The sequence below is a fragment of the Pseudophryne corroboree genome, unplaced genomic scaffold (assembly GCF_028390025.1).
Source record: "Pseudophryne corroboree isolate aPseCor3 unplaced genomic scaffold, aPseCor3.hap2 scaffold_1753, whole genome shotgun sequence".
Lineage (NCBI taxonomy): Eukaryota > Metazoa > Chordata > Amphibia > Anura > Myobatrachidae > Pseudophryne > Pseudophryne corroboree.
This window is the reverse complement of record NW_026968391.1, coordinates 37,249-98,696: the sequence shown is the minus strand read 5'-3', so window position 1 is coordinate 98,696 and position 61,448 is coordinate 37,249. Positions and strand designations below refer to the sequence as shown.

At 36.7% G+C, this 61,448-nt stretch overlaps 5 non-coding genes across 5 annotated transcripts; 2 read left to right on the top strand and 3 right to left on the bottom strand.

Moving 5' to 3' along the window:
- Positions 1-5,351: 5,351 nt before the first annotated feature.
- Positions 5,352-5,425, bottom strand: TRNAN-AUU (transfer RNA asparagine (anticodon AUU)). Its single transcript has one exon. It is a non-coding gene; the product is annotated as a tRNA-Asn (tRNA).
- A 5,769-nt stretch (positions 5,426-11,194) lies between these two features.
- On the bottom strand, positions 11,195-11,268 carry TRNAN-AUU (transfer RNA asparagine (anticodon AUU)). The gene has a single exon. It is a non-coding gene; the product is annotated as a tRNA-Asn (tRNA).
- Positions 11,269-15,874: 4,606 nt separating this feature from the next.
- Positions 15,875-15,948, bottom strand: TRNAN-AUU (transfer RNA asparagine (anticodon AUU)). The gene has a single exon. It is a non-coding gene; the product is annotated as a tRNA-Asn (tRNA).
- Positions 15,949-43,261: 27,313 nt separating this feature from the next.
- On the top strand, positions 43,262-43,335 carry TRNAN-AUU (transfer RNA asparagine (anticodon AUU)). Its single transcript has one exon. It is a non-coding gene; the product is annotated as a tRNA-Asn (tRNA).
- Positions 43,336-47,934: 4,599 nt separating this feature from the next.
- Positions 47,935-48,008, top strand: TRNAN-AUU (transfer RNA asparagine (anticodon AUU)). Its single transcript has one exon. It is a non-coding gene; the product is annotated as a tRNA-Asn (tRNA).
- Positions 48,009-61,448: the final 13,440 nt, after the last annotated feature.

Below are 61,448 nucleotides of genomic sequence, written 5' to 3'. Positions count from 1 at the left end.
GGTGCTCCTTTTTCAGCCCTCCGCTCTCTGAGACGACGATCAATCTTAATAGAAAGCTCCATGAGTTTATCGAGAGTCTCAGGAGCGGGGTACTGAAGGAGACTGTCTTTTATAGACTCTGATAAGCCGAGGCGAAACTGACTGCGCAGGGCTGGGTCATTCCAGCCACAGTCGTTCGACCAACGGCGAAACTCCGTACAATAAACCTCTGCAGGATTTCTACCCTGTCTGAGAGCGCGCAACTGACTTTCAGCGGACGCCTCTCTATCAGGGTCATCATACAAGAGCCCTAAAGACTCAAAAAAAGCGTCAATTGACAACAATGCCGGATCCTCTGCTCTTAAACCAAATGCCCAGGTCTGAGGATCCCCCTGGAGCAAAGAAATAATAAACCCGACCCGCTGAGATTCAGTACCCGAGGAAGTCGGTCTTAAACGAAAATAAAGTTTACAGGATTCTTTAAAATTAAAAAAACTCTTTTCTATCACCAGAAAAACGGTCAGGCAAATGCATCTTTGGTTCAGGGACTACCCTTGGGGAAGCTCGCAAAAGATCTTCCTGCGACTTCACCCGAAGAGAAAGATCCTGAACCATCTGAGTAAGTTCTTGAATCTGGCTGACTAAGAGCTGACCAGGATTTGGCCCTAAACCTGTTGGATTCATGAGGCCGATAAACTCTCACAAAACTGAATGAGCAAAAATTAAACCCTGTTTAATTTTAAGTTTTGGTATGGCCGGTAATAATGTTATGATTCCAGCACTCTGGTCAGAGAAGATCTTATGGCAAGGACTGGAGCACTGGAACGGAATGCTGGGGAAGGGAGCAGGACAGGAAAATAGCCCCTGGCGCCCTAACTCTGTTGTCTCACCCGTGTTGTCAGAAATCCCCTGCGAGACTATGGTTTCTTGAGCCCTTGGCAGCCGCGTTTGAAGGGCGGATTATGTCTGCCCAACTTCGATGCCCCCCGGTCTTAATGAGAGACAAAGGGAAACCTGAGACAGGGTGATAACAAGAGGCCCTCTAACTAAACAACCAGGCCAGGGGCTAAGCAAACTCAAAACTATAATATGTGCGGAGAAACCGCCAGGAAAAAGGACAACCAAAATATCCACTTGTCCAATTCTCCTACCCGGCACCGCCAAGTACCAGAGAGGACTTGTGGAAGCGGAACCCTCCGCAAATGCTCCAAACACAAAATATAAAAGGTAAAGCGGCTGAGCCGCAACACACGGCAGAGCCGCAACTCACGAACACCACTGGATATAAAACGGTGATCAGTCAGGACTCCAGGGAACCAAACGACCTCTTGGGATGAGATGACAACTCCCGAATACCGGACTTCTGCGGACTGGAATGACCGGATACAGCAGGACTGGAAACAGACTCTCAGCAAACAAAGGCAGCATGCAGGAAGCTATTACCGGCGTCTGTGAGAAGCCCTGGGAGTGTATTTAACAAGGAGTCCTCCAATCAGCTGCTAAAGGCTGATTAGAATAAATGCCGTGCAGCTGCCTTGCTGCACGGCCAGAGAGCAGGTGAATATCTTAATTTCCTAAAGCCTAGCAATGGGGAACGCGATCCGCCAGTGGCGTCCCCGTTGCTAGGGTCCGTGCGGCTCAGCGCGCCCGGCGTCTAGCGTTGCTAGGGAGCCGGCGGCTGTACGTGCACGGCGTCTCTAGTTGCTAGGCGCCGGGCCGCGCAGACCATCATGCGGACCCTGGCGCCTAACAGTATGACTCCCAAAAACAACAACCGCGTCATTGGGACCAACTGCGATTTTGGCAAGTTTAGGAGCCAACCATGTTGTTGAAGAACTGTCAGGGAGAGTGCAATGTTTTGCACCAACTGGTCCCTGGATCTCGCCTTTATCAGGAGATCATCCAAGTACGGGATAATTGTGACTCCTTGCTTGCGAAGGAGAACCATAATTTCCGCCATCACCCTGGTGAAAATCCTCGGAGCCGTGGACAGACCAAACGGCAATGTCTGAAATTGGTAATGACAATCCTGAATTGCAAACCTTAGGTAGCTTGAGGCAGTGGCTAAATGGGAACATGTAAGTAGGCATCCTTTATGTCTACCAAAACCATGAAATCTCCGTCCTCCGGACTGGAGATCACTGCCCTGAGAAATTCCATCTTGAAATTGAATTTCTTTAGGAAGAAATTGAGGGATTTCAGATTTAAGATTGGTCTGACTGAGCCGTCCGGCTTCGGGACCACGAAGAGGCTTGAATAAAAACCTTCTCCCTGCTGACAAAGGCCAATTTGAACAATCGGTGAGGGGGAACGTCTTGAAACCCCAGTTTGTACCCTTGGGACACTATTTGTAAAACCCACGAGTCCAGGTCCGAATGAATCCAGAACTGACTGAAGAGTTTTAGACGTGCCCCCACTGGTGTGGGCTCCTGCAAGAAAGCCCCAGTGTCATGCAGTGGATTTGGCAGAAGCAGAGGACAATCTCTGGTCCTGCGATCTTGAAGAGGCTACAGACCTCTTCCTTTTCCTTCCTCTACCTGCAAAGAAAGGGGAATCTAAACTTCTTGCATATCTATTGGGCCAAAATGACTGCGGTAGATAATGATGCGTCTTCATCCGTTGACAGGGAACATAGGGCAAGAAGGTTGACTTACCATTGAAATGAGGATGCATCTTGCTGCCTTTCCAATGAAGCAAGTTTAATTTAGTAATAGGTGAAAAACCATCCTTACAAAGGTGTTAATCAGAGACTTGGCTTTGTGGACACTTTTCAGAGAACAAATTTGTTAGCATAAAAATAAAGCCAGAAAATGAAGAGCTGTTTAATCACGCAATTTGATTTTTTTGCCAGCATATTTCTTTTTCTCTGCAACCCACTGCTAAATTGTGATTCCTAGATGTTTTTATAAAATCACTGAATCAAATCTAACTCTGATTACATCAGAGAAGGCCAGGTACCCTACACCATAACAGGGGGTATGAAATTTGACTTGTCTACTTAAAGATCACCAAAATCTGATAACAAGGTCAAGTACGTCCCTGGGTGGGATTGAACCACCAACCTTTTGGTTAATAGCCGTACACACTAACTGATTGCGCCACAGAGACACTTTGCAAAAGTACATACTGACAAAGGCTAATAAGCATTCATCTAAAACGTTTCCTAGAAAAACTTTAAAAAGTCAATAATCTGGAGAGTTTTTGTAAGATGTTTCTTCCATCAACCAACGAAGAAACACATTGGTACTTTCCCATGATGAGTGAGTGCTTCAGGATCTCTTGCACTTACATGTGCAGCAGAGTACAGCAATGGAAGCATGCTAGGCCCATAACCCAGAGGTAGGCAGATTGAAACTATCTTCTGCTATATGCATTTTTTTTTGTTAATTAAAGTAATCCAAAACTGGGATTGATATTTTGGCTCTTTTATTTTTACTTAAAGTACAACAACTTTTACCATTTTAATTTGTTTTAATAGTATATTGACAGTATTGTTTTCTTTCAAAAATCCACTTAATTTTCTTTACCCTATTATTAAAATGGTAATTGACAAAAACAAACTACATTGTCACCAGAAGAGCAATACAAAATGTACAAGTGATATATTAAAATCATATTTCCAGCTTGCATTTCAATGATGCATTGGGGCAACGATTTTGTGAGAAACATCTTCACCCTTAAATAAAGATTTTCTTAATTCCTTACCTGTGTGCTAATTAGATATCACCTTGTTTTCATATTAAACAGACTTCCACATGAGAAAGCAGCAAGGATGCAGTGGCGTTAATGTTTCCTGGTGTCAACTTGTATTATTTCAGTAGACATTGAAATGAGGATGCATCTTGCTGCCTTTCCAATGAAGCAAGTTTAATTTAGTAATAGGTGAAAAACCATCCTTACAAAGGTGTTAATCAGAGACTTGGCTTTGTGGACACTTTTCAGAGAACAAATTTGTTAGCATAAAAATAAAGCCAGAAAATGAAGAGCTGTTTAATCACTCAATTGGATTTTTCTGCCAGCATATTTTTTTTCTCTGCAACCCACTGCTAAATTGTGCTTCCTAGCTGTTTTTATAAAATCACTGAATCAAATCTAACTCTGATTACATCAGAGAAGGCCAGGTACCCTACACCGTAACAGGGGGTTTGAAATTTTGACTTGTCTACTTAAAGATCACCAAAATCTGATAACAAGGGAAATTAGGTCCCTGGGTGGGATTGAACCACCAACCTTATGGTTAATAGCCGTACATACTAATTGATTGCGCCACAGAGACACTTTGCAAAAGTCCATACTGACAAAGGCTAATAAGCATTCATCTAAAACGTTTCCTAGAAAAACTTTAAAAAGTCAATAATCTGGAGAGTTTTTGTAAGATGTTTCTTCCATCAACCAACGAAGAAACACATTGGTACTTTCCCATGATGAGTGAGTGCTTCAGGATCTCTTGCACTTACATGTGCAGCAGAGTACTGCAATGGAAGCATGCTGGGCCCATAACCCAGAGGTAGGCAGATTGAAACTATCCTCTGCTATATGCATTTTTTTTTGTTAATTAAAGTAATCCAAAACTGGGATTGATATTTTGTCTCTTTTATTTTTACTTAAAGTACAATAACTTTTACCATTTTAATTTGTTTTAATAGTATATTGACAGTATTGTTTTCTTTCAAAAATCCACTTCATTTTCTTTACCCTATTATTAAAATGGTAATTGACAAAAACAAACTACATTGTCACCAGAAGAGCAATACAAAATGTACAAGTGATATATTAAAATCATCTTTCCAGCTTGAATTTCAATGATGCATTGGGTCAACAAATTTGTGAGAAACATCTTCACCCTTAAATAAAGATTTTCTTAATTCCTTACCTGTGTGCTAATTAGATATCACCTTGTTTTCATATTAAACAGACTTCCACATGAGAAAGCAGCAAGGATGCAGTGGCGTTAATGTTTCCTGGTGTCAACTTGTATTATTTCAGTAGACATTGAAATGAGGATGCATCTTGCTGCCTTTCCAATGAAGCAAGTTTAATTTAGTAATAGGTGAAAAACCATCCTTACAAAGGTGTTAATCAGAGACTTGGCTTTGTGGACACTTTTCAGAGAACAAATTTGTTAGCATAAAAATAAAGCCAGAAAATGAAGAGCTGTTTAATCACTCGATTGGATTTTTCTGCCAGCATATTTTTTTTCTCTGCAACCCACTGCTAAATTGTGCTTCCTAGCTGTTTTTTTATAAAATCACTGAATCAAATCTAACTCTGATTACATCAGAGAAGGCCATGTACCCTACACCATAAGAGGGGGTTTGAAATTTTGACTTGTCTACTTAAATATCACCAAAATCTGATCACAAGTTTAATTAGGTCCCTGGGTGGGATTGAACCACCAACCTTTCGGTTAATAGCCGAACACACTAACCGATTGCGCCACAGAGACACTTTGCAAAAAGTGCCTACTGACAAAGGCTAATAAGCATACATCTAGAACGTTTCCTAGAAAAACATTAAAAAATCAATAATCTGGAGAGTTTTTGTAAGATGTTTCTTCCATCAACTAACGAATAAACACATTGGTACTTTCCCATGATGAGTGAGTGCTTCAGGATCTCTTGCACTTACATGTGCAGCAGAGTACTGCAATGGAAGCATGCTGGACCCATAACCCAGAGGTAGGCAGATTGAAACTATCCTTTGCTATATGCATTTTTTTTGTTAATTTAAGTAATCAAAACTGGGATTGATATTTTTGCTCTTTTATTTTTACTTAAAGTACAATAACTTTTACCATTTTAATTTGTTTTAATAGTATATTGACAGTATAGTTTTCTTTCAAAAATCCACTTAATTTTCTTTACCCTGTTATTAAAATGGTAATTGACAAAAAAAACTACATTGTCACCAGAAGAGCAATACAAAATGTACAAGTGATATATTAAAATCATCTTTCCAGCTTGAATTTCAATGATGCATTGGGGCAACAATTTTGTGAGAAACATCTTCACCCTTAAATAAAGATTTTCGTAATTCCTTACCTGTGTGCTAATTAGATATCACCTTGTTTTCACATTAAACAGACTTCCACATGAGAAAGCAGCAAGGATGCAGTGGCGTTAATGTTTCCTGGTGTCAACCTGTATTATTTCAGTAGACATTGAAATGAGGATGCATCTTGCTGCCTTTCCAATGAAGCAAGTTTAATTTAGTAATAGGTGAAAAACCATCCCTACAAAGGTGTTAATCAGAGACTTGGCTTTGTGGACACTTTTCAGAGAACAAATTTGTTAGCATAAAAATAAAGCAAGAAAATTAAGAGCTGTTAAATCAAGCAATTTGATTTTTTTGCAAGCATATTTCTTTTTCTCTGCAACCCACTGCTAAATTGTGCTTCCTAGATGTTTTTATAAAATCACTGAATCAAATCTAACTCTGATTACATCAGAGAAGGCCAGGTACCCTACACAATAAGAGGGGGTTTGAAATTTTGACTTGTCTACTTAAATATCACCAAAATCTGATAACAAGGTCAATTACGTCCCTGGGTGGGATTGAACCACCAACCTTTTGGTTAATAGCCATACACACTAACTGATTGCGCCACAGAGACACTTTGCAAAAGTACATACTGACAAAGGCTAATAAGCATTCATCTAAAACGTTTCCTAGAAAAACTTAATAAAGTCAATAATCTGGAGAGTTTTTGTAAGATGTTTCTTCTATCAACCAACGAAGAAACACATTGGTACTTTCCCATGATGAGTGAGTGCTTCAGGATCTCTTGCACTTACATGTGCAGCAGAGTACAGCAATGGAAGCATGCTGGGCCCATAACCCAGAGGTAGGCAGATTGAAACTATCCTCTGCTATATGCATTTTTTTGTTTGTTAATTAAAGTATTCCAAAACTGGGATTGATATTTTGGCTCTTTTATTTTTACTTAAAGTACAATAACTTTTACCATTTTAATTTGTTTTAATAGTATATTGACAGTTTTGTTTTCTTTCAAAAATCCACTTCATTTTCTTTACCCTATTATTAAAATGGTAATTGACAAAAACAAACTACATTGTCACCAGAAGAGCAATACAAAATGTACAAGTGATATATTAAAATCATCTTTCCAGCTTGAATTTCAATGATGCATTGGGGCAACGATTTTGTGAGAAACATCTTCACCCTTAAATAAAGATTTTCTTAATTCCTTACCTGTGTGCTAATTAGATATCACCTTGTTTTCACATTAAACAGACTTCCACATGAGAAAGCAGCAAGGATGCAGTGGCGTTAATGTTTCCTGGTGTCAACCTGTATTATTTCAGTAGACATTGAAATGAGGATGCATCTTGCTGCCTTTCCAATGAAGCAAGTTTAATTTAGTAATAGGTGAAAAACCATCCTTACAAAGGTGTTAATCAGAGACTTGGCTTTGTGGACACTTTTCAGAGAACAAATTTGTTAGCATAAAAATAAAGCCAGAAAATAAAGAGCTGTTTAATCACTCAATTGGATTTTTCTGCCAGCATATTTTTTTTCTCTGCAACCCACTGCTAAATTGTGCTTCCTAGCTTTTTTTTATAAAATCACTGAATCAAATCTAACTCTGATTACATCAGAGAAGGCCAGGTACCCTACACAATAACAGGGAGTATGAAATTTGACTTGTCTACTTAAAGATCACCAAAATCTGATCACAAGGTCAATTACGTCCCTGGGTGGGATTGAACCACTAACCTTTTGGTTAATAGCCGTACACACTAACTGATTGCGCCACAGAGACACTTTGCAAAAGTACATACTGACAAATGCTAATAAGCATTCATCTAAAACGTTTCCTAGAAAAACTTAAAAAAGTCAATAATCTGGAGAGTTTTTGTAAGATGTTTCTTCCATCAACCAACGAAGAAACACATTGGTACTTTCCCATGATGAGTGAGTGCTTCAGGATCTCTTGCACTTACATGTGCAGCAGAGTACAGCAATGGAAGCATGCTGGGCCCATAACCCAGAGGTAGGCAGATTGAAACTATCCTCTGCTATATGCTTTTTTTTTGTTAATTAAAGTAATCCAAAACTGGGATTGATATTTTGGCTCTTTTATTTTTACTTAAAGTACAATAACTTTTACCATTTTAATTTGTTTTAATAGTATATTGACAGTATTGTTTTCTTTCAAAAATCCACTTCATTTTCTTTACCCTATTATTAAAATGGTAATTGACAAAAACAAACTACATTGTCACCAGAAGAGCAATACAAAATGTACAAGTGATATATTAAAATCATCTTTCCAGCTTGAATTTCAATGATGCATTGGGGCAACGATTTTGTGAGAAACATCTTCACCCTTAAATAAAGATTTTCTTAATTCCTTACCTGTGTGATAATTAGATATCACCTTGTTTTCGCATTAAACAGACTTCCACATGAGAAAGCAGCAAGGATGCAGTGGCGTTAATGTTTCCTGGTGTCAACTTGTATTATTTCAGTAGACATTGAAATGAGGATGCATCTTGCTGCCTTTCCAATGAAGCAAGTTTAATTTAGTAATAGGTGAAAAACTATCCTTACAAAGGTGTTAATCAGAGACTTGGCTTTGTGGACACTTTTCAGAGAACAAATTTGTTAGCATAAAAATAAAGCCAGAAAATGAAGAGCTGTTTAATCACTCAATTGGATTTTTCTGCCAGCATATTTTTTATCTCTGCAAACCACTGCTAAATTGTGCTTCCTCGCTGTTTTTATAAAATCAATGAATCAAATCTAACTCTGATTACATCAGAGAAGGCCAGGTACCCTACACCATAAGAGGGGGTTTGAAATTTTGACTTGTCTACTTAAAGATCACCAAAAGCTGATAACAAGATCAATTACATCCCAGGGTGGGATTGAACCACCAACCTTTTAGTTAATAGCCGTACACACTAACTGATTGCGCCACAGAGACACTTTGCGAAAGTGCATACTGACAAAGGCTAATAAGCATTCATCTAAAACGTTTCCTAGAAAAACTTTAAAAAGTCAATAATCTGGAGAGTTTTTGTAAGATGTTTCTTCCATCAACCAACGAAGAAACACATTGGTACTTTCCCATGATGAGTGAGTGCTTCAGGATCTCTTGCACTTACATGTGCAGCAAAGTACAGCAATGGAAGCATGCTGGGTTCATAACCCAGAGGTAGGCAGATTGAAACTATCCTCTGCTGTATGCTTTTTTTTTTTAATTAAAGTAATCCAAAACTGGGATTGATATTTTGGCTCTTTTATTTTTACTTAAAGTACAATAACTTTTACCATTTTAATTTGTTTTAATAGTATATTGACAGTATTGTTTTCTTTCAAAAATCCACTTAATTTTCTTTACCCTATTATTAAAATGGTAATTGACAAAAACAAACTACATTGTCACCAGAAGAGCAATACAAAATGTACAAGTGATATATTAAAATCATCTTTCCAGCTTGAATTTCAATGATGCATTGGGGCAACGATTTTGTGAGAAACATCTTCACCCTTAAATAAAGATTTTCTTAATTCCTTACCTGTGTGCTAATTAGATATCACCTTGTTTTCGCATTAAACAGACTTCCACATGAGAAAGCAGCAAGGATGCAGTGGCGTTAATGTTTCCTGGTGTCAACTTGTATTATTTCAGTAGACATTGAAATGAGGATGCATCTTGCTGCCTTTCCAATGAAGCAAGTTAAATTTAGTAATAGGTGAAAAACCATCCCTACAAAGGTGTTAATCAGAGACTTGGCTTTGTGGACACTTTTCAGAGAACAAATTTGTTAGCATAAAAATAAAGCCAGAAAATGAAGAGCTGTTTAATCACTCAATTGGATTTTTTTTGCCAGCATATTTTTTTTCTCTGCAACCCACTGCTAAATTGTGCTTCCTAGCTGTTTTTTATAAAATCACTGAATCAAATCTAACTCTGATTACATCAGAGAAGGCCAGGTACCCTACACAATAAGAGGGGGTTTGAAATTTTGACTTGTCTACTTAAATATCACCAAAATCTGATCACAAGGTCAATTACATTCCTGGGTGGGATTGAACCACCAACCTTTTGGTTAATAGCCTTACACACTAACCAATTGCACCACAGAGACACTTTGCAAAAAGTACATACTGACAAAGGCTAATAAGCATTCATCAAGAACGTTTCCTAGAAAAACTTTAAAAAGTCAATAATCTGGAGAGTTTTTGTAAGATGTTTCTTCCATCAACCAATGAAGAAACACATTGGTACTTTCCCATGATGAGTGAGTGCTTCAGGATCTCTTGCACTTACATGTGCAGCAGAGTACTGCAATGGAAGCATGCTGGACCCATAACCCAGAGATAGGTAGATTGAAACTATCCTCTGCTATATGCATTTTTTTTTGTTAATTAAAGTAATCCAAAACTGGGATTGATATTTTGTCTCTTTTATTTTTACTAAAAGTACAATAACTTTTACCATTTTAATTTGTTTTAATAGTATATTGACAGTATTGTTTTCTTTCAAAAATCCACTTCATTTTCTTTACCCTATTATTAAAATGGTAATTGACAAAAACAAACTACATTGTCACCAGAAGAGCAATACAAAATGTACAAGTGATATATTAAAATCATCTTTCCAGCTTGAATTTCAATGATGCATTGGGGCAACGATTTTGGGAGAAACATCTTCACCCTTAAATAAAGATTTTCTTAATTCCTTACCTGTGTGATAATTAGATATCACCTTGTTTTCACATTAAACAGACTTCCACATGAGAAAGCAGCAAGGATGCAGTGGCGTTAATGTTTCCTGGTGTCAACCTGTATTATTTCAGTAGACATTGAAATGAGGATGCATCTTGCTGCCTTTCCAATGAAGCAAGTTTAATTTAGTAATAGGTGAAAAACCATCCCTACAACGGTGTTAATCAGAGACTTGGCTTTGTGGACACTTTTCAGAGAACAAATTTGTTAGCATAAAAATAAAGCCAGAAAATGAAGAGCTGTTTAATCACTCAGTTGGATTTTTTTTGCCAGCATATTTTTTTTCTCTGCAACCCACTGCTAAATTGTGCTTCCTAGCTGTTTTTTATAAAATCACTGAATCAAATCTAACTCTGATTACATCAGAGAAGGCCATGTACCCTACACCATAAGAGGGGGTTTGAAATTTTGACTTGTCTACTTAAATATCACCAAAATCTGATCAGAAGTTTAATTAGGTCCCTGGGTGGGATTGAACCACCAACCTTTCGGTTAATAGCCGAACACACTAACCGATTGCGCCACAGAGACACTTTGCAAAAAGTGCCTACTGACAAAGGCTAATAAGCATACATCTAGAACGTTTCCTAGAAAAACATTAAAAAAGTCAATAATCTGGAGAGTTTTTGTAAGATGTTTCTTCCATCAACTAACGAATAAACACATTGGTACTTTCCCATGATGAGTGAGTGCTTCAGGATCTCTTGCACTTACATGTGCAGCAGAGTACTGCAATGGAAGCATGCTGGACCCATAACCCAGAGGTAGGCAGATTGAAACTATCCTTTGCTATATGCATTTTTTTTGTTAATTTAAGTAATCAAAACTGGGATTGATATTTTTGCTCTTTTATTTTTACTTAAAGTACAATAACTTTTACCATTTTAATTTGTTTTAATAGTATATTGACAGTATAGTTTTCTTTCAAAAATCCACTTAATTTTCTTTACCCTGTTATTAAAATGGTAATTGACAAAAAAAACTACATTGTCACCAGAAGAGCAATACAAAATGTACAAGTGATATATTAAAATCATCTTTCCAGCTTGAATTTCAATGATGCATTGGGGCAACAATTTTGTGAGAAACATCTTCACCCTTAAATAAAGATTTTCGTAATTCCTTACCTGTGTGCTAATTAGATATCACCTTGTTTTCACATTAAACAGACTTCCACATGAGAAAGCAGCAAGGATGCAGTGGCGTTAATGTTTCCTGGTGTCAACCTGTATTATTTCAGTAGACATTGAAATGAGGATGCATCTTGCTGCCTTTCCAATGAAGCAAGTTTAATTTAGTAATAGGTGAAAAACCATCCCTACAAAGGTGTTAATCAGAGACTTGGCTTTGTGGACACTTTTCAGAGAACAAATTTGTTAGCATAAAAATAAAGCAAGAAAATTAAGAGCTGTTAAATCAAGCAATTTGATTTTTTTGCAAGCATATTTCTTTTTCTCTGCAACCCACTGCTAAATTGTGCTTCCTAGATGTTTTTATAAAATCACTGAATCAAATCTAACTCTGATTACATCAGAGAAGGCCAGGTACCCTACACAATAAGAGGGGGTTTGAAATTTTGACTTGTCTACTTAAATATCACCAAAATCTGATAACAAGGTCAATTACGTCCCTGGGTGGGATTGAACCACCAACCTTTTGGTTAATAGCCATACACACTAACTGATTGCGCCACAGAGACACTTTGCAAAAGTACATACTGACAAAGGCTAATAAGCATTCATCTAAAACGTTTCCTAGAAAAACTTAATAAAGTCAATAATCTGGAGAGTTTTTGTAAGATGTTTCTTCTATCAACCAACGAAGAAACACATTGGTACTTTCCCATGATGAGTGAGTGCTTCAGGATCTCTTGCACTTACATGTGCAGCAGAGTACAGCAATGGAAGCATGCTGGGCCCATAACCCAGAGGTAGGCAGATTGAAACTATCCTCTGCTATATGCATTTTTTTGTTTGTTAATTAAAGTATTCCAAAACTGGGATTGATATTTTGGCTCTTTTATTTTTACTTAAAGTACAATAACTTTTACCATTTTAATTTGTTTTAATAGTATATTGACAGTTTTGTTTTCTTTCAAAAATCCACTTCATTTTCTTTACCCTATTATTAAAATGGTAATTGACAAAAACAAACTACATTGTCACCAGAAGAGCAATACAAAATGTACAAGTGATATATTAAAATCATCTTTCCAGCTTGAATTTCAATGATGCATTGGGGCAACGATTTTGTGAGAAACATCTTCACCCTTAAATAAAGATTTTCTTAATTCCTTACCTGTGTGCTAATTAGATATCACCTTGTTTTCACATTAAACAGACTTCCACATGAGAAAGCAGCAAGGATGCAGTGGCGTTAATGTTTCCTGGTGTCAACTTGTATTATTTCAGTAGACATTGAAATGAGGATGCATCTTGCTGCCTTTCCAATGAAGCAAGTTTAATTTAGTAATAGGTGAAAAACCATCCCTACAAAGGTGTTAATCAGAGACTTTGCTTTGTGGACACTTTTCAGAGAACAAATTTGTTAGCATAAAAATAAAGCCAGAAAATGAAGAGCTGTTTAATCACTCAATTGGATTTTTCTGCCAGCATATTTCTTTTTCTCTACAACCCACTGCTAAATTGTGCTTCCTAGATGTTTTTATAAAATCACTGAATCAAATCTAACTCTGATTACATCAGAGAAGGCCAGGTACCCTACACCATAACAGGGGGTTTGAAATTTTGACTTGTCTACTTAAAGATCACCAAAATCTGATAACAAGGTCAATTACGTACCTGGGTGGGATTGAACCACCAACCTTTTGGTTAATAGCCGTACACACTAACTGATTGCGCCACAGAGACACATTGCAGAAGTATATACTGACAAGGGCTAATAAGCATTCATCTAAAACGTTTCCTAGAAAAACTTTAAAAAGTTAATAATCTGGAGAGTTTTTGTAAGATGTTTCTTCCATCAACCAACGAAGAAACACATTGGTACTTTCCCATGATGAGTGAGTGCTTCAGGATCTCTTGCACTTACATGTGCAGCAGAGTACAGCAATGGAAGCATGCTGGGCCCATAACCCAGAGGTAGGCAGATTGAAACTATCCTCTGCTATATGCTTTTTTTTTGTTAATTAAAGTAATCCAAAACTGGGATTGATATTTTGGCTCTTTTATTTTTACTTAAAGTACAATAACTTTTACCATTTTAATTTGTTTTAATAGTATATTGACAGTATTGTTTTCTTTCAAAAATCCACTTCATTTTCTTTACCCTATTATTAAAATGGTAATTGACAAAAACAAACTACATTGTCACCAGAAGAGCAATACAAAATGTACAAGTGATATATTAAAATCATCTTTCCAGCTTGAATTTCAATGATGCATTGGGGCAACGATTTTGTGAGAAACATCTTCACCCTTAAATAAAGATTTTCTTAATTCCTTACCTGTGTGCTAATTAGATATCACCTTGTTTTCGCATTAAACAGACTTCCACATGAGAAAGCAGCAAGGATGCAGTGGCGTTAATGTTTCCTGGTGTCAACTTGTATTATTTCAGTAGACATTGAAATGAGGATGCATCTTGCTGCCTTTCCAATGAAGCAAGTTTAATTTAGTAATAGGTGAAAAACCATCCCTACAAAGGTGTTAATCAGAGACTTGGCTTTGTGGACACTTTTCAGAGAACAAATTTGTTAGCATAAAAATAAAGCCAGAAAATGAAGAGCTGTTTAATCACTCAATTGGATTTTTTTTGCCAGCATATTTTTTTTCTCTGCAACCCACTGCTAAATTGTGCTTCCTAGCTGTTTTTTATAAAATCACTGAATCAAATCTAACTCTGATTACATCAGAGAAGGCCAGGTACCCTACACAATAAGAGGGGGTTTGAAATTTTGACTTGTCTACTTAAATATCACCAAAATCTGATCACAAGGTCAATTACGTTCCTGGGTGGGATTGAACCACAAACCTTTTGGTTAATAGCCTTACACACTAACCAATTGCACCACAGAGACACTTTGCAAAAAGTACATACTGACAAAGGCTAATAAGCATTCATCAAGAACGTTTCCTAGAAAAACTTTAAAAAGTCAATAATCTGGAGAGTTTTTGTAAGATGTTTCTTCCATCAACCAATGAAGAAACACATTGGTACTTTCCCATGATGAGTGAGTGCTTCAGGATCTCTTGCACTTACATGTGCAGCAGAGTACTGCAATGGAAGCATGCTGGGCCCATAACCCAGAGATAGGTAGATTGAAACTATCCTCTGCTATATGCATTTTTTTTTTGTTAATTAAAGTAATCCAAAACTGGGATTGATATTTTGTCTCTTTTATTTTTACTTAAAGTACAATAACTTTTACCATTTTAATTTGTTTTAATAGTATATTGACAGTATTGTTTTCTTTCAAAAATCCACTTCATTTTCTTTACCCTATTATTAAAATGGTAATTGACAAAAACAAACTACATTGTCACCAGAAGAGCAATACAAAATGTACAAGTGATATATTAAAATCATCTTTCCAGCTTGAATTTCAATGATGCATTGGGGCAACGATTTTGTGAGAAACATCTTCACCCTTAAATAAAGATTTTCTTAATTCCTTACCTGTGTGATAATTAGATATCACCTTGTTTTCACATTAAACAGACTTCCACATGAGAAAGCAGCAAGGATGCAGTGGCGTTAATGTTTCCTGGTGTCAACCTGTATTATTTCAGTAGACATTGAAATGAGGATGCATCTTGCTGCCTTTCCAATGAAGCAAGTTTAATTTAGTAATAGGTGAAAAACCATCCCTACAACGGTGTTAATCAGAGACTTGGCTTTGTGGACACTTTTCAGAGAACAAATTTGTTAGCATAAAAATAAAGCCAGAAAATGAAGAGCTGTTTAATCACTCAATTGGATTTTTTTTGCTAGCATATTTTTTTTCTCTGCAACCCACTGCTAAATTGTGCTTCCTAGCTGTTTTTTATAAAATCACTGAATCAAATCTAGCTCTGATTACATCAGAGAAGGCCATGTACCCTACACCATAAGAGGGGGTTTGAAATTTTGACTTGTCTACTTAAATATCACCAAAATCTGATCACAAGTTTAATAAGGTCCCTGGGTGGGATTGAACCACCAACCTTTCGGTTAATAGCCGAACACACTAACCGATTGCGCCACAGAGACACTTTGCAAAAAGTGCCTACTGACAAAGGCTAATAAGCATACATCTAGAACGTTTCCTAGAAAAACATTAAAAAATCAATAATCTGGAGAGTTTTTGTAAGATGTTTCTTCCATCAACTAACGAATAAACACATTGGTACTTTCCCATGATGAGTGAGTGCTTCAGGATCTCTTGCACTTACATGTGCAGCAGAGTACTGCAATGGAAGCATGCTGGACCCATAACCCAGAGGTAGGCAGATTGAAACTATCCTTTGCTATATGCATTTTTTTTGTTAATTTAAGTAATCAAAACTGGGATTGATATTTTTGCTCTTTTATTTTTACTTAAAGTACAATAACTTTTACCATTTTAATTTGTTTTAATAGTATATTGACAGTATAGTTTTCTTTCAAAAATCCACTTAATTTTCTTTACCCTGTTATTAAAATGGTAATTGACAAAAAAAACTACATTGTCACCAGAAGAGCAATACAAAATGTACAAGTGATATATTAAAATCATCTTTCCAGCTTGAATTTCAATGATGCATTGGGGCAACAATTTTGTGAGAAACATCTTCACCCTTAAATAAAGATTTTCGTAATTCCTTACCTGTGTGCTAATTAGATATCACCTTGTTTTCACATTAAACAGACTTCCACATGAGAAAGCAGCAAGGATGCAGTGGCGTTAATGTTTCCTGGTGTCAACCTGTATTATTTCAGTAGACATTGAAATGAGGATGCATCTTGCTGCCTTTCCAATGAAGCAAGTTTAATTTAGTAATAGGTGAAAAACCATCCCTACAAAGGTGTTAATCAGAGACTTGGCTTTGTGGACACTTTTCAGAGAACAAATTTGTTAGCATAAAAATAAAGCAAGAAAATTAAGAGCTGTTAAATCAAGCAATTTGATTTTTTTGCAAGCATATTTCTTTTTCTCTGCAACCCACTGCTAAATTGTGCTTCCTAGATGTTTTTATAAAATCACTGAATCAAATCTAACTCTGATTACATCAGAGAAGGCCAGGTACCCTACACAATAAGAGGGGGTGTGAAATTTTGACTTGTCTACTTAAATATCACCAAAATCTGATAACAAGGTCAATTACGTCCCTGGGTGGGATTGAACCACCAACCTTTTGGTTAATAGCCATACACACTAACTGATTGCGCCACAGAGACACTTTGCAAAACTACATACTGACAAAGGCTAATAAGCATTCATCTAAAACGTTTCCTAGAAAAACTTAATAAAGTCAATAATCTGGAGAGTTTTTGTAAGATGTTTCTTCTATCAACCAACGAAGAAACACATTGGTACTTTCCCATGATGAGTGAGTGCTTCAGGATCTCTTGCACTTACATGTGCAGCAGAGTACAGCAATGGAAGCATGCTGGGCCCATAACCCAGAGGTAGGCAGATTGAAACTATCCTCTGCTATATGCATTTTTTTGTTTGTTAATTAAAGTATTCCAAAACTGGGATTGATATTTTGGCTCTTTTATTTTTACTTAAAGTACAATAACTTTTACCATTTTAATTTGTTTTAATAGTATATTGACAGTTTTGTTTTCTTTCAAAAATCCACTTCATTTTCTTTACCCTATTATTAAAATGGTAATTGACAAAAACAAACTACATTGTCACCAGAAGAGCAATACAAAATGTACAAGTGATATATTAAAATCATCTTTCCAGCTTGAATTTCAATGATGCATTGGGGCAACGATTTTGTGAGAAACATCTTCACCCTTAAATAAAGATTTTCTTAATTCCTTACCTGTGTGCTAATTAGATATCACCTTGTTTTCACATTAAACAGACTTCCACATGAGAAAGCAGCAAGTATGCAGTGGCGTTAATGTTTCCTGGTGTCAACCTGTATTATTTCAGTAGACATTGAAATGAGGATGCATCTTGCTGCCTTTCCAATGAAGCAAGTTTAATTTAGTAATAGGTGAAAAACCATCCTTACAAAGGTGTTAATCAGAGACTTGGCTTTGTGGACACTTTTCAGAGAACAAATTTGTTAGCATAAAAATAAAGCCAGAAAATAAAGAGCTGTTTAATCACTCAATTGGATTTTTCTGCCAGCATATTTTTTTTCTCTGCAACCCACTGCTAAATTGTGCTTCCTAGCTTTTTTTTATAAAATCACTGAATCAAATCTAACTCTGATTACATCAGAGAAGGCCAGGTACCCTACACAATAACAGGGAGTATGAAATTTGACTTGTCTACTTAAAGATCACCAAAATCTGATCACAAGGTCAATTACGTCCCTGGGTGGGATTGAACCACTAACCTTTTGGTTAATAACCGTACACACTAACTGATTGCGCCACAGAGACACTTTGCAAAAGTACATACTGACAAATGCTAATAAGCATTCATCTAAAACGTTTCCTAGAAAAACTTAAAAAAGTCAATAATCTGGAGAGTTTTTGTAAGATGTTTCTTCTATCAACCAACGAAGAAACACATTGGTACTTTCCCATGATGAGTGAGTGCTTCAGGATCTCTTGCACTTACATGTGCAGCAGAGTACAGCAATGGAAGCATGCTGGGCCCATAAACCAGAGGTAGGCAGATTGAAACTATCCTCTGCTATATGCATTTTTTTTTGTTAATTAAAGTAATCCAAAACTGGGATTGATATTTTGGCTCTTTTATTTTTACTTAAAGTACAATAACTCTTACCATTTTAATTTGTTTTAATAGTATATTGACAGTATTGTTTTCTTTCAAAAATCCACTTCATTTTCTTTACCCTATTATTAAAATGGTAATTGACAAAAACAAACTACATTGTCACCAGAAGAGCAATACAAAATGTACAAGTGATATATTAAAATCATCTTTCCAGCTTGAATTTCAATGATGCATTGGGGCAACGATTTTGTGAGAAACATCTTCACCCTTAAATAAAGATTTTCTTAATTCCTTACCTGTGTGCTAATTAGATATCACCTTGTTTTCACATTAAACAGACTTCCACATGAGAAAGCAGCAAGGATGCAGTGGCGTTAATGTTTCCTGGTGTCAACTTGTATTATTTCAGTAGACATTGAAATGAGGATGCATCTTGCTGCCTTTCCAATGAAGCAAGTTTAATTTAGTAATAGGTGAAAAACCATCCCTACAAAGGTGTTAATCAGAGACTTTGCTTTGTGGACACTTTTCAGAGAACAAATTTGTTAGCATAAAAATAAAGCCAGAAAATGAAGAGCTGTTTAATCACTCAATTGGATTTTTCTGCCAGCATATTTCTTTTTCTCTACAACCCACTGCTAAATTGTGCTTCCTAGCTGTTTTTATAAATCACTGAATCAAATCTAACTCTGATTACATCAGAGAAGGCCAGGTACCCTACACCATAACAGGGGGTTTGAAATTTTGACTTGTCTACTTAAAGATCACCAAAATCTGATAACAAGGTCAATTACGTACCTGGGTGGGATTGAACCACCAACCTTTTGGTTAATAGCTGTACACACTAACTGATTGCGCCACAGAGACACATTGCAAAATTATATACTGACAAGGGCTAATAAGCATTCATCTAAAACGTTTCCTAGAAAAACTTTAAAAAGTTAATAATCTGGAGAGTTTTTGTAAGATGTTTCTTCCATCAACCAACGAAGAAACACATTGGTACTTTCCCATGATGAGTGAGTGCTTCAGGATCTCTTGCACTTACATGTGCAGCAGAGTACAGCAATGGAAGCATGCTGGGCCCATAACCCAGAGGTAGGCAGATTGAAACTATCCTCTGCTATATGCTTTTTTTTTGTTAATTAAAGTAATCCAAAACTGGGATTGATATTTTGGCTCTTTTATTTTTACTTAAAGTACAATAACTTTTACCATTTTAATTTGTTTTAATAGTATATTGACAGTATTGTTTTCTTTCAAAAATCCACTTAATTTTCTTTACCCTATTATTAAAATGGTAATTGACAAAAACAAACTACATTGTCACCAGAAGAGCAATACAAAATGTACAAGTGATATATTAAAATCATCTTTCCAGCTTGAATTTCAATGATGCATTGGGGCAACGATTTTGTGAGAAACATCTTCACCCTTAAATAAAGATTTTCTTAATTCCTTACCTGTGTGATAATTAGATATCACCTTGTTTTCGCATTAAACAGACTTCCACATGAGAAAGCAGCAAGGATGCAGTGGCGTTAATGTTTCCTGGTGTCAACTTGTATTATTTCAGTAGACATTGAAATGAGGATGCATCTTGCTGCCTTTCCAATGAAGCAAGTTTAATTTAGTAATAGGTGAAAAACCATCCTTACAAAGGTGTTAATCAGAGACTTGGCTTTGTGGACACTTTTCAGAGAACAAATTTGTTAGCATAAAAATAAAGCCAGAAAATGAAGAGCTGTTTAATCACTCAATTGGATTTTTCTGCCAGCATATTTTTTTTCTCTGCAAACCACTGCTAAATTGTGCTTCCTCGCTGTTTTTATAAAATCAATGAATCAAATCTAACTCTGATTACATCAGAGAAGGCCATGTACCCTACACCATAAGAGGGGGTTTGAAATTTTGACTTGTCTACTTAAAGATCACCAAAATCTGATAACAAGATCAATTACATCCCTGGGTGGGATTGAACCACCAACCTTTTAGTTAATAGCCGTACACACTAACTGATTGCGCCACAGAGACACTTTGCGAAAGTGCATACTGACAAAGGCTAATAAGCATTCATCTAAAACGTTTCCTAGAAAAACTTTAAAAAGTCAATAATCTGGAGAGTTTTTGTAAGATGTTTCTTCCATCAACCAACGAAGAAACACATTGGTACTTTCCCATGATGAGTGAGTGCTTCAGGATCTCTTGCACTTACATGTGCAGCAAAGTACAGCAATGGAAGCATGCTGGGCTCATAACCCAGAGGTAGGCAGATTGAAACTATCCTCTGCTGTATGCTTTTTTTTTTAATTAAAGTAATCCAAAACTGGGATTGATATTTTGGCTCTTTTATTTTTACTTAAAGTACAATAACTTTTACCATTTTAATTTGTTTTAATAGTATATTGACAGTATTGTTTTCTTTCAAAAATCCACTTAATTTTCTTTACCCTATTATTAAAATGGTAATTGACAAAAACAAACTACATTGTCACCAGAAGAGCAATACAAAATGTACAAGTGATATATTAAAATCATCTTTCCAGCTTGAATTTCAATGATGCATTGGGGCAACGATTTTGTGAGAAACATCTTCACCCTTAAATAAAGATTTTCTTAATTCCTTACCTGTGTGCTAATTAGATATCACCTTGTTTTCGCATTAAACAGACTTCCACATGAGAAAGCAGCAAGGATGCAGTGGCGTTAATGTTTCCTGGTGTCAACTTGTATTATTTCAGTAGACATTGAAATGAGGATGCATCTTGCTGCCTTTCCAATGAAGCAAGTTTAATTTAGTAATAGGTGAAAAACCATCCCTACAAAGGTGTTAATCAGAGACTTGGCTTTGTGGACACTTTTCAGAGAACAAATTTGTTAGCATAAAAATAAACCAGAAAATGAAGAGCTGTTTAATCACTCAATTGGATTTTTTTGCCAGCATATTTTTTTTCTCTGCAACCAACTGCTAAATTGTGCTTCCTAGCAGTTTTTTATAAAATCACAGAATCAAATCTAACTCTGATTACATCAGAGAAGGCCAGGTACCCTACACAATAAGAGGGGGTTTGAAATTTTGACTTGTCTACTTAAATATCACCAAAATCTGATCACAAGGTCAATTACGTCCCTGGGTGGGATTGAACCACCAACCTTTTGGTTAATAGCCGAACACACTAACCGATTGCGCCACAGAGACACTTTGCAAAAAGTACATACTGACAAAGGCTAATAAGCATACATCTAGAACGTTTCCTAGAAAAACATTAAAAAATCAATAATCTGGAGAGTTTTTGTAAGATGTTTCTTCTATCAACCAACGAATAAACACATTGGTACTTTCCCATGATGAGTGAGTGCTTCAGGATCTCTTGCACTTACATGTGCAGCAGAGTACTGCAATGGAAGCATGCTGGACCCATAACCCAGAGGTAGGCAGATTGAAACTATCCTTTGCTATATGCATTTTTTTTTGTTAATTTAAGTAATCAAAACTGGGATTGATATTTTTGCTCTTTTATTTTTACTTAAAGTACAATAACTTTTACCATTTTAATTTGTTTTAATAGTATATTGACAGTATAGTTTTCTTTCAAAAATCCACTTAATTTTCTTTACCCTATTATTAAAATGGTAATTGACAAAAACAAACTACATTGTCACCAGAAGAGCAATACAAAATGTACAAGTGATATATTAAAATCATCTTTCCAGCTTGAATTTCAATGATGCATTGGGGCAACGATTTTGTGAGAAACATCTTCACCCTTAAATAAAGATTTTCTTAATTCCTTACCTGTGTGCTAATTAGATATCACCTTGTTTTCGCATTAAACAGACTTCCACATGAGAAAGCAGCAAGGATGCAGTGGCGTTAATGTTTCCTGGTGTCAACTTGTATTATTTCAGTAGACATTGAAATGAGGATGCATCTTGCTGCCTTTCCAATGAAGCAAGTTTAATTTAGTAATAGGTGAAAAACCATCCCTACAAAGGTGTTAATCAGAGACTTGGCTTTGTGGACACTTTTCAGAGAACAAATTTGTTAGCATAAAAATAAAGCCAGAAAATGAAGAGCTGTTTAATCACGCAATTTGATTTTTTTGCCAGCATATTTCTTTTTCTCTGCAACCCACTGCTAAATTGTGCTTCCTAGATGTTTTTATAAAATCACTGAATCAAATCTTACTCTGATTACATCTGAGAAGGCCAGGTACCCTACACAATAACAGGGGGTATGAAATTTGACTTGTCTACTTAAAGATCACCAAAATCTGATAACAAGGTCAATTACGTCCCTGGGTGGGATTGAACCACCAACCTTTTGGTTAATAGCCTTACACACTAACCAATTGCACCACAGAGACACTTTGCAAAAGTCCATACTGACAAAGGCTAATAAGCATTCATCTAGAACGTTTCCTAGAAAAACTTTAAAAAGTCAATAATCTGGAGAGTTTTTGTAAGATGTTTCTTCCATCAACCAATGAAGAAACACATTGGTACTTTCCCATGATGAGTGAGTGCTTCAGGATCTCTTGCACTTACATGTGCAGCAGAGTACTGCAATGGAAGCATGCTGGGCCCATAACCCAGAGGTAGGCAGATTGAAACTATCCTTTGCTATATGCATTTTTTTTGTTAATTAAAGTAATCCAAAACTGGGATTGATATTTTGGCTCTTTTATTTTTACTTAAAGTACAATAACTTTTACCATTTTAATTTGTTTTAATAGTATATTGACAGTATTGTTTTCTTTCAAAAATCCACTTAATTTTCTTTACCCTATTATTAAAATGGTAATTGACAAAAACAAACTACATTGTCACCAGAAGAGCAATACAAAATGTACAAGTGATATATTAAAATCATCTTTCCAGCTTGAATTTCAATGATGCATTGGGGCAACGATTTTGTGAGAAACATCTTCACCCTTAAATAAAGATTTTCTTAATTCCTTACCTGTGTGATAATTAGATATCACCTTGTTTTCGCATTAAACAGACTTCCACATGAGAAAGCAGCAAGGATGCAGTGGCGTTAATGTTTCCTGGTGTCAACTTGTATTATTTCAGTAGACATTGAAATGAGGATGCATCTTGCTGCCTTTCCAATGAAGCAAGTTTAATTTAGTAATAGGTGAAAAACCATCCTTACAAAGGTGTTAATCAGAGACTTGGCTTTGTGGACACTTTTCAGAGAACAAATTTGTTAGCATAAAAATAAAGCCAGAAAATGAAGAGCTGTTTAATCACTCAATTGGATTTTTCTGCCAGCATATTTTTTTCTCTGCAAACCACTGCTAAATTGTGCTTCCTCGCTGTTTTTATAAAATCAATGAATCAAATCTAACTCTGATTACATCAGAGAAGGCCAGGTACCCTACACCATAAGAGGGGGTTTGAAATTTTGACTTGTCTACTTAAAGATCACCAAAATCTGATAACAAGATCAATTACATCCCTGGGTGGGATTGAACCACCAACCTTTTAGTTAATAGCCGTACACACTAACTGATTGCGCCACAGAGACACTTTGCGAAAGTGCATAATGACAAAGGCTAATAAGCATTCATCTAAAACGTTTCCTAGAAAAACTTTAAAAAGTCAATAATCTGGAGAGTTTTTGTAAGATGTTTCTTCCATCAACCAACGAAGAAACACATTGGTACTTTCCCATGATGAGTGAGTGCTTCAGGATCTCTTGCACTTACATGTGCAGCAAAGTACAGCAATGGAAGCATGCTGGGCTCATAACCCAGAGGTAGGCAGATTGAAACTATCCTCTGCTGTATGCTTTTTTTTTTTTAATTAAAGTAATCCAAAACTGGGATTGATATTTTGGCTCTTTTATTTTTACTTAAAGTACAATAACTTTTACCATTTTAATTTGTTTTAATAGTATATTGACAGTATTGTTTTCTGTCAAAAATCCACTTAATTTTCTTTACCCTATTATTAAAATGGTAATTGACAAAAACAAACTACATTGTCACCAGAAGAGCAATACAAAATGTACAAGTGATATATTAAAATCATCTTTCCAGCTTGAATTTCAATGATGCATTGGGGCAACGATTTTGTGAGAAACATCTTCACCCTTAAATAAAGATTTTCTTAATTCCTTACCTGTGTGCTAATTAGATATCACCTTGTTTTCACATTAAACAGACTTCCACATGAGAAAGCAGCAAGGATGCAGTGGCGTTAATGTTTCCTGGTTTCAACCTGTATTATTTCAGTAGACATTGAAATGAGGATGCATCTTGCTGCCTTTCCAATGAAGCAAGTTTTATTTAGTAATAGGTGAAAAACCATCCCTACAAAGGTGTTAATCAGAGACTTGGCTTTGTGGACACTTTTCAGAGAACAAATTTGTTAGCATAAAAATAAAGCCAGAAAATGAAGAGCTGTTTAATCACGCAATTTGATTTTTTTGCCAGCATATTTCTTTTTCTCTGCAACCCACTGCTAAATTGTGCTTCCTAGATGTTTTTATAAAATCACTGAATCAAATCTAACTCTGATTACATCTGAGAAGGCCAGGTACCCTACACAATAACAGGGGGTATGAAATTTGACTTGTCTACTTAAAGATCACCAAAATCTGATAACAAGGTCAATTACGTCCCTGGGTGGGATTGAACCACCAACCTTTTGGTTAATAGCCTTACACACTAACCAATTGCACCACAGAGACACTTTGCAAAAGTCCATACTGACAAAGGCTAATTAGCATTCATCTAGAACGTTTCCTAGAAAAACTTTAAAAAGTCAATAATCTGGAGAGTTTTTGTAAGATGTTTCTTCCATCAACCAATGAAGAAACACATTGGTACTTTCCCATGATGAGTGAGTGCTTCAGGATCTCTTGCACTTACATGTGCAGCAGAGTACTGCAATGGAAGCATGCTGGGCCCATAACCCAGAGGTAGGCAGATTGAAACTATCCTTTGCTATATGCATTTTTTTTGTTAATTAAAGTAATCCAAAACTGGGATTGATATTTTGGCTCTTTTATTTTTACTTAAAGTACAATAACTTTTACCATTTTAATTTGTTTTGATAGTATATTGACAGTATTGTTTTCTTTTAAAAATCCACTTAATTTTCTTTACCCTATTATTAAAATTGTAATTGACAAAAACAAACTACATTGTCACCAGAAGAGCAATACAAAATGTACAAGTGATATATTAAAATCATCTTTCCAGCTTGAATTTCAATGATGCATTGGGGCAACGATTTTGTGAGAAACATCTTCACCCTTAAATAAAGATTTTCTTAATTCCTTACCTGTGTGCTAATTAGATATCACCTTGTTTTCACATTAAACAGACTTCCACATGAGAAAGCAGCAAGGATGCAGTGGCGTTAATGTTTCCTGGTGTCAACCTGTATTATTTCAGTAAACATTGAAATGAGGATGCATCTTGCTGCCTTTCCAATGAAGCAAGTTTAATTTAGTAATAGGTGAAAAACCATCCCTACAAAGGTGTTAATCAGAGACTTGGCTTTGTGGACACTTTTCAGAGAACAAATTTGTTAGCATAAAAATAAAGCCAGAAAATGAAGAGCTGTTTAATCACTCAATTGGATTTTTCTGCCAGCATATTTTTTTTCTCTGCAACCCACTGCTAAATTGTGCTTCCTAGCAGTTTTTTATAAAATCACTGAATCAAATCTAACTCTGATTACATCAGAGAAGGCCAGGTACCCTACACAATAAGAGGGGGTTTGAAATTTTGACTTGTCTACTTAAATATCACCAAAATCTGATCACAAGGTCAATTACGTCCCTGGGTGGGATTGAACCACCAACCTTTTGGTTAATAGCCGTACACACTAACCAATTGCGCCACAGAGACACTTTGCAAAAAGTACATACTGACAAAGGCTAATAAGCATACATCTAGAACGTTTCCTAGAAAAACATTAAAAAATCAATAATCTGGAGAGTTTTTGTAAGATGTTTCTTCTATCAACCAACGAATAAACACATTGGTACTTTCCCATGATGAGTGAGTGCTTCAGGATCTCTTGCACTTACATGTGCAGCAGAGTACTGCAATGGAAGCATGCTGGACCCATAACCCAGAGGTAGGCAGATTGAAACTATCCTTTGCTATATGCATTTTTTTTTGTTAATTTAAGTAATCAAAACTGGGATTGATATTTTTGCTCTTTTATTTTTACTTAAAGTACAATAACTTTTACCATTTTAATTTGTTTTAATAGTATATTGACAGTATAGTTTTCTTTCAAAAATCCACTTAATTTTCTTTACCCTATTATTAAAATGGTAATTGACAAAAAAAACTACATTGTCACCAGAAGAGCAATACAAAATGTACAAGTGATATATTAAAATCATCTTTCCAGCTTGAATTTCAATGATGCATTGGGGCAACAATTTTGTGAGAAACATCTTCACCCTTAAATAAAGATTTTCGTAATTCCTTACCTGTGTGCTAATTAGATATCACCTTGTTTTCACATTAAACAGACTTCCACATGAGAAAGCAGCAAGGATGCAGTGGCGTTAATGTTTCCTGGTGTCAACCTGTATTATTTCAGTAGACATTGAAATGAGGATGCATCTTGCTGCCTTTCCAATGAAGCAAGTTTAATTTAGTAATAGGTGAAAAACCATCCCTACAAAGGTGTTAATCAGAGACTTGGCTTTGTGGACACTTTTCAGAGAACAAATTTGTTAGCATAAAAATAAAGCAAGAAAATTAAGAGCTGTTTAATCACTCAATTGGATTTTCTGCCAGCATATTTCTTTTTCTCTGCAAACCACTGCTAAATTGTGCTTCCTAGCTGTTTTTATAAAATCACTGAATCAAATCTAACTCTGATTACATCAGAGAAGGCCAGGTACCCTACACAATAAGAGGGGGTTTGAAATTTTGACTTGTCTTCTTAAATATCACCAAAATCTGATAACAAGGTCAATTACGTCCCTGGGTGGGATTGAACCACCAACCTTTTGGTTAATAGCCGTACACACTAACTGATTGCGCCACAGAGACACTTTGCAAACAGTACATACTGACAAAGGCTAATAAGCATTCATCTAAAACGTTTCCTAGAAAAACTTAATAAAGTCAATAATCTGGAGAGTTTTTGTAAGATGTTTCTTCTATCAACCAACGAAGAAACACATTGGTACTTTCCCATGATGAGTGAGTGCTTCAGGATCTCTTGCACTTACATGTGCAGCAGAGTACAGCAATGGAAGCATGCTGGGCCCATAACCCAGAGGTAGGCAGATTGAAACTATCCTCTGCTATATGCATTTTTTTGTTTGTTAATTAAAGTATTCCAAAACTGGGATTGATATTTTGGCTCTTTTATTTTTACTTTAAGTACAATAACTTTTACCATTTTAATTTGTTTTAATAGTATATTGACAGTATTGTTTTCTTTCAAAAATCCACTTCATTTTCTTTACCCTATTATTAAAATGGTAATTGACAAAAACAAACTACATTGTCACCAGAAGAGCAATACAAAATGTACAAGTGATATATTAAAATCATCTTTCCAGCTTGAATTTCAATGATGCATTGGGGCAACGATTTTGTGAGAAACATCTTCACCCTTAAATAAAGATTTTCTTAATTCCTTACCTGTGTGCTAATTAGATATCACCTTGTTTTCACATTAAACAGACTTCCACATGAGAAAGCAGCAAGGATGCAGTGGCGTTAATGTTTCCTGGTGTCAACCTGTATTATTTCAGTAGACATTGAAATGAGGATGCATCTTGCTGCCTTTCCAATGAAGCAAGTTTAATTTAGTAATAGGTGAAAAACCATCCTTACAAAGGTGTTAATCAGAGACTTGGCTTTGTGGACACTTTTCAGAGAACAAATTTGTTAGCATAAAAATAAAGCCAGAAAATAAAGAGCTGTTTAATCACTCAATTGGATTTTTCTGCCAGCATATTTTTTTTCTCTGCAACCCACTGCTAAATTGTGCTTCCTAGCTTTTTTTATAAAATCACTGAATCAAATCTAACTCTGATAACATCAGAGAAGGCCAGGTACCCTACACAATAACAGGGGGTATGAAATTTGACTTGTCTACTTAAAGATCACCAAAATCTGACCACAAGGTCAATTACGTCCCTGGGTGGGATTGAACCACTAACCTTTTGGTTAATAGCCGTACACACTAACTGATTGCGCCACAGAGACACTTTGCAAAAGTATATACTGACAAATGCTAATAAGCATTCATCTAAAACGTTTCCTAGAAAAACTTAAAAAAGTCAATAATCTGGAGAGTTTTTTTAAGATGTTTCTTCTATCAACCAACGAAGAAACACATTGGTACTTTCCCATGATGAGTGAGTGCTTCAGGATCTCTTGCACGTACGTGTGCAGCAGAGTACAGCAATGGAAGCATGCTGGGCCCATAACCCAGAGGTAGGCAGATTGAAACTATCCTCTGCTATATGCATTTTTTTTTGTTAATTAAAGTAATCCAAAACTGGGATTGATATTTTGGCTCTTTTATTTTTACTTAAAGTACAATAACTCTTACCATTTTAATTTGTTTTAATAGTATATTGACAGTATTGTTTTCTTTCAAAAATCCACTTCATTTTCTTTACCCTATTATTAAAATGGTAATTGACAAAAACAAACTACATTGTCACCAGAAGAGCAATACAAAATGTACAAGTGATATATTAAAATCATCTTTCCAGCTTGAATTTCAATGATGCATTGGGGCAACGATTTTGTGAGAAACATCTTCACCCTTAAATAAAGATTTTCTTAATTCCTTACCTGTGTGCTAATTAGATATCACCTTGTTTTCACATTAAACAGACTTCCACATGAGAAAGCAGCAAGGATGCAGTGGCGTTAATGTTTCCTGGTGTCAACCTGTATTATTTCAGTAGACATTGAAATGAGGATGCATCTTGCTGCCTTTCCAATGAAGCAAGTTTAATTTAGTAATAGGTGAAAAACCATCCCTACAAAGGTGTTAATCAGAGACTTTACTTTGTGGACACTTTTCAGAGAACAAATTTGTTAGCATAAAAATAAAGCCAGAAAATGAAGAGCTGTTTAATCACTCAATTGGATTTTTCTGCCAGCATATTTCTTTTTCTCTACAACCCACTGCTAAATTGTGCTTCCTAGCTGTTTTTATAAATCACTGAATCAAATCTAACTCTGATTACATCAGAGAAGGCCAGGTACCCTACACCATAACAGGGGGTTTGAAATTTTGACTTGTCTACTTAAAGATCACCAAAATCTGATAACAAGGTCAATTACGTACCTGGGTGGGATTGAACCACCAACCTTTTGGTTAATAGCCGTACACACTAACTGATTGCGCCACAGAAACACATTGCAAAAGTATATACTGACAAGGGCTAATAAGCATTCATCTAAAACGTTTCCTAGAAAAACTTTAAAAAGTCAATAATCTGGAGAGTTTTTGTAAGATGTTTCTTCCATCAACCAACGAAGAAACACATTGGTACTTTCCCATGATGAGTGAGTGCTTCAGGATCTCTTGCAATTACATGTGCAGCAGAGTACAGCAATGGAAGCATGCTGGGCTCATAACCCAGAGGTAGGCAGATTGAAACTATCCTCTGCTGTATGCTTTTTTTTTTTAATTAAAGTAATCCAAAACTGGGATTGATATTTTGGCTCTTTTATTTTTACTTAAAGTACAATAACTTTTACCATTTTAATTTGTTTTAATAGTATATTGACAGTATTGTTTTCTTTCAAAAATCCACTTCATTTTCTTTACCCTATTATTAAAATGGTAATTGACAAAAACAAACTACATTGTCACCAGAAGAGCAATACAAAATGTACAAGTGATATATTAAAATCATCTTTCCAGCTTGAATTTCAATGATGCATTGGGGCAACGATTTTGTGAGAAACATCTTCACCCTTAAATAAAGATTTTCTTAATTCCTTACCTGTGTGCTAATTAGATATCACCTTGTTTTCATATTAAACAGACTTCCACATGAGAAAACAGCAAGGATGCAGTGGCGTTAATGTTTCCTGGTGTCAACTTGTATTATTTCAGTAGACATTGAAATGAGGATGCATCTTGCTGCCTTTCCAATGAAGCAAGTTTAATTTAGTAATAGGTGAAAAACCATCCTTACAAAGGTGTTAATCAGAGACTTGGCTTTGTGGACACTTTTCAGAGAACAAATTTGTTAGCATAAAAATAAAGCCAGAAAATGAAGAGCTGTTTAATCACTCAATTGGATTTTTCTGCCAGCATATTTTTTTTCTCTGCAACCCACTGCTAAATTGTGCTTCCTAGCTGTTTTTATAAAATCACTGAATCAAATCTAACTCTGATTACATCAGAGAAGGCCAGGTACCCTACACCGTAACAGGGGGTTTGAAATTTTGACTTGTCTACTTAAAGATCACCAAAATCTGATAACAAGGGAAATTAGGTCCCTGGGTGGGATTGAACCACCAACCTTATGGTTAATAGCCGTACATACTAACTGATTGCGCCACAGAGACATTTTGCAAAAGTCCATACTGACAAAGGCTAATAAGCATTCATCTAAAACGTTTCCTAGAAAAACTTTAAAAAGTCAATAATCTGGAGAGTTTTTGTAAGATGTTTCTTCCATCAACTAACGAATAAACACATTGGTACTTTCCCATGATGAGTGAGTGCTTCAGGATCTCTTGCACTTACATGTGCAGCAGAGTACTGCAATGGAAGCATGCTGGACCCATAACCCAGAGGTAGGCAGATTGAAACTATCCCTTGCTATATGCATTTTTTTGTTAATTTAAGTAATCAAAACTGGGATTGATATTTTTGCTCTTTTATTTTTACTTAAAGTACAATAACTTTTACCATTTTAATTTGTTTTAATAGTATATTGACAGTATAGTTTTCTTTCAAAAATCCACTTAATTTTCTTTACCCTGTTATTAAAATGGTAATTGACAAAAAAAACTACATTGTCACCAGAAGAGCAATACAAAATGTACAAGTGATATATTAAAATCATCTTTCCAGCTTGAATTTCAATGATGCATTGGGGCAACAATTTTGTGAGAAACATCTTCAAGTAGTGGTGATCTTTAAGTAGACAAGTCAAATTTCATACCCCCTGTTATTGTGTAGGGTACCTGGCCTTCTCTGATGTTATCAGAGTTAGATTTGATTCAGTGATTTTATAAAAAAAGCTAGGAAGCACAATTTAGCAGTGGGTTGCAGAGAAAAAAAATATGCTGGCAGAAAAATCCAATTGAGTGATTAAACAGCTCTTTATTTTCTGGCTTTATTTTTATGCTAACAAATTTGTTCTCTGAAAAGTGTCCACAAAGCCAAGTCTCTGATTAACACCTTTGTAAGGATGGTTTTTCACCTATTACTAAATTAAACTTGCTTCATTGGAAAGGCAGCAAGATGCATCCTCATTTCAATGTCTACTGAAATAATACAAGTTGACACCAGGAAACATTAACGCCACTGCATCCTTGCTGTTTTCTCATGTGGAAGTCTGTTTAATATGAAAACAAGGTGATATCTAATTAGCACACAGGTAAGGAATTAAGAAAATCTTTATTTAAGGGTGAAGATGTTTCTCACAAAATCGTTGCCCCAATGCATCATTGAAATTCAAGCTGGAAAGATGATTTTAATATATCACTTGTACATTTTGTATTGCTCTTCTGGTGACAATGTAGTTTGTTTTTGTCAATTACCATTTTAATAATAGGGTAAAGAAAATGAAGTGGATTTTTGAAAGAAAACAATACTGTCAATATACTATTAAAACAAATTAAAATGGTAAAAGTTATTGTACTTTAAGTAAAAATAAAAGAGCCAAAATATCAATCCCAGTTTTGGATTACTTTAATTAAAAAAAAAAAGCATACAGCAGAGGATAGTTTCAATCTGCCTACCTCTGGGTTATGAGCCCAGCATGCTTCCATTGCTGTACTCTGCTGCACATGTAAGTGCAAGAGATCCTGAAGCACTCACTCATCATGGGAAAGTACCAATGTGTTTCTTCGTTGGTTGATGGAAGAAACATCTTACAAAAACTCTCCAGATTATTGACTTTTTAAAGTTTTTCTAGGAAACGTTTTAGATGAATGCTTATTAGCCCTTGTCAGTATATACTTTTGCAATGTGTTTCTGTGGCGCAATCAGTTAGTGTGTACGGCTATTAACCAAAAGGTTGGTGGTTCAATCCCACCCAGGTACGTAATTGACCTTGTTATCAGATTTTGGTGATCTTTAAGTAGACAAGTCAAAATTTCAAACCCCCTGTTATGGTGTAGGGTACCTGGCCTTCTCTGATGTAATCAGAGTTAGATTTGATTCAGTGATTTATAAAAACAGCTAGGAAGCACAATTTAGCAGTGGGTTGTAGAGAAAAAGAAATATGCTGGCAGAAAAATCCAATTGAGTGATTAAACAGCTCTTCATTTTCTGGCTTTATTTTTATGCTAACAAATTTGTTCTCTGAAAAGTGTCCACAAAGTAAAGTCTCTGATTAACACCTTTGTAGGGATGGTTTTTCACCTATTACTAAATTAAACTTGCTTCATTGGAAAGGCAGCAAGATGCATCCTCATTTCAATGTCTACTGAAATAATACAGGTTGACACCAGGAAACATTAACGCCACTGCATCCTTGCTGCTTTCTCATGTGGAAGTCTGTTTAATGTGAAAACAAGGTGATATCTAATTAGCACACAGGTAAGGAATTAAGAAAATCTTTATTTAAGGGTGAAGATGTTTCTCACAAAATCGTTGCCCCAATGCATCATTGAAATTCAAGCTGGAAAGATGATTTTAATATATCACTTGTACATTTTGTATTGCTCTTCTGGTGACAATGTAGTTTGTTTTTGTCAATTACCATTTTAATAATAGGGTAAAGAAAATGAAGTGGATTTTTGAAAGAAAACAATACTGTCAATATACTATTAAAACAAATTAAAATGGTAAAAGTTATTGTACTTAAAGTAAAAATAAAAGAGCCAAAATATCAATCCCAGTTTTGGAATACTTTAATTAACAAACAAAAAAATGCATATAGCAGAGGATAGTTTCAATCTGCCTACCTCTGGGTTATGGGCCCAGCATGCTTCCATTGCTGTACTCTGCTGCACATGTAAGTGCAAGAGATCCTGAAGCACTCACTCATCATGGGAAAGTACCAATGTGTTTCTTCGTTGGTTGATAGAAGAAACATCTTACAAAAACTCTCCAGATTATTGACTTTATTAAGTTTTTCTAGGAAACGTTTTAGATGAATGCTTATTAGCCTTTGTCAGTATGTACTGTTTGCAAAGTGTCTCTGTGGCGCAATCAGTTAGTGTGTACGGCTATTAACCAAAAGGTTGGTGGTTCAATCCCACCCAGGGACGTAATTGACCTTGTTATCAGATTTTGGTGATATTTAAGAAGACAAGTCAAAATTTCAAACCCCCTCTTATTGTGTAGGGTACCTGGCCTTCTCTGATGTAATCAGAGTTAGATTTGATTCAGTGATTTTATAAAAACAGCTAGGAAGCACAATTTAGCAGTGGTTTGCAGAGAAAAAAAATATGCTGGCAGAAAATCCAATTGAGTGATTAAACAGCTCTTAATTTTCTTGCTTTATTTTTATGCTAACAAATTTGTTCTCTGAAAAGTGTCCACAAAGCCAAGTCTCTGATTAACACCTTTGTAGGGATGGTTTTTCACCTATTACTAAATTAAACTTGCTTCATTGGAAAGGCAGCAAGATGCATCCTCATTTCAATGTCTACTGAAATAATACAGGTTGACACCAGGAAACATTAACGCCACTGCATCCTTGCTGCTTTCTCATGTGGAAGTCTGTTTAATGTGAAAACAAGGTGATATCTAATTAGCACACAGGTAAGGAATTACGAAAATCTTTATTTAAGGGTGAAGATGTTTCTCACAAAATTGTTGCCCCAATGCATCATTGAAATTCAAGCTGGAAAGATGATTTTAATATATCACTTGTACATTTTGTATTGCTCTTCTGGTGACAATGTAGTTTTTTTTGTCAATTACCATTTTAATAACAGGGTAAAGAAAATTAAGTGGATTTTTGAAAGAAAACTATACTGTCAATATACTATTAAAACAAATTAAAATGGTAAAAGTTATTGTACTTAAAGTAAAAATAAAAGAGCAAAAATATCAATCCCAGTTTTGATTACTTAAATTAACAAAAAAAATGCATATAGCAAAGGATAGTTTCAATCTGCCTACCTCTGGGTTATGGGTCCAGCATGCTTCCATTGCAGTACTCTGCTGCACATGTAAGTGCAAGAGATCCTGAAGCACTCACTCATCATGGGAAAGTACCAATGTGTTTATTCGTTAGTTGATGGAAGAAACATCTTACAAAAACTCTCCAGATTATTGATTTTTTAATGTTTTTCTAGGAAACGTTCCAGATGTATGCTTATTAGCCTTTGTCAGTAGGCACTTTTTGCAAAGTGTCTCTGTGGCGCAATCGGTTAGTGTGTTTGGCTATTAACCGAAAGGTTGGTGGTTCAATCCCACCCAGGGACCTAATTTCCCTTGTTATCAGATTTTGGTGATCTTTAAGTAGACAAGTCAAAATTTCAAACCCCCTGTTACGGTGTAGGGTACCTGGCCTTCTCTGATGTAATCAGAGTTAGATTTGATTCAGTGATTTTATAAAAACAGCTAGGAAGCACAATTTAGCAGTGGGTTGCAGAGAAAAAAAATATGCTGGCAGAAAAATCCAATTGAGTGATTAAACAGCTCTTCATTTTCTGGCTTTATTTTTATGCTAACAAATTTGTTCTCTGAAAAGTGTCCACAAAGCCAAGTCTCTGATTAACACCTTTGTAAGGATGGTTTTTCACCTATTACTAAATTAAACTTGCTTCATTGGAAAGGCAGCAAGATGCATCCTCATTTCAATGTCTACTGAAATAATACAAGTTGACACCAGGAAACATTAACGCCACTGCATCCTTGCTGCTTTCTCATGTGGAAGTCTGTTTAATATGAAATCAAGGTGATATCTAATTAGCACACAGGTAAGGAATTAAGAAAATCTTTATTTAAGGGTGAAGATGTTTCTCACAAAATCGTTGCCCCAATGCATCATTGAAATTCAAGCTGGAAAGATGATTTTAATATATCACTTGTACATTTTGTATTGCTCTTCTGGTGACAATGTAGTTTGTTTTTGTCAATTACCATTTTAATAATAGGGTAAAGAAAATGAAGTGGATTTTTGAAAGAAAACAATACTGTCAATATACTATTAAAACAAATTAAAATGGTAAAAGTTATTGTACTTAAAGTAAAAATAAAAGAGCCAAAATATCAATCCCAGTTTTGGAATACTTTAATTAACAAACAAAAAAATGCATATAGCAGAGGATAGTTTCAATCTGCCTACCTCTGGGTTATGGGCCCAGCATGCTTCCATTGCTGTACTCTGCTGCACATGTAAGTGCAAGAGATCCTGAAGCACTCACTCATCATGGGAAAGTACCAATGTGTTTCTTCGTTGGTTGATAGAAGAAACATCTTACAAAAACTCTCCAGATTATTGACTTTATTAAGTTTTTCTAGGAAACGTTTTAGATGAATGCTTATTAGCCTTTGTCAGTATGTACTGTTTGCAAAGTGTCTCTGTGGCGCAATCAGTTAGTGTGTACGGCTATTAACCAAAAGGTTGGTGGTTCAATCCCACCCAGGGACGTAATTGACCTTGTTATCAGATTTTGGTGATATTTAAGAAGACAAGTCAAAATTTCAAACCCCCTCTTATTGTGTAGGGTACCTGGCCTTCTCTGATGTAATCAGAGTTAGATTTGATTCAGTGATTTTATAAAAACAGCTAGGAAGCACAATTTAGCAGTGGTTTGCAGAGAAAAAAAATATGCTGGCAGAAAATCCAATTGAGTGATTAAACAGCTCTTAATTTTCTTGCTTTATTTTTATGCTAACAAATTTGTTCTCTGAAAAGTGTCCACAAAGCCAAGTCTCTGATTAACACCTTTGTAGGGATGGTTTTTCACCTATTACTAAATTAAACTTGCTTCATTGGAAAGGCAGCAAGATGCATCCTCATTTCAATGTCTACTGAAATAATACAGGTTGACACCAGGAAACATTAACGCCACTGCATCCTTGCTGCTTTCTCATGTGGAAGTCTGTTTAATGTGAAAACAAGGTGATATCTAATTAGGAATTACGAAAATCTTTATTTAAGGGTGAAGATGTTTCTCACAAAATTGTTGCCCCAATGCATCATTGAAATTCAAGCTGGAAAGATGATTTTAATATATCACTTGTACATTTTGTATTGCTCTTCTGGTGACAATGTAGTTTTTTTTGTCAATTACCATTTTAATAACAGGGTAAAGAAAATTAAGTGGATTTTTGAAAGAAAACTATACTGTCAATATACTATTAAAACAAATTAAAATGGTAAAAGTTATTGTACTTAAAGTAAAAATAAAAGAGCAAAAATATCAATCCCAGTTTTGATTACTTAAATTAACAAAAAAAATGCATATAGCAAAGGATAGTTTCAATCTGCCTACCTCTGGGTTATGGGTCCAGCATGCTTCCATTGCAGTACTCTGCTGCACATGTAAGTGCAAGAGATCCTGAAGCACTCACTCATCATGGGAAAGTACCAATGTGTTTATTCGTTAGTTGATGGAAGAAACATCTTACAAAAACTCTCCAGATTATTGATTTTTTAATGTTTTTCTAGGAAACGTTCCAGATGTATGCTTATTAGCCTTTGTCAGTAGGCACTTTTTGCAAAGTGTCTCTGTGGCGCAATCGGTTAGTGTGTTTGGCTATTAACCGAAAGGTTGGTGGTTCAATCCCACCCAGGGACCTAATTTCCCTTGTTATCAGATTTTGGTGATCTTTAAGTAGACAAGTCAAAATTTCAAACCCCCTGTTACGGTGTAGGGTACCTGGCCTTCTCTGATGTAATCAGAGTTAGATTTGATTCAGTGATTTTATAAAAACAGCTAGGAAGCACAATTTAGCAGTGGGTTGCAGAGAAAAAAAATATGCTGGCAGAAAAATCCAATTGAGTGATTAAACAGCTCTTCATTTTCTGGCTTTATTTTTATGCTAACAAATTTGTTCTCTGAAAAGTGTCCACAAAGCCAAGTCTCTGATTAACACCTTTGTAAGGATGGTTTTTCACCTATTACTAAATTAAACTTGCTTCATTGGAAAGGCAGCAAGATGCATCCTCATTTCAATGTCTACTGAAATAATACAAGTTGACACCAGGAAACATTAACGCCACTGCATCCTTGCTGCTTTCTCATGTGGAAGTCTGTTTAATATGAAAACAAGGTGATATCTAATTAGCACACAGGTAAGGAATTAAGAAAATCTTTATTTAAGGGTGAAGATGTTTCTCACAAAATCGTTGCCCCAATGCATCATTGAAATTCAAGCTGGAAAGATGATTTTAATATATCACTTGTACATTTTGTATTGCTCTTCTGGTGACAATGTAGTTTGTTTTTGTCAATTACCATTTTAATAATAGGGTAAAGAAAATGAAGTGGATTTTTGAAAGAAAACAATACTGTCAATATACTATTAAAACAAATTAAAATGGTAAAAGTTATTGTACTTTAAGTAAAAATAAAAGAGCCAAAATATCAATCCCAGTTTTGGATTACTTTAATTAACAAAAAAAAATGCATATAGCAGAAGATAGTTTCAATCTGCCTACCTCTGGGTTATGGGCCCAGCATGCTTCCATTGCTGTACTCTGCTGCACATGTAAGTGCAAGAGATCCTGAAGCACTCACTCATCATGGGAAAGTACCAATGTGTTTCTTCGTTGGTTGATGGAAGAAACATCTTACAAAAACTCTCCAGATTATTGACTTTTTAAAGTTTTTCTAGGAAACGTTTTAGATGAATGCTTATTAGCCTTTGTCAGTATGTACTTTTGCAAAGTGTCTCTGTGGCGCAATCAGTTAGTATGTACGGCTATTAACCAAAAGGTTGGTGGTTCAATCCCACCCAGGGACCTAATTGACCTTGTTATCAGATTTTGGTGATTTTTAAGTAGACAAGTCAAAATTTCAAACCCCCTGTTATGGTGTAGGGTACCTGGCCTTCTCTGATGTAATCAGAGTTAGATTTGATTCAGTGATTTTATAAAAACAGCTAGGAAGCACAATTTAGCAGTGGTTTGCAGAGAAAAAAAATATGCTGGCAGAAAAATCCAATTGAGTGATTAAACAGCTCTTTATTTTCTGGCTTTATTTTTATGCTAACAAATTTGTTCTCTGAAAAGTGTCCACAAAGCCAAGTCTCTGATTATCACCTTTGTAAGGATGGTTTTTCACCTATTACTAAATTAAACTTGCTTCATTGGAAAGGCAGCAAGATGCATCCTCATTTCAATGTCTACTGAAATAATACAGGTTGACACCAGGAAACATTAACGCCACTGCATCCTTGCTGCTTTCTCATGTGGAAGTCTGTTTAATGTGAAAACAAGGTGATATCTAATTAGCACACAGGTAAGGAATTAAGAAAATCTTTATTTAAGGGTGAAGATGTTTCTCACAAAATCGTTGCCCCAATGCATCATTGAAATTCAAGCTGGAAAGATGATTTTAATATATCACTTGTACATTTTGTATTGCTCTTCTGGTGACAATGTAGTTTGTTTTTGTCAATTACCATTTTAATAATAGGGTAAAGAAAATTAAGTGGATTTTTGAAAGAAAACAATACTGTCAATATACTATTAAAACAAATTAAAATGGTAAAAGTTATTGTACTTTAAGTAAAAATAAAAGAGCCAAAATATCAATCCCAGTTTTGGATTACTTTAATTAACAAACAAAAAAATGCATATAGCAGAGGATAGTTTCAATCTGCCTACCTCTGGGTTATGGGCCCAGCATGCTTCCATTGCTGTACTCTGCTGCACATGTAAGTGCAAGAGATCCTGAAGCACTCACTCATCATGGGAAAGTACCAATGTGTTTCTTCGTTGGTTGATAGAAGAAACATCTTACAAAAACTCTCCAGATTATTGACTTTTTTAAGTTTTTCTAGGAAACGTTTTAGATGAATGCTTATTAGCATTTGTCAGTATGTACTTTTGCAAAGTGTCTCTGTGGCGCAATCAGTTAGTGTGTACGGCTATTAACCAAAAGGTTGGTGGTTCAATCCCACCCAGGGACGTACTTGACCTTGTTATCAGATTTTGGTGATCTTTAAGTAGACAAGTCAAATTTCATACCCCCTGTTATGGTGTAGGGTACCTGGCCTTCTCTGATGTAATCAGAGTTAGATTTGATTAAGTGATTTTATAAAAACATCTAGGAAGCACAATTTAGCAGTGGGTTGCAGAGAAAAAGAAATATGCTGGCAAAAAAATCAAATTGCGTGATTAAACAGCTCTTCATTTTCTGGCTTTATTTTTATGCTAACAAATTTGTTCTCTGAAAAGTGTCCACAAAGCCAAGTCTCTGATTAACACCTTTGTAGGGATGGTTTTTCACCTATTACTAAATTAAACTTGCTTCATTGGAAAGGCAGCAAGATGTATCCTCATTTCAATGTCTACTGAAATAATACAGGTTGACACCAGGAAACATTAACGCCACTGCATCCTTGCTGCTTTCTCATGTGGAAGTCTGTTTAATGTGAAAACAAGGTGATATCTAATTAGCACACAGGTAAGGAATTAAGAAAATCTTTATTTAAGGGTGAAGATGTTTCTCACAAAATTGTTGACCCAATGCATCATTGAAATTCAAGCTGGAAAGATGATTTTAATATATCACTTGTACATTTTGTATTGCTCTTCTGGTGACAATGTAGTTTGTTTTTGTCAATTACCATTTTAATAATAGGGTAAAGAAAATGAAGTGGATTTTTGAAAGAAAGCAATACTGTCAATATACTATTAAAACAAATTAAAATGGTAAAAGTTATTGTACTTTAAGTAAAAATAAAAGAGACAAAATATCAATCCCAGTTTTGGATTACTTTAATTAACAAAAAAAAATGCATATAGCAGAGGATAGTTTCAATCTGCCTACCTCTGGGTTATGGGCCCAGCATGCTTCCATTGCAGTACTCTGCTGCACATGTAAGTGCAAGAGATCCTGAAGCACTCACTCATCATGGGAAAGTACCAATGTGTTTCTTCGTTGGTTGATGGAAGAAACATCTTACAAAAACTCTCCAGATTATTGACTTTTTAAAGTTTTTCTAGGAAACGTTTTAGATGAATGCTTATTAGCCTTTGTCAGTATGGACTTTTGCAAAGTGTCTCTGTGGCGCAATCAGTTAGTATGTACGGCTATTAACCATAAGGTTGGTGGTTCAATCCCACCCAGGGACCTAATTGACCTTGTTATCAGATTTTGGTGAACTTTAAGTAGACAAGTCAAATTTCATACCCCCTGTTATTGTGTAGGGTACCTGGCCTTCTCTGATGTTATCAGAGTTAGATTTGATTCAGTGATTTTATAAAAAAAGCTAGGAAGCACAATTTAGCAGTGGGTTGCAGAGAAAAAAAATATGCTGGCAGAAAAATCCAATTGAGTGATTAAACAGCTCTTTATTTTCTGGCTTTATTTTTATGCTAACAAATTTGTTCTCTGAAAAGTGTCCACAAAGCCAAGTCTCTGATTAACACCTTTGTAAGGATGGTTTTTCACCTATTACTAAATTAAACTTGCTTCATTGGAAAGGCAGCAAGATGCATCCTCATTTCAATGTCTACTGAAATAATACAGGTTGACACCAGGAAACATTAACGCCACTGCATCCTTGCTGCTTTCTCACGTGGAAGTCTGTTTAATGTGAAAACAAGGTGATATCTAATTAGCACACAGGTAAGGAATTAAGAAAATCTTTATTTAAGGGTGAAGATGTTTCTCACAAAATCGTTGCCCCAATGCATCATTGAAATTCAAGCTGGAAAGATGATTTTAATATATCACTTGTACAGTTTGTATTGCTCTTCTGGTGACAATGTAGTTTGTTTTTGTCAATTACCATTTTAATAATAGGGTAAAGAAAATGAAGTGGATTTTTGAAAGAAAACAATACTGTCAATATACTATTAAAACAAATTAAAATGGTAAAAGTTATTGTACTTTAAGTAAAAATAAAAGAGCCAAAATATCAATCCCAGTTTTGGAATACTTTAATTAACAAACAAAAAAATGCATATAGCAGAGGATAGTTTCAATCTGCCTACCTCTGGGTTATGGGCCCAGCATGCTTCCATTGCTGTACTCTGCTGCACATGTAAGTGCAAGAGATCCTGAAGCACTCACTCATCATGGGAAAGTACCAATGTGTTTCTTCGTTGGTTGATAGAAGAAACATCTTACAAAAACTCTCCAGATTATTGACTTTATTAAGTTTTTCTAGGAAACGTTTTAGATGAATGCTTATTAGCCTTTGTCAGTATGTACTTTTGCAAAGTGTCTCTGTGGCGCAATCAGTTAGTGTGTACGGCTATTAACCAAAAGGTTGGTGGTTCAATCCCACCCAGGGACGTAATTGACCTTGTTATCAGATTTTGGTGATATTTAAGTAGACAAGTCAAAATTTCAAACCCCCTCTTATTGTGTAGGGTACCTGGCCTTCTCTGATGTAATCAGAGTTAGATTTGATTCAGTGATTTTATAAAAACAGCTAGGAAGCACAATTTAGCAGTGGTTTGCAGAGAAAAAAAATATGCTGGCATAAAAATCCAATTGAGTGATTAAACAGCTCTTAATTTTCTTGCTTTATTTTTATGCTAACAAATTTGTTCTCTGAAAAGTGTCCACAAAGCCAAGTCTCTGATTAACACCTTTGTAGGGATGGTTTTTCACCTATTACTAAATTAAACTTGCTTCATTGGAAAGGCAGCAAGATGCATCCTCATTTCAATGTCTACTGAAATAATACAGGTTGACACCAGGAAACATTAACGCCACTGCATCCTTGCTGCTTTCTCATGTGGAAGTCTGTTTAATGTGAAAACAAGGTGATATCTAATTAGCACACAGGTAAGGAATTACGAAAATCTTTATTTAAGGGTGAAGATGTTTCTCACAAAATTGTTGCCCCAATGCATCATTGAAATTCAAGCTGGAAAGATGATTTTAATATATCACTTGTACATTTTGTATTGCTCTTCTGGTGACAATGTAGTTTTTTTTGTCAATTACCATTTTAATAACAGGGTAAAGAAAATTAAGTGGATTTTTGAAAGAAAACTATACTGTCAATATACTATTAAAACAAATTAAAATGGTAAAAGTTATTGTACTTTAAGTAAAAATAAAAGAGCAAAAATATCAATCCCAGTTTTGATTACTTAAATTAACAAAAAAAATGCATATAGCAAAGGATAGTTTCAATCTGCCTACCTCTGGGTTATGGGTCCAGCATGCTTCCATTGCAGTACTCTGCTGCACATGTAAGTGCAAGAGATCCTGAAGCACTCACTCATCATGGGAAAGTACCAATGTGTTTATTCGTTAGTTGATGGAAGAAACATCTTACAAAAACTCTCCAGATTATTGATTTTTTAATGTTTTTCTAGGAAACGTTCTAGATGTATGCTTATTAGCCTTTGTCAGTAGGCACTTTTTGCAAAGTGTCTCTGTGGCGCAATCGGTTAGTGTGTTCGGCTATTAACCGAAAGGTTGGTGGTTCAATCCCACCCAGGGACCTAATTAAACTTGTGATCAGATTTTGGTGATATTTAAGTAGACAAGTCAAAATTTCAAACCCCCTCTTATGGTGTAGGGTACATGGCCTTCTCTGATGTAATCAGAGTTAGATTTGATTCAGTGATTTTATAAAAAAAACAGCTAGGAAGCACAATTTAGCAGTGGGTTGCAGAGAAAAAAAATATGCTGGCAGAAAAATCCAATCGAGTGATTAAACAGCTCTTCATTTTCTGGCTTTATTTTTATGCTAACAAATTTGTTCTCTGAAAAGTGTCCACAAAGCCAAGTCTCTGATTAACACCTTTGTAAGGATGGTTTTTCACCTATTACTAAATTAAACTTGCTTCATTGGAAAGGCAGCAAGATGCATCCTCATTTCAATGTCTACTGAAATAATACAAGTTGACACCAGGAAACATTAACGCCACTGCTTCCTTGCTGCTTTCTCATGTGGAAGTCTGTTTAATGTGAAAACAAGGTGATATCTAATTAGCACACAGGTAAGGAATTAAGAAAATCTTTATTTAAGGGTGAAGATGTTTCTCACAAATTTGTTGACCCAATGCATCATTGAAATTCAAGCTGGAAAGATGATTTTAATATATCACTTGTACATTTTGTATTGCTCTTCTGGTGACAATGTAGTTTGTTTTTGTCAATTACCATTTTAATAATAGGGTAAAGAAAATGAAGTGGATTTTTGAAAGAAAACAATACTGTCAATATACTATTAAAACAAATTAAAATGGTAAAAGTTATTGTACTTTAAGTAAAAATAAAAGAGACAAAATATCAATCCCAGTTTTGGATTACTTTAATTAACAAAAAAAAATGCATATAGCAGAGGATAGTTTCAATCTGCCTACCTCTGGGTTATGGGCCCATCATGCTTCCATTGCAGTACTCTGCTGCACATGTAAGTGCAAGAGATCCTGAAGCACTCACTCATCATGGGAAAGTACCAATGTGTTTCTTCGTTGGTTGATGGAAGAAACATCTTACAAAAACTCTCCAGATTATTGACTTTTTAAAGTTTTTCTAGGAAACGTTTTAGATGAATGCTTATTAGCCTTTGTCAGTATGGAATTTTGCAAAATGTCTCTGTGGCGCAATCAGTTAGTATGTACGGCTATTAACCATAAGGTTGGTGGTTCAATCCCACCCAGGGACCTAATTTCCCTTGTTATCAGATTTTGGTGATCTTTAAGTAGACAAGTCAAAATTTCAAACCCCCTGTTACGGTGTAGGGTACCTGGCCTTCTCTGATGTAATCAGAGTTAGATTTGATTCAGTGATTTTATAAAAACAGCTAGGAAGCACAATTTAGCAGTGGGTTGCAGAGAAAAAAAATATGCTGGCAGAAAAATCCAATTGAGTGATTAAACAGCTCTTCATTTTCTGGCTTTATTTTTATGCTAACAAATTTGTTCTCTGAAAAGTGTCCACAAAGCCAAGTCTCTGATTAACACCTTTGTAGGGATGGTTTTTCACCTATTACTAAATTAAACTTGCTTCATTGGAAAGGCAGCAAGATGTATCCTCATTTCAATGTCTACTGAAATAATACAGGTTGACACCAGGAAACATTAACGCCACTGCATCCTTGCTGCTTTCTCATGTGGAAGTCTGTTTAATGTGAAAACAAGGTGATATCTAATTAGCACACAGGTAAGGAATTAAGAAAATCTTTATTTAAGGGTGAAGATGTTTCTCACAAAATTGTTGACCCAATGCATCATTGAAATTCAAGCTGGAAAGATGATTTTAATATATCACTTGTACATTTTGTATTGCTCTTCTGGTGACAATGTAGTTTGTTTTTGTCAATTACCATTTTAATAATAGGGTAAAGAAAATGAAGTGGATTTTTGAAAGAAAACAATACTGTCAATATACTATTAAAACAAATTAAAATGGTAAAAGTTATTGTACTTTAAGTAAAAATAAAAGAGACAAAATATCAATCCCAGTTTTGGATTACTTTAATTAACAAAAAAAATGCATATAGCAGAGGATAGTTTCAATCTGCCTACCTCTGGGTTATGGGCCCAGCATGCTTCCATTGCAGTACTCTGCTGCACATGTAAGTGCAAGAGATCCTGAAGCACTCACTCATCATGGGAAAGTACCAATGTGTTTCTTCGTTGGTTGATGGAAGAAACATCTTACAAAAACTCTCCAGATTATTGACTTTTTAAAGTTTTTCTAGGAAACGTTTTAGATGAATGCTTATTAGCCTTTGTCAGTATGGACTTTTGCAAAGTGTCTCTGTGGCGCAATCAGTTAGTATGTACGGCTATTAACCATAAGGTTGGTGGTTCAATCCCACCCAGGGACCTGATTGACCTTGTTATCAGATTTTGGTGAACTTTAAGTAGACAAGTCAAATTTCATACCCCCTGTTATTGTGTAGGGTACCTGGCCTTCTCTGATGTTATCAGAGTTAGATTTGATTCAGTGATTTTATAAAAAAAGCTAGGAAGCACAATTTAGCAGTGGGTTGCAGAGAAAAAAAATATGCTGGCAGAAAAATCCAATTGAGTGATTAAACAGCTCTTTATTTTCTGGCTTTATTTTTATGCTAACAAATTTGTTCTCTGAAAAGTGTCCACAAAGCCAAGTCTCTGATTAACACCTTTGTAAGGATGGTTTTTCACCTATTACTAAATTAAACTTGCTTCATTGGAAAGGCAGCAAGATGCATCCTCATTTCAATGTCTACTGAAATAATACAGGTTGACACCAGGAAACATTAACGCCACTGCATCCTTGCTGCTTTCTCATGTGGAAGTCTGTTTAATGTGAAAACAAGGTGATATCTAATTAGCACACAGGTAAGGAATTAAGAAAATCTTTATTTAAGGGTGAAGATGTTTCTCACAAAATTGTTGCCCCAATGCATCATTGAAATTCAAGCTGGAAAGATGATTTTAATATATCACTTGTACAGTTTGTATTGCTCTTCTGGTGACAATGTAGTTTGTTTTTGTCAATTACCATTTTAATAATAGGGTAAAGAAAATGAAGTGGATTTTTGAAAGAAAACAATACTGTCAATATACTATTAAAACAAATTAAAATGGTAAAAGTTATTGTACTTTAAGTAAAAATAAAAGAGCCAAAATATCAATCCCAGTTTTGGAATACTTTAATTAACAAACAAAAAAATGCATATAGCAGAGGATAGTTTCAATCTGCCTACCTCTGGGTTATGGGCCCAGCATGCTTCCATTGCTGTACTCTGCTGCACATGTAAGTGCAAGAGATCCTGAAGCACTCACTCATCATGGGAAAGTACCAATGTGTTTCTTCGTTGGTTGATAGAAGAAACATCTTACAAAAACTCTCCAGATTATTGACTTTATTAAGTTTTTCTAGGAAACGTTTTAGATGAATGCTTATTAGCCTTTGTCAGTATGTACTTTTGCAAAGTGTCTCTGTGGCGCAATCAGTTAGTGTGTACGGCTATTAACCAAAAGGTTGGTGGTTCAATCCCACCCAGGGACGTAATTGACCTTGTTATCAGATTTTGGTGATATTTAAGTAGACAAGTCAAAATTTCAAACCCCCTCTTATTGTGTAGGGTACCTGGCCTTCTCTGATGTAATCAGAGTTAGATTTGATTCAGTGATTTTATAAAAACAGCTAGGAAGCACAATTTAGCAGTGGTTTGCAGAGAAAAAAAATATGCTGGCATAAAAATCCAATTGAGTGATTAAACAGCTCTTAATTTTCTTGCTTTATTTTTATGCTAACAAATTTGTTCTCTGAAAAGTGTCCACAAAGCCAAGTCTCTGATTAACACCTTTGTAGGGATGGTTTTTCACCTATTACTAAATTAAACTTGCTTCATTGGAAAGGCAGCAAGATGCATCCTCATTTCAATGTCTACTGAAATAATACAGGTTGACACCAGGAAACATTAACGCCACTGCATCCTTGCTGCTTTCTCATGTGGAAGTCTGTTTAATGTGAAAACAAGGTGATATCTAATTAGCACACAGGTAAGGAATTACGAAAATCTTTATTTAAGGGTGAAGATGTTTCTCACAAAATTGTTGCCCCAATGCATCATTGAAATTCAAGCTGGAAAGATGATTTTAATATATCACTTGTACATTTTGTATTGCTCTTCTGGTGACAATGTAGTTTTTTTTGTCAATTACCATTTTAATAACAGGGTAAAGAAAATTAAGTGGATTTTTGAAAGAAAACTATACTGTCAATATACTATTAAAACAAATTAAAATGGTAAAAGTTATTGTACTTTAAGTAAAAATAAAAGAGCAAAAATATCAATCCCAGTTTTGATTACTTAAATTAACAAAAAAAATGCATATAGCAAAGGATAGTTTCAATCTGCCTACCTCTGGGTTATGGGTCCAGCATGCTTCCATTGCAGTACTCTGCTGCACATGTAAGTGCAAGAGATCCTGAAGCACTCACTCATCATGGGAAAGTACCAATGTGTTTATTCGTTAGTTGATGGAAGAAACATCTTACAAAAACTCTCCAGATTATTGATTTTTTAATGTTTTTCTAGGAAACGTTCTAGATGTATGCTTATTAGCCTTTGTCAGTAGGCACTTTTTGCAAAGTGTCTCTGTGGCGCAATCGGTTAGTGTGTTCGGCTATTAACCGAAAGGTTGGTGGTTCAATCCCACCCAGGGACCTAATTAAACTTGTGATCAGATTTTGGTGATATTTAAGTAGACAAGTCAAAATTTCAAACCCCCTCTTATGGTGTAGGGTACATGGCCTTCTCTGATGTAATCAGAGTTAGATTTGATTCAGTGATTTTATAAAAAAAACAGCTAGGAAGCACAATTTAGCAGTGGGTTGCAGAGAAAAAAAATATGCTGGCAGAAAAATCCAATCGAGTGATTAAACAGCTCTTCATTTTCTGGCTTTATTTTTATGCTAACAAATTTGTTCTCTGAAAAGTGTCCACAAAGCCAAGTCTCTGATTAACACCTTTGTAAGGATGGTTTTTCACCTATTACTAAATTAAACTTGCTTCATTGGAAAGGCAGCAAGATGCATCCTCATTTCAATGTCTACTGAAATAATACAAGTTGACACCAGGAAACATTAACGCCACTGCTTCCTTGCTGCTTTCTCATGTGGAAGTCTGTTTAATGTGAAAACAAGGTGATATCTAATTAGCACACAGGTAAGGAATTAAGAAAATCTTTATTTAAGGGTGAAGATGTTTCTCACAAATTTGTTGACCCAATGCATCATTGAAATTCAAGCTGGAAAGATGATTTTAATATATCACTTGTACATTTTGTATTGCTCTTCTGGTGACAATGTAGTTTGTTTTTGTCAATTACCATTTTAATAATAGGTTAAAGAAAATGAAGTGGATTTTTGAAAGAAAACAATACTGTCAATATACTATTAAAACAAATTAAAATGGTAAAAGTTATTGTACTTTAAGTAAAAATAAAAGAGACAAAATATCAATCCCAGTTTTGGATTACTTTAATTAACAAAAAAAAATGCATATAGCAGAGGATAGTTTCAATCTGCCTACCTCTGGGTTATGGGCCCATCATGCTTCCATTGCAGTACTCTGCTGCACATGTAAGTGCAAGAGATCCTGAAGCACTCACTCATCATGGGAAAGTACCAATGTGTTTCTTCGTTGGTTGATGGAAGAAACATCTTACAAAAACTCTCCAGATTATTGACTTTTTAAAGTTTTTCTAGGAAACGTTTTAGATGAATGCTTATTAGCCTTTGTCAGTATGGACTTTTGCAAAATGTCTCTGTGGCGCAATCAGTTAGTATGTACGGCTATTAACCATAAGGTTGGTGGTTCAATCCCACCCAGGGACCTAATTTCCCTTGTTATCAGATTTTGGTGATCTTTAAGTAGACAAGTCAAAATTTCAAACCCCCTGTTACGGTGTAGGGTACCTGGCCTTCTCTGATGTAATCAGAGTTAGATTTGATTCAGTGATTTTATAAAAACAGCTAGGAAGCACAATTTAGCAGTGGGTTGCAGAGAAAAAAAATATGCTGGCAGAAAAATCCAATTGAGTGATTAAACAGCTCTTCATTTTCTGGCTTTATTTTTATGCTAACAAATTTGTTCTCTGAAAAGTGTCCACAAAGCCAAGTCTCTGATTAACACCTTTGTAAGGATGGTTTTTCACCTATTACTAAATTAAACTTGCTTCATTGGAAAGGCAGCAAGATGCATCCTCATTTCAATGTCTACTGAAATAATACAAGTTGACACCAGGAAACATTAACGCCACTGCATCCTTGCTGCTTTCTCATGTGGAAGTCTGTTTAATATGAAAACAAGGTGATATCTAATTAGCACACAGGTAAGGAATTAAGAAAATCTTTATTTAAGGGTGAAGATGTTTCTCACAAAATCGTTGCCCCAATGCATCATTGAAATTCAAGCTGGAAAGATGATTTTAATATATCACTTGTACATTTTGTATTGCTCTTCTGGTGACAATGTAGTTTGTTTTTGTCAATTACCATTTTAATAATAGGGTAAAGAAAATGAAGTGGATTTTTGAAAGAAAACAATACTGTCAATATACTATTAAAACAAATTAAAATGGTAAAAGTTGTTGTACTTTAAGTAAAAATAAAAGAGCCAAAATATCAATCCCAGTTTTGGATTACTTTAATTAACAAAAAAAAATGCATATAGCAGAAGATAGTTTCAATCTGCCTACCTCTGGGTTATGGGCCCAGCATGCTTCCATTGCTGTACTCTGCTGCACATGTAAGTGCAAGAGATCCTGAAGCACTCACTCATCATGGGAAAGTACCAATGTGTTTCTTCGTTGGTTGATGGAAGAAACATCTTACAAAAACTCTCCAGATTATTGACTTTTTAAAGTTTTTCTAGGAAACGTTTTAGATGAATGCTTATTAGCCTTTGTCAGTATGTACTTTTGCAAAGTGTCTCTGTGGCGCAATCAGTTAGTATGTACGGCTATTAACCAAAAGGTTGGTGGTTCAATCCCACCCAGGGACCTAATTGACCTTGTTATCAGATTTTGGTGATTTCTAAGTAGACAAGTCAAAATTTCAAACCCCCTGTTATGGTGTAGGGTACATGGCCTTCTCTGATGTAATCAGAGTTAGATTTGATTCAGTGATTTTATAAAAACAGCTAGGAAGCACAATTTAGCAGTGGTTTGCAGAGAAAAAAAATATGCTGGCAGAAAAATCCAATTGAGTGATTAAACAGCTCTTTATTTTCTGGCTTTATTTTTATGCTAACAAATTTGTTCTCTGAAAAGTGTCCACAAAGCCAAGTCTCTGATTAACACCTTTGTAAGGATGGTTTTTCACCTATTACTAAATTAAACTTGCTTCATTGGAAAGGCAGCAAGATGCATCCTCATTTCAATGTCTACTGAAATAATACAGGTTGACACCAGGAAACATTAACGCCACTGCATCCTTGCTGCTTTCTCATGTGGAAGTCTGTTTAATGTGAAAACAAGGTGATATCTAATTAGCACACAGGTAAGGAATTAAGAAAATCTTTATTTAAGGGTGAAGATGTTTCTCACAAAATCGTTGCCCCAATGCATCATTGAAATTCAAGCTGGAAAGATGATTTTAATATATCACTTGTACATTTTGTATTGCTCTTCTGGTGACAATGTAGTTTGTTTTTGTCAAATACCATTTTAATAATAGGGTAAAGAAAATTAAGTAGATTTTTGAAAGAAAACAATACTGTCAATATACTATTAAAACAAATTAAAATGGTAAAAGTTATTGTACTTTAAGTAAAAATAAAAGAGCCAAAATATCAATCCCAGTTTTGGATTACTTTAATTAACAAACAAAAAAATGCATATAGCAGAGGATAGTTTCAATCTGCCTACCTCTGGGTTATGGGCCCAGCATGCTTCCATTGCTGTACTCTGCTGCACATGTAAGTGCAAGAGATCCTGAAGCACTCACTCATCATGGGAAAGTACCAATGTGTTTCTTCATTGGTTGATAGAAGAAACATCTTACAAAAACTCTCCAGATTATTGACTTTTTTAAGTTTTTCTAGGAAACGTTTTAGATGAATGCTTATTAGCATTTGTCAGTATGGACTTTTGCAAAGTGTCTCTGTGGCGCAATCAGTTAGTGTGTACGGCTATTAATCAAAAGGTTGGTGGTTCAATTCCACCCAGGGACGTACTTGACCTTGTTATCAGATTTTGGTGATCTTTAAGTAGACAAGTCAAATTTCATACCCCCTGTTATGGTGTAGGGTACCTGGCCTTCTCTGATGTAATCAGAGTTAGATTTGATTCAGTGATTTTATAAAAACATCTAGGAAGCACAATTTAGCAGTGGGATGCAGAGAAAAAGAAATATGCTGGCAAAAAAATCAAATTGCGTGATTAAACAGCTCTTCATTTTCTGGCTTTATTTTTATGCTAACAAATTTGTTCTCTGAAAAGTGTCCACAAAGCCAAGTCTCTGATTAACACCTTTGTAGGGATGGTTTTTCACCTATTACTAAATTAAACTTGCTTCATTGGAAAGGCAGCAAGATGTATCCTCATTTCAATGTCTACTGAAATAATACAGGTTGACACCAGGAAACATTAACGCCACTGCATCCTTGCTGCTTTCTCATGTGGAAGTCTGTTTAATGTGAAAACAAGGTGATATCTAATTAGCACACAGGTAAGGAATTAAGAAAATCTTTATTTAAGGGTGAAGATGTTTCTCACAAAATTGTTGACCCAATGCATCATTGAAATTCAAGCTGGAAAGATGATTTTAATATATCACTTGTACATTTTGTATTGCTCTTCTGGTGACAATGTAGTTTGTTTTTGTCAATTACCATTTTAATAATAGGGTAAAGAAAATGAAGTGGATTTTTGAAAGAAAACAATACTGTCAATATACTATTAAAACAAATTAAAATGGTAAAAGTTATTGTACTTTAAGTAAAAATGAAAGAGACAAAATATCAATCCCAGTTTTGGATTACTTTAATTAACAAAAAAAAATGCATATAGCAGAGGATAGTTTCAATCTGCCTACCTCTGGGTTATGGGCCCAGCATGCTTCCATTGCAGTACTCTGCTGCACATGTAAGTGCAAGAGATCCTGAAGCACTCACTCATCATGGGAAAGTACCAATGTGTTTCTTCGTTGGTTGATGGAAGAAACATCTTACAAAAACTCTCCAGATTATTGACTTTTTAAAGTTTTTCTAGGAAACGTTTTAGATGAATGCTTATTAGCCTTTGTCAGTATGGACTTTCGCAAAGTGTCTCTGTGGCGCAATCAGTTAGTATGTACGGCTATTAACCATAAGGTTGGTGGTTCAATCCCACCCAGGGACCTAATTGACCTTGTTATCAGATTTTGGTGAACTTTAAGTAGACAAGTCAAAATTTCAAACTCCCTGTTATGGTGTAGGGTACCTGGCCTTCTCTGATGTAATCAGAGTTAGATTTGATTCAGTGATTTTATAAAAACAGTGTCGAAGTCAGAAAAATGTCTTAATGCACACTGCCATATTTGCACCGCACACTGGTCCGTGCTGCGCATGCGTACGCTCTCCCGTGGAAGCGCATACCCGCAATAGCGTGCACCCGCACGCGCAGTATGCGCATTTACGGTAGAGTTTATGTGATCGTAGCGTGCGACTCATTCGTTACAAAAGTTCACAATTAATGTCGTTTATAGATCATGTTCCCCTCAATAGTTTCTGTAAGTTTGGTTTAGATAGGATGTCCCTGAGCGGAGGAATCCCTCTTTGTATTGCACGAAGGGTCTAACAGGAGTCATACAGCAGTGTTTGGTACCCATCGGAAGAGTATTTAATTAGCAATATTCCGGTGTTGGTTTGGAGCGTATTAATCGCTCGTGCGAATAGTTATGGACATAAGAAGTTTATGTCCATTTCTATGATTTGCACATACTCAGGTATGCGGCGGGAAACCCAGTTTCCCACCCACCTGAGCTGTTGGAAATCGTCACAGCCCACCTGTATGAATCACCCTATGACCTTTGGTTACAGTACAGGGTCGAATTCCTGTGTCCAATAAACTGAAGGATTGTAGGGACTAGGAGATTGCATTGTGTGTGGGGCATAAATAGGCAGGCCGACCACATCCAGCTCTCACTCTCTCATCAACGGTTATCTGCTGATAATCGGGAGCTGGATATCGAGGCGCAGGCGATCATACCCTTTGTGCGTAAGTTCTCTCCGTAATCATTGTCTTTCTGCGAGCCAATATCTCTCTTTCTCTCTCTCTCTCTATCTCTCTCTCTCTCCTCTTTTCTCTTAAATACTTCGTAGTATTATAGTATTGTATTGTATTGTGTTAGACCAGGATAGCATTGTAGTTTATCCCTTAGTTAGGTGTTTGGTTAGGAAGTCTTTGTTATATTGTAGTGTATCATTTGTACTGTGTTACTCTTTTACAAGTATACTAGATATAATACAGATAATAGGCTTTGGAACCCTAAACCAGTATCAGTGTATTTACTATAGTGTTAAGTGTTCACTTGAGCGTCGGTGACGCTCAAACAGCTTTGTAGGTAGTCAGGTTACACAAGGTTGCATTTACACCCTGTACTCACATTAAGGTATTCTGTGTGTTTCATCGGTATAAGGTTTAATATCAAGGTATAGTGTTGTGAGCGTCTGCATCGCTGGTGACCTCCTCGTGGTCTCGAGCGTATGCTACGCCATAGCGAATCTTTCCCCTAGACATAACCAATAACGTGTCCTGTGATCGCTGGGCCGTGAGCGAACGTGACGCTTGAGCGTCTCGCCTACGGCTGAGCGATCGCTACGCAGATAGCGTACCATTACGGTATTTCTTAAGTAAACAGCGTACAGTGTTCTTAGCTTCATAAGGGTTGTTTATACGACATAGGAATTTAGCATTGTCAATTGCGGGCTCGCCCGGTCCTTTTCACATCTGCACTAGGTAGATCAGCAGACTTTATCCCCCAGCAAAAGGGTGGGAGGTTGTCTCGCAGTTGCTGACGGGATAAGCGTCTGCTTCGCTTAGGTAAAGAGTGCTGAAGGAACCCGGTAACCGGAAGTAAGAACAAAACGCTTGTGTCTTTTTAAAACTGTTTATTTTTTTCTTTTGTCTTGCATACGCACGCATATATACCTGCATTTCTTTTCACTTGTGTATTTCATTTTTCGTATATCACTATTCCTGTTTGCCACATTTTTATAGTTGATAGAAAGGGCTAAAAGGAGATTTGCTGTTATTTAATAATAGAGGTAATAGTTAAAGTATAGAACAACACACGGCTTGTCCGAGAGACGAGGCAGCCAGTGTGCAGTGTGGATTGCGGTAGATGATCAGGGATCATCTACATTGATAAAATATATATTGTGTTACGGTGGATCCTTTGCATTGCGTACACGTGTCGCTAACAAAGACTAGCGTACGCAATCCAAAAGGCAGACGCACGCAGCGTACATTACGCAACGTAGCGTCTGGTTACGCCCACGTAGCTCAAGTTGTGATAAAGTTGGATTTTAGCGCAAAGCGATAATTAACGCACAGCAATAAATAACGCGAAGCGGTAAATAACGCAAATCTATTTTTGGAAAATCTGAAATTTAGTTTAACAGATCCTGCTCCTAATTGGTAACACACTTGGCCTGAAGACAATTTCTGCGCAGAAATAGATATAGAAACAAAAGTGTACATGTGTTGAGTGAGTGTGTTTTGTATACAAAAGTTTATACAATTTTAAAGGTGGAACCAAAAGGAAAGTCGGGTACTCGTAAAGGGACATACGTGTAAGTGACATATACGGTGGCTAGGGAGGCATCCCTGGTTAAATAATATTTGAGCATTAGAGTATAGCGGACCATAAGGTAACAAGACCAGGAGGTCATAAGGTAAAAAGGTCCGCTATAAAAGTCCAGTGGCACAACGCCTGGGGTGTTGGTGCAGAACCCATATAGGCCATACAAGCTCTGGTTGAAGGAATCGCAGCCGGAAACATCGATTCCATTAATCTTTCAGTACATGACAAATAGTGCTCGCGTACTGAACGATTGGACCGCACGTAATTGTGTGCAGTAGTTAGTAATCTGACCTCATACCATTAGAGAAAAGTGGTCACAAACGCTACTTGTACATTCTGACGTGATTTGTGTAATTTTTTATTTTTGGAAGGGAAGTTCGCTGGTCACTCAGGAACTATCTAACAACCCCAACTTTACTGGAAAGAGTAAGTGTCCTGCGGGTAACCCTCATATGTTCCAGTAAACTGAAGGTTCCATAGGGGCCCTGTATCGAGTACGCCAGCACCATATCGGTGTGATCAGGTCGTATTGGTCGAGGTGGGCGAGTGAGTGGGGTACTCGGTAAACCGCCACCGCCGGCCTACTGTGGAGTAATTTGGTTGTCTGTAAAGGCTTGCTGAAAACCTTGATACAGAAAATCCAAGGAGGACTAAGCAACACCTACAGACGATGGGGGCCAGTTGCTCAGGTAGGGGGCGATCAACCCAGGTTCAGGTTGATTCGGAGAACCGACCAGTCGGGTCGGCAAGATACATTATGTGTGAAAAATACGGTAGTCACACAGAGGTTTTATGTGATGAATGGGAGAGAATGACTGTACAAGACAGGGACAAGTTCCCAAGAATAGGTAGCTTCAGTCCAGATGTGTTACAAAATTTAAGGAGGAGGATATGTCTCGTAAAATCATCAAAGAGACGAATTCAGCATCATGATTACTTGCAGTTATGGCACCAGGAAGGTGAGATACAGAGAGGTTTGGCTCTGGCGGCGGGAACTGGGGCGGTCAGGAAGCTGATTGCCACAGCTCCTCCTCCACCATACATTGCAGGAGAGAAGTTGATTGCGGAGAGAAACGCACTGGGTTGTAAAACACAAACTCTTAGTAACCCTGTAAATGTAAATGATGTTAACCGAATAACTCATGCAAGTATTAACCCGTGCAAGTTGTACCCTGTTTTGAACCTTCCTCAGGAGTGTGAACAAGAAGACGATTCGGCAACAATTTCAGCTCTCTCTCTTGCGGCCACCATATCAGAGACCACAGTAGGCACAGCGACACCCACGAGATTAGTGAAAGCCCCTAGCGGAGGGATAGGTGAGGTCGTGTCAACGGGTAAGTACGGCACCATGCACTACACTGAAACCATTGTACCACAAGTTGTAGAATCTACACAGGAAGATGCTGTTAGAATTGCTCCTGTAAGGGTAATAGCAGTTCCCAATGGAAAAACAGATGTGTCTGGAGCCACTCCCCTAAGGAACATTGCCATGTACGCCCCATTTTCCAGAATGGAAATAAGAGCAATAGTGTCCGAATTTCCTGACCCCAGGAAAGACTTAGTTGCTAGCCAAAAATACATCAGGGATTTAGGTAACACTGTAGAGCCCAACAACAAGGATTGGCAGGTACTGCTAAGAGCTTGTTTACCTTCCAATGTCGACGCAACTCAGTTTTTAGCTGACTGTCAATTGGATAAAGATGTACCGCTTACAGACGTATACAATAAGGATAATGTAAAAAGGATAAATTTACAACTAAAGGAGTATTTCCCAGCCGTTGTTAAATGGAATAAAATATTTTCCATTAAGCAAAAAGAGTCCGAAACGGCAGCAGAATATTTCCACCGGGCACTGACAGAAATAGCAAAGTACACTGGTATAGAGGACATAAAGACCAACCCAAACCATCGGGAAGTAGCAGTGTCTGTACTGATGGATGGTTTGAAAGAAACATTAAAGACTAGGGTTCAGACCACGCAGCCATGCTGGCGAGGTCTGTCAGTGTCCACATTGAGAGAGGCTGCTGTCGATCATGACAAAAACATCACTAGGCACAGGGAGTCGCAAAGTGATAAGTTGATGTCAGTAAGTATACAGGCGCTGACCACAAGGCAGCCTGCGTATGTACCACCGAATCCTGTGGGTAAGGCAAGTATAATAACATGTTTTTCTTGTAACAAACCAGGACACTTTGCACGAGACTGTAGAGTAAGAAATGTACAAAGATCTTTTCAACCCCCTAGACAACAACACAACACACGACATTGGGAGCAGGGTCCACAGAGGCGGAGTTTTGAGCCACATACAGGGGAAACAAAAAGATATCCCCCGCACAGAGATTGGCATGCCTCTGGTAGTTCCCAGCTAACCCCCTCACAAATAGTTGCTGCCAATGGGATTCAGGGAGGTCAGCATACCCAATAGGGGTGTGGCCATACCTGTAATCTGCAACCAGTTAAATTGATTGCCAGTCTTGGAAGCGAACCAGAGATTGCAATCAATGTAGCCGGTAAAACTTTAAACTTTCTTGTAGACACAGGGGCGGCCAAGTCAGTGATCAATTCGACAGTGGGCATGAGAACCACTGGTAGGACAATTCCAGCCATGGGAGTAACAGGAGTAGTCCAGCACTACCCTGTTAGCAAGCCAGCCGAGATTACAATAGGGCCTTTGCACACCAAGCATTCCTTTTTGCTGGCTGCATCTGCACCAACCAATCTCCTGGGTAGAGACTTACTATGTAAAATGGGTTGCGTCATTTATTGTACTCCTGAAGGTGTATTCTTGGACATACCTGAGAATCACGCTCAGGAAGTACGAGACATGTTAGACTCCCCATCAAAATTAATGTCACACACCGTTATAACAAATAGGAACCCATCCCAGGTAGAAGAGATGACATCTCAGATACCAGAGTCACTTTGGACAAAAGATGGACAGGACACTGGATTAATGGCAAACGTAGCTCCAGTAGTAGTACAAGTAAAAGATGGTAGGATAGCTCCAAAAATCCCACAGTATCCTCTGAAGCCAGAGGTGGAGTTAGGAGTTTTTCCCGTAATAGAGCGCTTGCTACAACAGGGCATTCTAGTAAGAACGTCCAGCACAGCAAATAGTCCCATCTTCCCTGTTAAAAAGAGTGGGGGGAGGGGTTACAGGCTAGTGCAGGATCTAAGGGGGATTAACAAAATAGTCGAGAGTCAGTTCCCCGTAGTGCCTAATCCAGCTGTCATTCTAATGCAAATTCCCCCCACTGCCAAATTTTTCACTGTTATTGACCTCTGCTCCGCTTTCTTTTCGGTACCTCTGCACCCTGACAGTCAATATTTGTTTGCATTCACATACAGAGGAGTCCAATACACGTGGACTCGATTACCCCAAGGTTTCATAGATAGTCCAAGTATATTTTCTCAGGCTTTGCATGATTGTTTACAGTCTTTTCAACCAGAGAGTGGATCAGTATTGATACAGTATGTGGATGATCTACTACTGTGTTCTGATTCATTGGAAGCTTCCCTGAAAGATACGAAACAGCTCCTGTTTCACCTTTCAGACACAGGTCACAAGGTTTCCAAAGACAAGTTGCAATTATGCCAGACTAAGGTAAAATATTTGGGACACTGTCTAACACAAGGACTGAGACACCTGACCGCTGATAGAATCCAAGCCATTAGAGACATGACACTGCCACAAACCCAGCAACAGATAAGGACGTTTTTAGGAATGTGTGGGTATTGCCGTAATTGGATCCCAGGGTTTTCCATATTGGCGTTACCTTTGCAGGAAATGGTCTCTTCAAACAAACCTGATCGGATTTCGCATACAGACGAATCCGAAACAGCATTTGAAAGACTCAAGCAATGCCTAACGCAGGCACCAGCACTAGGTATGCCAGACTATGGGAAACCCTTTGAACTATACGGAACAGAAAGTGCTGGGTGCGCAGCAGGTGTACTAACACAAAAACACGGTGATGCCAGCAGGCCAATTGCATACTACAGCGCGCAGCTAGATACGGTAGCGCGGTCCCTCCCCACATGCTTGCGTAGCGTTGCGGCGATAGCATTGCTAGTGACGAAAAGCGAAGATGTCGTGCTAGGCCACAACCTCACAATCCATACACCACATGCAGTATCTGCCTTATTAAATTCTGCCCAAACCAGACATGTCTCATCAGCAAGGTTTACGAGATGGGAATTGGCATTAATGGCCCCAGTAAACATCACCATAAGGAGATGCAGCGCATTAAACCCTGCAACATTTCTCCCAGGTGTGCCTGGACAGGCACAAAGGGTGGGAGGTGAGAGTGATGGGGAAGGAGGATTTAATACAAAGGAAGATGCACATGATTGTATGGAATATTTGACCCAAAATTTTACCGCAAGGCCTGACATCAGTGACAATCCACTAGAAGATGCAGAACTCACGTTCTACACGGACGGTAGTTGTCACAGACAGTCAGACTCGGGAGACTTGTGTACTGGATACGCAGTCGTAGATGACCAAGACACCATAGAAGCGGAACCGCTAGGCCCACCTCACTCAGCCCAGGTTGCTGAACTGGTCGCCCTAACCAGAGCATGTGAATTGGCTAAGGGAAAGTCTGCCAATATCTACACCGATTCTAGATACGCGTTCGGGGTAGTCCATGATTTCGGAGCCCTATGGCGGCTCAGAAATTTCATGACGGCAGCTGGCACACCGATAGCGCATGCAGCGTATATAAAAAGGCTTCTAACAGCGATACAGGAACCCGACAGAGTGGCTGTTATCAAATGTAAAGCACATACATATAGCCAAGACCCAGTATCCCTTGGTAACAGCCGAGCAGACGAAGCTGCAAAGCTTGCAGCTGCTACCCCCATACGGACAGACACCACACAGTTGATGGTATTTAATACCATCAACACACAGAAGTTGTGTGAGATGCAGAATTTGTGTTCCACTCAAGAGAGAGCAGTCTGGAAGGCAAAGGGATATGGCCAGGAGCCCTCAGGGCTCTGGACGGATGGACATGGTAAACCAGTGGCCCCCAGGGCATACCTTCCATGTCTGGCTGAAGCAGCTCACGGGCTGACTCATCTAGGCAAGGAGGGGATGTGCAAATTGGTAAGAGCATACTGGTGCGCCCCAGGATTCTCCTCTCATGCTAGTAAAAGAGCAATGTCATGCCTTACCTGTCTGAGAAAGAATATTGGAAAGGCAATACCTACAGAACCCTCCCATATCCCACCTGCCGGCGGCCCTTTCCAAGTAATACAAATTGACTTCATCCAATTACCCCCATGTAGAAATTTGAAGTATGTACTTGTTTGTATAGATGTTTTCTCGAATTGGGTCGAAGCTTTTCCAGCAGCTACAAACACTGCTATGTTTACAGCTAAGAAAATTGTGCAGGAATTTGTATGTAGATATGGTATCCCTAGAATCATTGAAAGTGATAGGGGTACCCATTTTACAGGTGATGTCTTCCAAGGAATGTGTAAGTTGATGGGTATTGATAGTAAGCTGCACACTCCGTACCGTCCACAGGCGAGCGCGAAGGTCGAAAGAGTGAACAGCACTATTAAAAATAAATTGAGTAAAGTAATGGCAGAGACAGGTTTGACGTGGCCAGAAGCTTTACCCATTGTTTTGTATAGCATCAGAACCACTCCCAGGTCCCCTCTTAATCTGTCTCCTTTTGAAATTCTGTTTGGTCGACAACCGCACGTCATGATTAACCCTCAGGATGATTTGAAATGTAACAATGAAGTAACTGTAAAGTACTTAATTAACATGAGTAAGCAGTTGAGGAGTCAAAATGATAATCTGAAGTTGGTGATTCCTGATTTACCAGATAGTAATTGTCATGACATTGAACCTGGGGATTATGTAATGATACGAAATTTTCTACGCTCAGGTTGTCTTATTGATAGATGGGAAGGACCATACCAGGTCTTATTGACTAGCACCACAGCATTGAAGGTTGCTGAGAGAGAGACTTGGGTCCATTCATCCCACTGCAAAAAGGTTGCTGACCCAGAGAAGTCCCGTGATAAGGAACAGACGGTAGAGGTTGTATCACTGGAGTGTCTGTTTCAGGAGGACTGAGGCGGCACCTGAGCCTTGAAGATCGAAAGCAGCTGTCGACTCCCCACTCCCTTTTATTGTTTTTCTCCACTTCCCATCCCTTCTCCCTTGATATTTCTTTTTCCCCTTTCTCATTCTTCTCCATTTCCTCCTCAAAGATGGACTTGCCCCAAGAGACTGTAATCCGGATTTTGATGTTGACCATGATGTTGACCAGAGCAGTCTGTTCCGGCGAGAGTACCAT